The sequence below is a fragment of the Jaculus jaculus genome, chromosome 11 (genome assembly GCF_020740685.1).
Source record: "Jaculus jaculus isolate mJacJac1 chromosome 11, mJacJac1.mat.Y.cur, whole genome shotgun sequence".
In the NCBI taxonomy this organism is placed as follows: domain Eukaryota; kingdom Metazoa; phylum Chordata; class Mammalia; order Rodentia; family Dipodidae; genus Jaculus; species Jaculus jaculus.
This window is the reverse complement of record NC_059112.1, coordinates 97,336,555-97,408,643: the sequence shown is the minus strand read 5'-3', so window position 1 is coordinate 97,408,643 and position 72,089 is coordinate 97,336,555. Positions and strand designations below refer to the sequence as shown.

The window sequence follows — 72,089 nt, the reverse complement described above, 5'->3', positions numbered from 1 at the left end:
CACCTTCTTTAAGACAGCCTCTTGCTGCTGAAAATGAATGCCAGTCTATCTGCCCCAGGAGTTTCAGATTCTCATAGCTCTGCCTCCCATTGCTATATGTACATTGAGATCACAGCTGCATGGGCCACTTTGAATTCAGCTTTTATGTGGCAGGCTTTGCAAGCACCTACCTTTAACTGCTGAACTATTTCCCTAGATCCATGATTATTTTATTTTAAAATTTACTTATTGACATTTTATACGCACACATATGTATGTATGTATGTATGTATTTGCCCACATTCACATCCCATTATGTTTCCTTGTTCTGCTCCCCCTTCTGCTGAGCCCTTTCTTCTTCCTAACTAGTCCTACTTCTACTGTGATGTGTGTGTGTGCATGCATGCATGCGTGTGTGTGTGTGCGTATGTGTGTGTGTGAGAGAGAGAGAGAGTATGTGGAGGGAGGGTAGACACTGAATTTAATTAGAGTTGCTTGCATGAGCATTGTTGGTGCCCATGGGCATCTAACAGTGGTTTCCCCACAGAAGAAAACATTTCCCTGCCCCCTAGCAACCATTAGCTGCCAACCACTCCTCAGGAAGAGGTGGTGGACTCAGGAGCTCCTCCACCACCCTTGACAGAACGTTGATGGGCCCAATATTGTGCATGTCATGGGCAGCTAATAAGAGCCTCATGCTTTTATGAATGCAGTGTCCATATCTGTGGCGGTTTGATTCAGGTGTCCCCCATAAACTTAGGTGTTCTGAATGCTAGGTTCCCAGCTGATGGATATTTGGGAATTAACACCTCCTGGAGGCAGTGTATTGTTAGGGATGGGTTTATGGGCTTTATAGCCAGTTTCCCCATGCCAGTGTTTGGCACACCCTCCTGTTGCTGTAGTCTACCTTATGTTGGCCAGGGAGTGATGTCCACCCTCTGCTCATGCCATCGTTTTCCCCTGCCATCATGAAGCTTACCCTTGAGCCTGTAAGTCAAAATAAATCTCTTTTTCCCAGAAGCTGCTCTTGGTTGGGTGATTTCTAACAGCAATGCGAACTGGACTGCAACAATATCCTATCTGCAAAAACAGCGTTCCATACCACTTCTTCCCATCCTCTTGCTCCTACACTTTACGTATCTGTCTGTGTTTGTATGTGGATGTATGCGTGTATGTAGGTATACGTACACAAGTGTGCATTGGCATATAAAGACCAGAGGACAACCTCTAGTGTCATCCTTAAGTGTGTCATCCACTTCTTTTTAATTTTTTGTATTTATTTATTTATTTATGAGAGAAAGAATGGGTGCACCAGGACCTCTAGCCACTGCAAACAAAACTGCAGACACATATGCTACCATGTGCATCTGGCTTACATTGGATCTGGAGAATTGAACCTGGGCCCTTTGTCTTCGTGTCCAAGTGCCTTGGCCGCTAAACCATCTCTCCAGCCCCTTATCCACCTCTTTTTGAGATAGCGCTTCTCATTGGCTTAGAGCTTACTGATTGTGCTAGAGTAGCTGGTCAGCACCAGGAATCCTCTTGTTCCCATCTCACCAGAGTTGGGATTATAGACACACACCATTGTTTCCATCATCAACATAGACACTAGGGATGGAATTCAGGTCCTCATGCTTTTTTTTTTTTTTTTAAATATTTTTTGTTCATTTTTTATTTATTTATTTGAGAGTGACAGACAGAGAGAAAGACAGGTAGAGGGAGAGAGAGAGAATGGGCGCACCAGGGCTTCCAGCCTCTGCAAACGAACTCCAGACGCGTGCGCCCCCTTGTGCATCTGGCTAACGTGGGACCTGGGGAACCGAGCCTCGAACCGGGGTCCTTAGGCTTCACAGGCAAGCGCTTAACCGCTAAACCATCTCTCCAGCCCTCCTCATGCTTTTGAAGCAAGCGATTTACTAACTGTGCTACCTCCCAGCCCCAGTTTCTGCTGTTTGAAGCCGTAGAGCGCTAGCACTGACTTAAGTATAGGTAAGAATTACACATGGATCCTGGGATGAAAACCATAGTAAACACAGTCCACACTAATCGTAAGTGTTTATAGTCTTCGTGACATGTCACTCCTAAGTCTTTCGGAGCATACATCTCATCATCTCATTTGATTCGCCAGTCTTCCCCACACCCGACACTGTTACGAACATTATCACAGCCATTAATAGAAGCCAAGACTCAGGGGCACACAGAAGACATCCCCAGCTTCATTGCTAGCCGCTCTTGGACTCAGATTCAAAGCAAAAGATGGAACCTGACCTTTCCCAGAATGCATAGCAAGGATCCTAGAGAGGAGAACGCATCCACAGAAGTCTAAAACATCCACAGAGAGAAGGGGCTCGAACACACAGCGGCTGGCCCCTTCACAATGGGGGCATTACCCTCAGACTTCTTCTGCCAGGAGGCACTCAGTAAGCATAAGGGCACTGTGTTTCCCACCCCTGCCTAGCAACAAGCGAGCTAGGACTGTAATGGCTGTGGGAGCTGAGCCTGGTCCATGTTCTGATGCACTGTCCTTCCTGCCCGGCTTTCCACAGAGTCGTCCAGGGTCAGTCACTGAGATGACAGGGCTGGATGGCTGCCTCCCCAGCAGGGATGCCTGTGTTTGTCTGAGCAAGATGACACAGGCAAATATTGCTACTGGGTCAGCTGCACTCGAGTGGGAACTGGCTGGGGAGCTAACGAGCCTGTAAATTGGAAAGGAATTAGACTATCAGATGGCAGAGGCAGGACACAACATAGCTACCCACTGGAGTCGCTGCCATAACTCAGGGACAGCATTGCATTTTCCCCAGGAAGAGGTCATCTGAAGAGCAAACCAAATCAGGATGCTCATTTAGAGAGGGAATTTATGGCTCTATTAGCTAAGAGCCCCATGAGGCTGACTCAGGAAAGTGGGAGGAAAGGACGCATTATCTGTCTTTCACTCTACAAAGAGGGACTGTCTCCCTGTGTGAAAAGATTCTTCTGCTACATCGAAGGCGAGCTTCGGAAAGCTTGCCCAGGTGTCCTGAGCTCCTGTGGGGTGCAGCGAGGAGGAGGAAGAACACACAGATTCTCTCCAGTCCCTCCTCCACCCCAACTGCTCCAGGGAAATGAGCTGGATTCTCATTGCTGGAGCAAACACCTGACCAGAAACAGCATATGGGAGGAAAGGTTTATTTCAGGCTTACAGATTCTAGCAGAAGCTTCATCATGGCAGTGCAAGCTGTCCTACTTCATCCTATGTCTGTCGGCGGAGAGAGAGAAAGGGGGAGAGAGAGAGAGACGGAGGGAGAGAGAGGACAGTGGGAACGAAACATGAGCTGAATCTGAACACACAGGGCTGGACTTAACCTCAAGGTCTACCTCTGCTGACACACCTCCTCCAGCAGGGCTCTGCCTACTAAATGCTCCACCAGCTGAGGGCTAAGTAGAAAACCTCATCACAGACAGCTGCGAGAAGTTGGAGTAGCCAGGGAAGCCTTCCCCAAAAAAGTATCATTACATTGAAATCAGAAGTCAAGGGTGAATTAGCTGGAGGAAAAAAAAAAAAAATTTGCAAGGAGATCTGAAAGTCCTAAAAGTTTTACAACTTTCTCTGATCACTTTCTCTCAGTAAAGGAAGAGAAGTGGCCCTTCAGATACAAAGACCCCAACATACTTTGACAATGTGGTGATTTTGGTCAATTTTTCTCCTACCTAGATTGATTTCCCATATACCTAATGTTCACATTCAGGATTGCATCAGACATGGTGGAGAACTTAAAGGCAACGATCCTGACCTGGACACAGGCAGACTACCTTTCTGAAACCCAGGGCCACTCACACGAACACTTACCACCCATCATTGTCTGTCTCATAATTAGGAACCAGGAGTCACAGTAGTACTAGGTCAGCCCGAGGTAGTTGAAGAAGATATGAACCCAGCTCTTCCTGCACTCTGAACAAAAGAAGGGAAGGCAAATAGATAGTAAGTGTGAGAGAGACCATGGGGCACACTTAGGGAACCCGGTTAGCACCTACAAGCCAAGGGTACCCCATAGAAGATTCTTAGGAGTGTGGATTATGTGTCAGGCTACAAGGAAATGAAGCCCCACTCTTCCACTGACTAGATTTGCATCTGAGCCTCTCTGCACATTCATTTTCTTACTTCTAAAATTAATGCTTTGTAAGGTTGATATGAGGTTGGAATTATTGTGATTTGCAAGGTGTGATACACAGTAAAGTCTTCAGAACTATTTGATAAATAAATTGCAACAAGATGCAAAGAAATTGTTTTCACTCTGGGAAAAGAAAAGCGTCTAAATGTAGAAAGCACAAAGAATCCCAGCTGCACAGTGGGTGACCATGGTAACAATGGTATGTTGTGTACTTCAGAAACAGCTAGATGGAAGCAGTTTGAATGTTTTCAACACATGCAAGTGATCAACGTTGAGAAATAGACATGCTCACCCTGATTTGAGCATTTTACAATGGATGTGTTTATAGAAATATCACATGATACCCCATAAATCTGTACAATTTCATTTGTCATAAATCTTAAAATGAGACTCAAAAGAATGATATGTGTAAACCTATTCATCAAAGTTGAGAAAAGCCTCAATTTTATTGGAGGTGTGTGTGTGTGTGTGTGTGTGTGTGTGTGTGTGTGTGTGTAAAGCCTAATCTCTGGAGTTCCTTTCCCAACCCTTTAGCCAATATCCTAATATATCATAAACTTGATACATACCCCTGTAGTGTTTTTTATAATGTTCTACTTAACCATCTGTAAAAATTTAGTGTGGTTAGCATGTAGTAGTCATAAAGGCATGATCAGAGCTAACTGTGGTGGGGCAGCACTGATGAGATGGAGGCAGAAGGATTGTTGTGAGTTCAAGGCCAGCCTGCACTACATAGCAAGACTACATGTCTAAGAAAAAGAGATAGGATCATATACACCTTACTTTGAAATTTTCCTTTGTTGCAAGCATGGGTTCAAGATCCATCCATACTGTCATACACCTAGTTCACTTGCTTAGGCCATTATTTGGTGTTCTCTAAAGGAACAGCAGAATGAGTTGATGTTTAAAAAGGGATTTCTTAGATTGTCTTATGTGACTTTTGCTAGGCTGAGCACTCCAACAGTGACTGTGTGCGAGCTGGTGAGTCTGAGAACCTGATAGTTACTCAGCCTATGAGCCTAGATGTCTCAGTATTCTCAGTCAGGCAGGGAAGGTGTGAAAGGTTCCTGAGAGCAACGCGACATCAGTCAACTTTGGAATGTGAAAGAAGCTGGGTTCTGAAGTTAGCAAGAGGTGACAGCAGCAGGTTACTCAGCAGCAAGGAGAAGAGATAGGAGCAACCCAGCATTGCTTTTCCCTCAGACCTCTTTGTATCTGGCCACTACTGGAAGGAAGGGGCCACTCACTTTGCGGGAGGGTCTCCCTTCTCCGTTAACTAATGCTTCCAAGAATACTTTCAGACCTCTCCAGAGGCATGTCTCCTTCTTGATTCCTGATCCAATCAAGAAGACAATGGCAATTAACCATGACACACAGCATTCCATACAACCATACAATATAGAATAATTACATTCCTCATGATGATAATAATTATATAATAATTCATCCCTACCGATGTATGTGAAGGTGAGTCCCAGTTTTTCACATTTACAGGTACTATTGCAGTAGCTGTCTATGACCAATTCCCTGTGATTGTGTACAAGAGTTTCTGAATTTATGCCTGCATTTGTCATAAGCAGGTTGGCAGGATCTGCTGCTTCTTCAAGCAGACCTGACACTACTGACCCACTATAGTGTTAAACCAATTTCTATGCCCACAGTAATATCCATTAAAGGGTTAAACTTGGATCCTTCCAGACTGGAATAATTGGTCCACAATTCTTTCAAGGACCCATAGGTCTATGCATCTATCTTAAATTTCTGACTTTAAATTTCATATCTTTGTAGGATGGAGCCAGAGAGCCACTGGCATGGAGAAATCTTTCCCACACTTGCTATGGGAATTTGGTAGGAATCAAAGTGTCCTTAGTCCTATCCAGTATGCTGAACGTTAGGTGAATGCTTTCTCAGCTGTTCTGTTCCCAAAGCACCAAGGCTCTGGGAGCTGCTGCAGTGTGAAATGAGTCACAGACACGTCTCCAAAGCACCAAGGCTATGGATGCTGTCTTGCGTGGAGTGAGTCACAGCAAAACAAGTCAGAGACAGAATTCTTTCAGCCCAAGCAACTCCACTGTAGTCTTTGTGCCAGGAAAGACTTCATGGGAAGGAAAGAAGAGATAGATATGGGGCTATTGCTTCAAAAAAAAATGAGACAATGCAGTTTTTGGAGAACTTTAATATCATATATAAACAGATTATAATTTGATTGCATTCCCATCTTTTTTTTAAATTTTTTTTTTATTTGAGAGCGACAGACACAGAGAGAAAGACAGATAGACGGAGAGAGAGAGAATGGGCGCACCAGGGCTTCTAGCCTCCGCAAACGAACTCCAGATGCGTGCGCCCCCTTGTGCATCTGGCTAACATGGGACCTGGGGAACCGAGCCTCGAACCAGGGTCCTTAGGCTTCACAGGCAAGCGCTTAACCGCTAAGCCATCTCTCCAGCCCTGCATTCCCATCTTATTATCCTCTTTTGTGCTCTCTTCTCTGTCATACCACTGAGGACTCTATAGGTAGTCCTTCCTCTGTTTTGTGGCGTTATTCCATTTGTCCTCCATCTTCTATGTCAAAATGTTTTTAACTGGTTGGAAAGAAAAGTGGATATGGGAGGAAAAACACAAATAAAATAATGAGAGATTAGGATCAAAATACATTATGCATATGTATGAAGCTTGTCAATAGAAAAAGAAGAAAATAAGGAAAATGCTAACTGAGTTGATGTATATGTATATGTATATGTATATGTATATGTATATGTATATGTATATGTATATTACTTTGATTGTGGTAAACAATTCACAATGCATGTGTGTATCTAAACAAAGTTGAGGGCCAGAGAGATGGCTGCAGCCCTATTCATGCTTCTGGCATTCCTTTGTAGCAAGAGACCCAGGGACGTGCGCACACACACACACTTAAAAACAAATTATAAACAGGGAGTGGTGGTGCACACCTTTAATCCCAGCACTTGGGAGGCAGAGGTAGGAGGATCACCGTGAGTTCATGGCCACCCTGAGACCTGAGACTATGGAGTGAATCCAGGTCATCCTGAGCTAGAGTGAGACCCTACCTCGAAAAAAATATTATATAACTTACATATACACATTTTGTCAAGTATACCTCACTAAAACTGAAAGATTGAATTTCATGATCATTTTTAAAATCTACTAAAAATGGGATGGCTGTGGGGCTAAGGCTCAGTGCTAGAAACATGCTTAACATATCCAAGGCATTGAGTGATTCCATTTCACTCCTCAGCACAGAAAGAGTTGGAAGGAGGGGAAGAAGAGCAAAAGGAGGAAAGAGATGAAGAAAGAAGAGGAGGAAAGGAGAAAGAGTGAGAAGAGAGAGAAGGAAAATTTTTAAATGGAATGGAACTGAAAACTTTCAGTTTTAAACATATGTGGTATGAATTCTACAGTAAAAAAATTATCATAGGACATATGAAAACATGCTTTCAATATCTTATAGTCACTCTAACAATTCTATGGGTATTTATTTGTGAGCAAACATGTAACTAGAACAACATTTTTATGATTCCTTCAATATGATACTTAAAAAATAATAAATTTGAGTTTTGAAGCTTTTTAGATTTACAAAAAAAGCTGAACATTGAGTACAGAGTGTTTTCCATGTATTCCCTCTGTCTTGCCCTAAGTCTCCCATAATAATAATAACATTTTATTCCAGTGAAGTCTGTTTGTTCTGATTGAACATCCAGTATTAATCCATGGCTATTGACCAAAAAATCATTTACATTTGGGTTCACTCTTGGGGTTGCCCATTGCATAGGTTGGGACAAATATACAAAGATGCAGTCTGCCATGGCTGCATCGTATAAGCAGTTTCCCTGTTCTTGGAACCCTCTGTGGTCCACTTGCTCCACCCCCTCGTCACCTCTGGTCACTTTGTTTGTTTGTTTTATTGAGGCAGAGTCTCTCTCTAGCTCAGGCTGACCTGGAATTCACTATGTAGTCTCAGACTGGTCTCAAACTCACAGTGATCCTCCTACCTCTGCCTCCCAAGTGCTGGGATCAAAGGCGTGCGCCACCACACCCGGCCCACTTAGGTTTTTTGTTTTCCTTCTCCAGAGTGTGACGTTTCCAGAATATCATATGGTGGAAAGTATGTTGTCTTCCTTCTTTCACTCACTAGTATGCATTTGGCTTCCCACTCCTGGCTTCTCTGTGGCTGCCTGGTTCATTTTTTCTCACCACTGAATAATGTCTCATTCAGTGATATACCACAGCTTCTTTCTCTACTCACCCTCAAAGGAAAATCTTGGTTCCACAGGTTCAGCAATTATTAATAAAGCTGTTACAAATATTTGTGTGTAGGTTTTTGCATGGATATAACTTTTTAATTCCTGTGGTTGTTAAAAACCAAGAAACATAACTGCTGGGTCATTTGGTGACAGGACTCTTAGTTTTGCAAGAACCTGCCAAACTGTCTTACAAAGTGGATAAGAGTTTTTAGTGGTCCACGACTCCATCAACATTGGGTGTTGTCACTTTTTGATATTTTAGCCCTTCTGACAAGTGGGCAGTGTTTCATCTCTGCTACTTCTATTTGCAGTTCATGTTGGGCATCTTTCTCCATATTTATTTACCATCTTCTGGAGATTTTCAAATTGGGCTTTTCGTTTCCTTCCTTCCTTGTTTGCAATGCTGGCAATGAAATCAGGGGCTTACCAGTACGAGACAAATGTTTTACCATAAAGCTATACTTAGGCCCAAGTTCTTTGTTTTCTTGTCGTTGCATTTTAAAAGTTCTCATATTTTGTTTAGATGCCAGATCATCATAAATATGCAATTTTGAAAATGAGTTCCTTCCAGTTTACTGCATACGTTATGAAATGCATTATGGTAAGAAAGGAAGTGCTGATTGTATAGTAGAACAGAGACCTTGAGGGCCACGAACAAGTAAACAAAACTCAAGAAATACTATTTAAGCTAAAGTCTCTTGCTTCTTCTCGCCCTGTTCCACACACATATATACACACCTTACATGTGGGAAGCCATGCTGGCTTCGTCAGGCTTTGCCATGTCAGCTTGTTTACGGCTTTATATCCTAATTGCGCATGAGCACATGATGTTATTCTAATATGGTTGCTCACCCATCCCGATTGGGTGATGAAAAATCATCTGATGAGACTTAAGCCAATCAGACGACACTCTACAATCACATGACCACAAGTATATAAGCTTGGTGCTCCGTAGGGTTGGGGTCCTTCTCTCTATCAGCTAGGAGCTCCCAATAAAGTGTGCTTGAGAAGAATCCTGTTGTTGTCGTTCTTCCTGCTGGCGGGAGGGGCGCAACACTTACAGACAGAAGAAATCTGATCCTAATTCACAGAATGCCCTTTGTTCCCACAGACCCTAGTTTTACACATCTCAGGTTGATTATTATTCCAACAGCTTGTACATCTGGGGAGCTCATTATGCCCAGTCTGTGAGAATAGCATATGCACTCACTTGGTCATACCCTAGAACATAAGTTGAACTATAATTCAAGGCCGGGTGGAAGGAAATTCTTTAGCTTCATTTCAAGATGCAGGTCTACAGATTAATGGAAGTATCATGCACAAGGTGCCCTTCGCAAGTTTCTAAGCTCCTGGCATTCCACATCATCTTCTTCTTGCAGACATTCTTAGCCATTCTGAATCTCAGCAGAACAAACTGAACGTGATAAGGCCAGGAGCAGAAAGGAGTCAGGGTGTTTGCTGACCCAGTAGGAGACAGGTGGCTGGACGGTCTTAGGCATTAGTGAGAAGAGGCCAGAAGGGACAAGGGTCATTGGTAAGGGGTTGTAAATGCCACAGTGAGGTCATCAGTGGGGGAAGTGGGCCATAGCAGTTACTTTCTCATTACTGAGACAAAACACCCGATAGAAGTAATTTAAGATAAAAAGAGAGAGAGAGAACTTAAGGGGGGGAAATGGTGGGTTTTTTAAATTTTGTTTTGGTTTTGGCTGACAGTTTCAAGAAGCCTGTCATGGAAGGAACAGACGTGGGCATCACCTAGCAGGAAGACATAGAGGGTAAGCTGAGTGCTGATAGGAGAACTGGGCTGGCACACATCGAGGCCCATCCCCGGTCACAAAGGCTCACTTCCTGCAGACTCTACCCCCGACAGGCTCCACCTTCCCAAACAGAGCCACCAACTAAAGATTAAGTACACAAGCCCACGAATGCATGGTAGATATTTAACATTCGAACCACCACAGGGGCATGATGGGATTTGACTTATAGATTGAATAGCCAGATACGGTGCCTCACTCCTATCATCCCACTACTTGGGAGGCTGACACAGGAAGATTGCTATGAGTTCAAGACCAGTTTAGGCTACAAAATGAGTTTAAAGCTAACTTGGGTTATATAGCCAAACTCTGTCTCCAAAAATAAGTTTTAAAAAAAATTAATGATAAAATCACTGGCTTCTCTCCGTTTATCATACATTCCTAGGATAGTTATGTCACAACTAAAAGGCCAAGTCCCTTGAGGTCACCTTAGCTGCTTGTCACAGAACTTTGTAAGCCAGGTATCTATCAAGCTAGTGATGTTCAGATATGAACCTAGTAAGGAGTGTGGTCTTGTTGAAGGCCCTTTTTATTGGAAATGCAATTTTGACTTATTTTCCTGCCTGTAGGATATATATAAATGTGTCATCTCAGCCACTTTCTGTCTCCTAAAAGGGGGTGTGGCCCTGCCCATACCTGGGTCTCAGACTTGAAGCCTGAGAACCATGGGACAAGTCATTCAGTGCATAAATTGAACTTTGCTACACTAGCTCTGCCAGACTACTATTGCAGACAAATGTGATGTGCTAAGTAATGCAGGATAGCTGCTGACACTGTCTGGGACCTTGCCACCAGTAGAAATGAGGCATATTTTCATATCACATTGCATGAGTTATACAAATTATTTATACTCATCTGTACTTTGAAATCACAGTTGTTATAAACCCACTGTTAAATAATGCCATTTAACACACTAATAAGTGAGCACTTGTTATTATATCATAACATTTTAAATATTTTAAAACTGAATAAAATTTTAACATCTAGATTTCCTTCACAACTCTATGCACTTGGTTATCCTTTCAACCATGTTATTCTGAGGGCTAGGAAGATTGCCCAGTTGGTAAAGTGTCTGCCATGTAAGCATGAGTACCTGGGTTCAGAAGACTTGTACCCACATAAAATATCAGATGTGAAGGTGCACTCAGGTGATCCCAGTGCTGGGGAGGCAGAGACCAGGGATCCCTGGGGCTCTCTGGCAACCAGTCTAGCCAAATCGGTGATTTACAGGTTCAGCAAGAGAACCTGCCACAAAGAATAAGGTGGAGAGCTACTGAGGAAACCCTCTGGCACTGACCTCTGGCCTCCAGACACACACATGTGCCACACACACATGAACATATGAACACACATGCACACATGCATGTATGATACATACATGTACATGCAAAGAAGAACATTATTCTGAGAGAGGTCTATAAAGGGGTCCAGAATGCAAAATTGATTAGAACTTTTTCTGTGAGCAGAAGAGAAACAATATAATGTTATCACCCTCCTTCTCTACACAGGACAAAGATGCAGGACTATGTGGGGTACCTGAAGGGACTGTTTTTTTTTCCAGTTAGAAATTAGTGTGGAATCAAAACTGCTATGCAAATCTGTCATGATATATGAAAACCCAAGGGCAGACACCTGACTCCCACATCCACTCACCCACACTAAATTGTGAGCACCAAGTGTGAGGGCCAGTTTGTTTCTCTGTTCCCAGGGAGAGGCTCAACCACGCCTCACACATTGCTGGTGAATGCTACATGTTTCTGAAACAAATGAATGAATGAGCAAATAAGGAACTCTTCAAAAGGAGCCACTAGTGAAGAAGAAAGCCTGGGATTTAACCTGTACTCATCCACTGCCACAGCTGGTTTCTGAGGACAAGAAGAAGAAAAATCCAGCTCTCTCTTGGCTCTGTGCTCCTGGTACACCTCCAAGAGACCCCTGGGAGGCCACAGGGCTGCTTTTGGCAATGTCTGTTAGCCATCAGCTTTCTAAACTGCAGCAGAACCACTGAGCTGAGAAAGCATACACTCTGTACAAAGCTGCCCACTAGCAGGTTGTGGGGGCAAAGGGATCACCCTGAAGGAGATGCTGGCCCTAGAGGCATAATTTAAGGGATATGCCGAGCATACTGGGGACCACCCAATGCCATTCTGAAGGTGGAGGGTCTTCCCCATGCTGGGTGTTGTTCGTGAGTCTGATGTTCTCCAGGCTGGTGTCCCACTCAAACTCTGCCTCACCACATTGCAGAGTCCTGGAGATGCCACAGGTGACACTCAGGCAGATGAGTTAATGAGTCAGCCCTCCTCAACTGGCAAACCCTTCCTCCTGATGTTCCTCTGTCCATGGCTAACTGCTGTTCCTGACATATAGGGGTCTCCAGAGGGATGGTTATAGATGGCATGGTGTAGACTCCAACCCCCAAGGGGTCTGCCAAGTCTCCCCTGGCTTTCAAAGGTTCAAAAGGGAGTAGGAGGGAGATGTGAGGGATGGAGACCATTTTTTTTTCTCAGCTGTGGGAAAGGCAGGAGGATCCCAGTTTAGATCTCCTAGTGAGTGTCAATGAAGCTAAGGGTTCCAGATTAGCAGAGTACAGGGAAGGTGAGACAAAGACGTGGCCTGTGAAAGAGCACTTTCTTCTTCCTCCTAAAATATAGTAGGGACCAACTTTCAATTTGTTTGTAGCCTGTGAGCTGTCACTTTGATAGATGCACACACATATACATGCATACATATATAAATACTGTGTGCAAAGATATGCTTGCATGCATATATGCACACATAAACACATGCATACATACCCATACACACATACGTATTCATACATGCACCACATACATGCACAGATACATACATTAAACATGCACAGTCACACACACACACACACACACATAAAGACACATGTACATAGTCACACACTCAAACACACCACATACATATGTACATTCACACAAAAACGTATACATGCACAGGACACATGACATCGCACACAGACATACACACACATACACACACAGTACCAGTATACTCACATAATACACACGCTTACACACCCTTGAGACCATCAGCAATAAACTACTTTCTGGGGACTCAGTCAGCAGGTGCGGTGCAGAAATGAAGGTCATCCCAGAAGTGAGGAGAAATGAGAGACACAGCTGACCCTACCACTCCCTGAGTTATCTCTTCCCAGCCAGCGGTTGCCATAGCAAAGCTTGTCTGCAAAGTGGTGAACAGAGAGAGACCTAATGTGGCCTGGCTGTCTTCTACAGCAGACATCAGAGTTTAGATGAAGAACGGCAGATGTGGCCGCTGCCATGAGACAGCGGCAGACCCTGCCGGGGACACTTGGATCTAGAGATCAGCTTCAGAGTATTACCATCGCCTTCAGATTTCACAGTCCTGGGGTTGTTGACAGGCCCCATCCAAACAGTACTTCAAGTCCCTGTGTTAACTGGTCTGTGGCTCCTGAAAATAAATAAATAAATAAAGTGTGTGCTAAAGACGAAGCCAGGACCTGAGCATATGCGTCCGTCTCTGCGGCTGTCTTTGCAGAGGGTAAGTTCCATGGAGTTCTGATGCATGTGATTAGTCTCCTTAGAAGAAGAGCAAATTTTAGAACACAGACACACAGAGGGGGGCCACGTGCAGATGCTGGAGAAAACACACCGCAAAGCTCAAGGGAAAGGCCTCACAGGGAGCCAGTGTAGCCGGCATTGTGCCAGCTCAGCCCCCCCCCCCCCCGTCTCTGAAAAGAGAAAACAAACAAACAAACAAACAAACAAATACCAACAACAACAAAAAAAAACATTTCTGTTGCCTAACCTTCCTGGTGGGTGGTAGTTTGCTGGGCAGCAGAAGCAAATTTCCACAGGCGGTTCACAACACACAGTATGTGTTCACACTCCGTAATGATCAGTGTCAAGTTCACTGGACTTAGATTTACATCTCTGCGTGTGTGTTTAAGGGCATTTCAGGTCTCTTTCCCAGCTTCCTGTGCCGTATTGTCATCTGCCTTACCAACCCCCTTACTAATGTCAGAGCTGGGTGACTATAGAGTCTATAGCATGTTCTCCACAACAAGAAGACTCCCCAAGAAGTCTGTGGCTGACCCACACTAGATTCCCACTGAATTGTGGGCTAAACAAATATTGACAGAAGTCAGACCTACAGACTTTTGGAGCAGGAGAACAGGCTACCCTCCTCCTTCTCTTATGTGTGATCATTTTCCATAAAAGACTGATTTTTTTTTTTTAACATGCATCAGGCAGAAGAACCAGGACTCCTGATCACACGTAAACTGCTTCTCTTCTTTAGCCCTTAGGCAGAGGTGCAGTCTTCCATGACATCAGCCCTTACAGCTCTGACTTTTCATGGTCCGTGATGATTCACTTGGGGGACATGAGAGAAGAGTGGAAGGGAAAGCAGCTCTGTTGAGTAGCTCAGGGTCTATGAATCATACTCTAAGAACCTAAAGTTCTTATGGTTCTACTAGTCACCATCAGTAAATATTTATAGACTATCTCCCCTAAGTCCCTGGGTTTACAACTGTAATTGGCCACCGTTCCATGCTCACCAAACAGCTAGGATGCCAGCACCAACCATCAAGGCAGCAGAAGAACAAGGTAGAAGACCATACCTGTTCTTCTGAAGGAAAGTTTCCCAAAATTGCACATGCCACTCTGAACGTCTATCCCACTGGCCAAGACATAGACACCATGCTCTTCACTCTAAAAGAAAGGTGACTTTGCTGTGGAAAACAAAAGGTGTGGACAGGGAGGGAAAACTTGTCCTTAGTCCTTTACTCATTATCTTCAGGAATCCACCCAAGTCCTCCATAGACCCAGCCTACACTGTATGTCAGATTTCACAGATGTTTCTGGCATATGTGACAGTCTCAGAATTCTATCACTACTGGAGAATCACATGAGCCATCAGGTGGCCCACTTTTCTTCATAGTCACTGTCCCTTTGTGTCATTCCCCCTCCTTTACTTCTTACACCATATTATTTGTGGCTTGAGATGCATCCGGTCTAATGACAGGATCCCAAATCTTGGTTCAAAAGAACCTCAGATAAGCCACTTATGAGCCAGTCTCTGCCATTCTCTCATCTGTTCAGTGGGATTATAAGGTCTTGTCAAATTGTGTTATGGAGTAAGTGAGGCATAGTAAGAGCTCAGTAGTTGATAGCCACGATGAACATCTTGCATCACTTCACAGAAGTCACTGCTTTCTCCATAGTCACTCAATAAGTAAAGCTTATTAAATAGCCTCCATCCCAGAGCTAAACCAGATGCTCCTCAGACAATCAATTTGTTAAGCCACCCAACATAAGCAGACAGGCTATAAATAAAGTAAGATTCAAGGACTGTCCTAGATAGAAGAGACCTCTGTGCACCCTGACTTGTCACTTTCCTCTGTGTTGCTATTATCATTACAACCACTAACAAATAGTGATCCCTGTCATTTATTAGATGCCGCCTCTGAGCCTGACACCATGCATTTTAATTCTCTTGATAGTACCACATAGCTATTTCCCATGTTCCCTTTCCATGGAATGGAAACTGAGGAGATAAGTGCATTTCCAAAAGCCACTCAGAGCCATTCTTATGCTCAAATCCAATGCTAAAAGTCTTATTTGCTCATTTTCCCCTTTTTATATTTTATGTGAATAATCTCCCTAAAGCCATAAAAGTAAAAATCACTCCCCTGATCACATCATTTTCTTCTTTTGAGGTCTGTAGTGCAAACCTAAGTAAAAAGTACCCTGAGTCCTTCCAACTTCTCCCCCAGGGAGAATTGTGGTGAGCAGATGGTTTTTCATGCTCATGTAGTTTAGTATTCTTTAAATTGTCATCTGCACTCCTTCAAACATGTCATTTCAAACCGGAGGAGCTGAAACAGCTGTGTATAAGCCTGAACACAGAAATGGCTTCTGCCATGTTCACGTTCATGTTGTTTACCAATTCCTTCAACAAGTATTAACCAAGCGTGTTGTCCAAGAATGAGGTAGACACTCAGAACACAAAGTAAGCAGGAACTGTGTCCTCACTTGGAGGACCTATGAGCTCTGAGATGAAGCTTGACTCCTGTTACACCAAATGGGGAGTCAAAATGAGAGGAGGGATGGGTTAAGGTGTAGCACAATGGCAGAGCACTTGCCTAATAGGTGTAAGGCTCTGAGTCTCCATCACCATCACTGAGAAAGAACAAAATGAGGAGACTCAGAGAAGGAGATGCCTAGTGTAAGGCTCACTGCCTACACCAACAACGAGGCAGGTTACCTCCCACAGAGTTCAGCAGGAGAGAGTTCAGGGGTCTCCTGTGTGATTAGAAGATGATAGAGGGGAATGGGGGAGAGGTAGAATAGTCACATTCAAATAAGATCCCAAACTATTCCTAGAGGCCCTAACATTTCAACCCATCACAGAGCCTCTCATTCTGGAGGGAAGATAGAGGTTCAACTACGGAAATGTTAAGAAAGAAAGTGGCCAACATTCTTAAATCCTTCATCAGGAATACTGTTTGGCAATATCAAAAATGGAATACTGATGAGCTACAATGTGGAGAAGCCTTGAAAACATGATGCTATGCAAAAAAAAAAAAAAAGAATTCATCCAGAAAAACCATATGTGGCTGGCTTCCAAAACTGCCAAATCTATGAAAGTGAATTAGTGGCTAGAGGAAGGAGTCTTGAAAGAATAATAGAATGAACAAAGCGATTTTTTTTGTTTTACTTTTTCAAATGTAACTTTTATCTCTCAACCCACCATCAAGATTCTTAAGCTCCAGAGCATTTCATCGAAAGGAAAAAAAAAAAAAAAAAACGAAAAAAAAAGTGTTGATTATCCTTAGTCATCAGAGAAATGCATAGCGAAACTACAAGGAAATCCTCTCGCCCCAGTCAGAAAGGCTACTAATAAGAAAACACATGTCAAGAGTGCAGAGTTGGGAGCCCGAGACACTTCTAATAACAATGTAAATTAGTCTGGCCACTATGTAAATCAGTATGGAGGCTCCTTACAAAACTAAAAGTAGAAATACTATAAGATCCAAATCCTGGCTATCCAAAGGATCAAGGTCAGAGACACCTGGCCATCCATGTTTATTACAGTAATATTCACAACAGCCATGATACAGAATCAGTCTGGGTGTCTGTTAACTGTTATGCAGGATTTTGGAGTTAAAGGAAAAGCGTATGAACCCCAACTTTCGGGCCCTTGTCTATTTTAACAAAGAATTGAAAAAAAAAACACATTGAGAAGAATAAGTTATGAATTGTTGATTTTATTCAGGGAGAAAGTATTAAGTTTATTTATGGAAAATTAGAATCCAAGGGCAGGACTAGCTTAAAGACTCAAGCCAGCATTGGAAAAGGAGGGGGGGGGGCACAGAGAGAATCACCATCACAGTGGCTCATGCACCCACACATGGAGGGCAAAGCATTAGAGTCAAAAGACCCCATTTGCGGGCTAGAGAGATGGCTTAGCGGTTAAGCGCTTGCCTGTGAAGCCTAAGGACCCCGGTTCGAGGCTCGGTTCCCCAGGTCCCACGTTAGCCAGATGCACAAGGGGGTGCATGCGTCTGGAGTTCGTTTGCAGAGGCTGGAAGCCCTGGCGCGCCCATTCTCTCTCTCTCCCTCTATCTGTCTTTCTCTCTGTGTCTGTCGCTCTCAAATAAATAAAAATAAAAAAAAAATTTTAAAAAAGACCCCATTTACAAAAAGAACAGTGAGGGTTAAAATGAGTAAAGTACTCAGCAGACCAGAGGTCACACACATGTAGCAGAGCAAGGAAATAGGAAAAGTTTGGATGGGGAAATTTAGACTCTTGAAAAATGAGTCATCAGGAGAGTCATTACACATGTGGCAGACTCCGATTTTAGGGGGAAATCATACATAGAACCAAGAGAAAAAGGCATCTGGAAACAGAATGCATGTGAGGAATGAACAGCAAAGTACTCAGACAGGTAATAAGAGCCTCCCACGCCCACCAGAAACCAGGCTGGGAGAGGAGAGACATTTACACAGTAGTATTCAGATGAAAGAACCAGGTCAGTCAGGTCACCAACATGCAAAAGCGGTGCAGTTAGCATGTGATGAGCCTTTTATCATTAGTCAGAGGAGACCTGATTGGCCTGTGAATTCAGGGACGGCTGACCTAAAGAGAAGCAGGGGGTGCTACAGCCATGGTGGATGAAACTGGATCAGATCTTGAATTCAGTTCTGCCAAGGCAGGTAGGGTGACAGCTCTTTGTTCTCTTTGAGCCTCTTTCCCTAAGTATCTCCAAAAAGCTATCTTTTGCTGTAAACACTAAAATGGATAAAAAAAATGTTTATTTACACAATGGAGTAGAAGAGTAAAGTTATGCCATTTGCAGGAACTGGAGATCATCATTATTGTGTGAAATAAGCCATATGCTGGGGCTGGGAAGATGGCTCAGCAGTTAAAGGCACTTGATTACAACGCCTGATGTCTCAGGTTCAATTCCCCAGTACTCATGTAAAGCCAGATGCACAAAGTTGCACATGCATCTGGAGTTTGTGTGCAGTGACAAGAAGCTCTGGCATTCCCATGTCTTTCTTTTTCTCTCCCTGTCTCTCTCTCTCTTTCACAAACACACACACACACACGCACACACAGAGAGAGAGAGAGAGAGAGAGAGAGAGAGAGAGAGAGAGAGAGAGAGAGGGAGAGAGAGAGAATATAAATTAAAAAAAAAGAAATAGAGATATCCTGCATTGTTTGGGGGACTGCATGAGCCTCACTGACCAATAGCTATTACTGTGGGGGAGGAGGGGTAACCCAGTTCTGGCATTGAAATTTTTACCAGCAAGAGCCTGTAGTTTCATGGTTAAGCTTTCTTTACCACTTCTTTTTTTTTTTTCTAACATTTTCTTTTTATTTACTTATTGAAAGAGAGAGAGAGAAGGAAGGAATTAATGGGCATGCCAGGGCCCTGAGCCTCTTGCAAATGAATTCCAGATGCATGTGCCACCTTGTGCATCTGGTTTATGTGGGTCCTGGGGAACTGAGCCTGGGTCCTTCGGCTTTGCAGGCAAGTTCCTTAACCACTGAGAAATCTCTCAAGGACCCTGCAGGACACTTTTGCGCAGACTATCCATTGCTTCCCCCCCCCCACCCCACCTCTTATTAAGAGTTGTATTTTTAAATTAGCTGACCAGGAGGAAGATTGCTACAGAACTGATTCATGTCATCATTCATTTTGTGTAGGCCCCTCCCCACCTTCCCTTTCCCCTTCCACCCGTATCCTGTCCCTCCAACTGTGTGTCAACTATCCCTTCTTCTATTGCTCTCTGTTTCCGCTCTCTCCAAGCCTCATTCTAGCTCCTTGTCAGGACCACTGATGCTTACTGTGGTTTTTAAAAAAGTCATGCGGTTCCATGTTAGGAACTGCATATAAGAGCATGTGGCACTTGTCTTTCTGGGCCTGTGTGACGTTGCTTAGAATGATTTTTCCATGTCCATCCATTCTCCTGAAAATCTCATTGCTTCATTTTTCCTTACCACTAGGTAGAATTCCATTGACTGGGGTCTTATTCAGGAAGCATCCCCCCACTCCTGCAGTCACGTGACATCTAGAGACCAGGCTGGAACTGAGAAGGAAGCCAGCTCCTTGATGGCTAGTCCTCATAGTCCTGGAAAGTGCCGTGAGAGCTGCAGGAGGATAGTGGCCGCTAACAGTGTGAACAATCAGCGGATTCTGCAAGCTGCAAAGTCAACTAGCCAGGCAAGATGTGCACACAAGATCTGCCATGGTGACGCACAGGCCAAAATAGGCTGTATGCGTGTATGAAAATGTCAAAATACGTTATATTCTTGTATGAAAGTATCATAATAAAACCCATATTTTGCCCCCAACACTGCAGCACTGAAGCAGACCAAAAATGAACCCAACATGGCTCAGGGAAATCTTGCGGAAGAGGGGGCGGAAAGAATGTCAGAGCCACATGTTGGGTCATGATATGCAGAGACATTTATCGTACCAATAACTGTGGGCTAACTCCACAATGCACGACCCATTTACATCAACAAGGAGGGTCCATTGAGAGGGGGTAGATCACGGATGAGCCTAAACAATGGTACTAAACTGCCTGTATTTGTTGAAAATAAAACTAATAAACTAAATTAAAAAAAACATATTTTGTATAATTAGTACACTGTAACAATAAAAATAGAGTATATCTATGTTCCTGAAAAATATCCTGTGCATCCTTTCCACCCACACCATCCGTGACACGTTTTATCACTGTGGTTTGTAGTTGCTGTCTCTAGAATTTACTACTTTGGAACCATCTTAACTGTACCCTTATGTGTAACTCAGAGGGTCTTCTAGGTGGTGGCATGTGTGGGAACATACGCTTGATGGACAACTTCACTTTCAAGCACCTGACAACCAGGACCAGCCTCCCTCCGTAGAAGCCCCTTCCTCCCAGGGGCAGAGAAAACCTGCCATTTATATGCCACCGTTGGAATTGTCTGCCACTGCTTGGGATTCCCTCTAAACTTCTTACCGTTCCATGGAAGAGGGGGACTAGAAGGAGACACAGGAGGATTCCAAGTGATGGCAGAGGCAGAGACTGACTGGTGAGGCATCTACAGGCCAAAGAAGATCACTGATGACCAGAAACCAGGAAAAGGTAAGGGATGGAAACAGTGACCTGAATACTTGTATGGGTCAGAACGTGGCTGAAGGATAACCCTGAGTAGATGTGTAAGTTACATGCTTGAAAAACAAACTCAGGGCTGGAGAGATGGAGCAATGATTAAGAGCACTTCCTGTTCAGGCATGAGGGTCTGAGGAGGCCTGAGAAACCACAAAGTTTGATTCTCTGGACCTCCAAACAGGTGGACATGGCAACATGCATCTGTAGCCCCAGACCCATAGGGAAGCAGAGACCTATGAATCAACATGATGGTGCACGCCTTTAATCCCAGCACTCGGGAGGCAGGGGTAGGAGGATCACCCTGAGTTTGAGGCCACCCTGGAACTACATAGTGAATTCTAGGTCAGCCTGGGCTAGAGTGAGATCCTACCTGAAAAAAAAAAAAAAAAAACAATGCCAAGCTCTGGGATCCGTGAAAGACTCCAGCTCTAATAAGGCAGAAGAGCAATGGAGCAGGAATCCTCGACCCTGGGCTCTGGCTACCACAGACCAGCTCCCTACACCCGAGGCAATCAAGCACATGGGTGCTGCTTGGGCACATAAATGTGCATAAACCACCCACACATGCTGTACCACACACATGCAAGCTAAAAAGAAAAAGGAAAGCAAACTCACCTCCTTTCTGCTAAAAGAACTGCCCTTCCCCAACAACACTCAACCACAGAAAGCCTCCCCACCCACCTGTCCCTCTACCCAACAAACCCCCATGTTGACCAAGAGCACAATCGCTCGTCAGGAGCCAGGTTTTCAGGTGACTGAGCTATGCCGAGAACCACAGCTCATCTTTAGAGAAGAAACTCCAATTAGTGGTTGTGGTTGCTTGTTTTGACTCTGACTGCACATTTCTCACGTGTGTTGCGTTGCCGCTGCTGTTCCTGCTGCTGCTGCCATCTCTGGGGACATCACAGTAGGAGGCTCTGGGGAAATACAGGAATAAGGTTCTTTGGAAATAACCAACAGCTGACTTTGTACTCTGTAGAAGTGGAAACTGCCTGTGAGATGTGACATGGGTTCCATTTTACAGATGAGATGTGAAAGATTTTTCATCTCAGAAAACATCACTATATTTCTTACTTTTCCCTTCACCATAACCAAAACAGCAGACAGAAGCCACTTAAGGGAGGAGAGGTTTATTCTGTTCACGATTGCAGAAGTATTGCAGCTCACCGTAGCCGGGCAGGCATGATGGTGGAAGGGATACTCTCTTCGGGAGTGTGTCTCGGAGGCTAGTCACACCAAGGGGGACCAGGAAGCAGAGATTGCAACCAGGATGGGTGTGGGGGAGCCCGGCAGGAATAGTCTTCAAAGGTCCATTCCTAGTGGCCTGTTGCCAGGCCCCAACTCCTGAAGCCCCACGGTCTTCACACCAGCATTGTGAGCTCATGAAGGATGAACAGATTCTCCTCTGAGCACTCAGCCTTTCCACATCAGTTCCTTCAGCCAGACTGTGAGGAAGCATTCTAAACTCCCGTTTAATCCAATAATCAATTTCTTTATTTTGGGCCTTCAAACTGAAGTCTCAAATCTAAAGTATTCCCTCTACCCCACAGCCATTGCGTATGACTAAGCTGTACAGAGTAGATGCCTGGCATATGCCAAAGACCCACTTCAAGAACTTGCAGATCCTTCAGATAACACGGCTAACGCAGATCCCAGCCCTTGAGGATACTTTATTCTAGCTACTTCTTGCCAAGTTTCCTGCAACCTCCCCTACCTTCTCCTTTCCACACTGACCATTCTCCAGTGTGTCCTGAGTTTGTTTTTTTTTTAAATTCATTTTCAACTGATAGATGAAAATGTAAAATTTGGTCTGGAGAGATGACTCGGCAGTTAGGTGTGCTTCCTGCACAAGAATGAGGGCCAAGACTGCAGAGTTCAAATCTCCAGATACCACATGAAACAGCTAGGGGTGGTCCCTTTAACCACAGACCTCCAGGGGAGCAGAGACCTGAGAATCAAGGTAGATTCTCAAACTCTGGAAATGGTAAAAGAGAGAGAGAGAGAGAAAGACTAACTTCTATTTAAAAAAAAAAAAAAAAGAGCAGGCTGAAAAACAATGGAGAGGAAGAGAGGATCACACCTTGTTCTACTCTGGCCGCTGTCACAGGCAAGGGCACACGCATCAGCAGATACCACACATACCCATACACATACTAGAAAAAAGGTTAAAAATTAAAAAGTGTAAAATTTATGCACGTTAATGGGGAATCATGTGATGTATTGACATATGTGCATATTGTGTAATGTTCAAACAAAGTTAATATCTTTCCTCAAGCATTTATCATTTTTATTGAAAGAAACCATTCATAATCCTTTTTCCTCACTTCCTGAAGTGCACGACCATACAATGCATTCTTATTTTCTATAGTCACCCTGCAATGGACTTTCCCAGTACAAAAGCTTGGTGACAGAGTTCCTTTTTTGCAGTTAGAGGAGCTTGTTCAGGGGTTATGGTCTATTCTCTGTAGTGGGGTGTGCAAGTTTCTTTTATGACCTGTCCCCCAATCCCTACCTTTCCCTCTCTACCACACACTCTGTATTCTTCTTTCTTCTTTTTGTACTTTTCTTAATCTGTTTCTTTTTTTAGAATAACTTCATATGTTTATTTTTATTTATTTATTTGAAAGTAACAAACAGAGAAAGAGGCACATAGATAGATAGATAGAGAGAGAGAGAGAGAGAGAGAGAGAGAGAGAGAGAGAGAATGGGTGCGCCAGGGCCTCCAGCCCCTGCAAACAAACCCCAGACTCATGCCTCCCTTGTGCATCTGGCTAACGTGGGTCCTGGGGAATCAAGCCTCAAACCAGAGTCCTTAGGCTTCACAGGCAAGCGCTTAACCGCTAAGCCATCTCTCCAGCCCCTTAATCTATTTCTTAATTTATCTGTGGCCTCCTGGATTTTATATAGGGGAGTCCTTTTGCCTGATACATGACTGTCTTAATATACCTCCTAAATTATGCATAGTAAGACACTGTGTCCTAGAATTTAAAACTTCTTTTTTTGGTGTATGTGTGAGTGTGTGCACGTGTGTTGTTGAATTGTTATGTGTGTGTACATATGTGTGTAGTATTGTGATGTGGTGTGTGCGTGTGCATGTGCAGTATTGTGATGTGGTATGGGTATGTATGTAGTGTTGTGATGTGGTGTGTATGCATGTGTGTCGTATTGTGATGTGGCATATGTATATGTGTGTGCATGCATATACGTAGTATTGTGATGTGGTGTGTTTGTGTGTGTGTGTGCATGCATGTGCAGAATTGGGATGTGGTATGGGTATGTATGTGTGTGCCTGTATGTAGTATTGTGATGGGCTGTGTGTGTGCATGTGTGTAGTATTGTGATGTGGTGCATGCGTGTGTGTGCGCATGTGCAGTGTTGTGATGTGGTATGTGGATCTATTATGTATGCACAAACATGCACACATGTGGGTGCCCTCCTCTTCCCATTTGTCCCTGTTGTTTCCTTGAAAGGGAGTCTCTCACTGAACCTGGAGCTGCTGTTTTTTGATGAGACTGGCCGACCAGCAATCCTCATCAAGTCTCTTGTCTGTGCCCCACCCACATTCGGTCCTGGGGTTACAGGTGTGCCTGGCCTCACCTTGCTGGTCACGTGGACCCTGAGGCTTGAACTCAGAGCCTTGTGTCAACAACACAGCAGTAGCTCTTGCCTGCTGCGCCATCTCCCGGCTCCAGCCTGGGTCTCTTGCCCTCAGATTCCAAAAGGTGCTCTATGAGCAATGCAGTATCTAAGGGCATCTGAGTGCTTAATCGTCATGAAGTGGCCCAACATTGTCCCACATGAAACCTTAAACTTGCTGTTATCCACCAAAGCTGTGACCATGGAGGAAGGCTCATTACTTCCAGGTGGAAAATTCTTTCCCAATAAGAAAAGATGGATATTTTGATACAGAGTCTTGCTATGGAGCCAAGACTGGCCTAAAACTCACCACCCTCGGCTTCCACCTCCCCAGTACTGGGATACGGGCTTTTGTCGCCATTGCCTTGTAGTAAGACAGAGAAGGTGATGTGGAGAGGAACGCTAACTGGCTTTCAGAAGTTTTGTTTTCTCCACTTACATGGGGGCACAGGTAGTGGAAGAGAGACTGGGGGAAGAGCTGGCTTTCTCAGCTTTCTGTGGGCCAGGCCTGCAAAGCCTGCCGTCTGCCTTGTCCTATTAACTTCTTATAACAACCCCATGGGAATGTGTCTACATAATGTTAAATGGGACTTAAATCTCACTTGAAAGGTTGGGTCTATAAATAACGGGCTCTGCTGTGTTATTCCAATGAAGTCGCTGTCGCCTTCATGACCTCACAGTGGCTGTTGTTACCTGCCCACGACCTGGGTAATATTGGGCCCATGACTGCTGCTGTCGTAAGTCAGACCCCACAGACCCCTTGTGAATACCAACAGTCCCACTGAGGAGGGACCTCAGTGGAATCGTGGCAGGGAGGCAGGAAATGTTGGTACCAACACATGATGTGTCCATACGAAGCTTCTACTTAAAAATAAAAAGCAGTAGAAATCAACGATGAAAAAAAAAAAACCACAATTCTGTCATAGATGGAGGAAAAGGACAAAAAAGGAGCAAAATAGAAGGACTACTTGGAAGAAGGGGTTCAGTGGTAGGGAGGTGAGCAAAGGGACAAAAGGGGGAGAGGATTATGATCAAAATACATGATGTACATGTATAAAAATATGTATGAAAATTGTCAGTAAAAAAAGTTTTTTTAAAAAAAATTATTAGCCTGGCATGGTAGAGCACGTGTTTAATCCCAGCACTTGGGAGGCAGAGGTAGGAGGATCGCCACGAGTTCAAGGCCACCCTGAGACTCCATAGTGAATTCCAGGTTAGCCTGGACTAGAGTGAGATGCTACCTCAAAAATCAAAAACAAACAAACAAAATATTATTGGTCAAAAGCTGGATGACCAAATGCCTAGATCAGAACTGTGTCATCTTCCCAACTACAGTAAGAATGACCTCCAAGGTCTTTGCAAGGACTCCACCACCTGGAGATGATCAGAGTTCATGAAAACAGTCCTTAGGCATTGACTACAGTCTCAAATTCTCATCACTGAGGTCAAGGCACTTGCTCTGCAAGCATGAGTACCTCGGTTTGTATCCCCAGATCTCATGTAACAGCAGAAAGCCGTGGAGGCTTCTGTCAGCCCAGCATGCAGACTGCAACATCGGAGTGGAGACAAGAGAATTCCCCTAGAAGTTTACAGATCAGCTAGCCTGACGAACGCAGCAATGAGCCACAACCATGAGCAGAAAACCTCGTCTCAAATGAGGTGGAAGGTGAGGATAGATCCCAGGAAATTATCCTGATTTTTACACACACACCATGGCATGTGTACACCCATACTCACACACATACACACACCAATAAAAAAGAAGAGCAAAAGCACACTTTCATTGACTAAGAACAGCTTCTGAGCATAGAGCAGGAACTATGTGCCTTTCATACAAAGTTTTAAGGTGTATATAGCTAACCTCACTTTCATCTTATCTAAACCATGTTCAGAGAGGTTAGGTCCAAAGTCAAACAAATGGTGTAGAGTCATGAGCAGACTCCCATCTCTGTCTCCAAAATTGCTTCTCTTGGCCATAACTGGGAAATGGAAGAACCACAGAATTATCACCAGTCCAGTGATATCATCTGGGGAAGACCATGGATTGTAGATCAAGGACCCTGATGCCTGATGTATGTTTTTTTTTTTTTTTTTTTTTTTTTTTGAGGTAGTGTCTTGCTCTAGTCCAGGCTGACCTGGAATCACTGTATGGTCTCAGGCTGACCTCGAACTCACACTGATCTTCCTACCTCTGCCTCCCAAGTGTTGGGATTAATGGTGTGCACTACCCTGCCCAGCTATCCTGATGTATGTCTTGACATCGGACAGCACCTACCCCTGCTACAGTGTAAGAAAAAATAAAAACAGGTAGCCTGAAATCACACTGTGAATTTATACTATGAAAGTGAAGGCTCTTCACACTGCTGTGAACATAATAAGCACCATCCTTGAAGAGAAATGAAGGAGGAGGAGGCGATTTGTTGCTAAGCCCCCAGCTGCAGAGAGACTTATCTTGAGATGGAGGGAGTATGTCCTCTCCTCTTTTGCAGACTGAGACCTCTCAATTGCATACATGATCAAAATACATGCTGTACATGTATAAAATATTTATGAAAATTGTCAGTAAGAAGATTTTATTTATAAAATTTTTTGTTCATTTGTATTTATTTACTTGAGAATGACAGAGAGAGAAAGAGGCAGATAGAGAGAGAATGGGTGGCGCCAGGACTTCCAGCCACTACAAACGAACTCCAGATGCATGTGCCCCCTTGTGCATCTGGCTAACGTGGGTCCTGGGGAGTTGAGCCTTGAGCCGGGGTCCTTAGGCTTCCAAGGCAAGTGCTTAACCGCTAAGTCATCTCTCCAGCCCAGAAGGTTTTTTTTTGAAGATATTGGTCAAAAGCTGGACAATCTGCATGATCTTCATCTGCATACATGAGGAGAAGGGCATGGTGTTCTCCTCTGTGTCTCTTGCCACAATTCCACCCAGGATCTTTGGTTGGATTAACGTCAGAGTGTCAGTAAAATCAGAAGACTGTCTCTGTGGTCTCCAGGACTAACTGTGAAGCCAGGTGTGGGTGGCAGTGCATGCTGGTAATCCCAGCACTCAAGATGGGGAGGCAGGAGGATCATGAATTCAAGGGCAGATGGAGTAGATGGTGAGGCATTGACTCATGAGAGGACGCAAGCAGGAATGAATGAATGAATGAATGCTACAACATCAGCTGGTTTCTTTCAGGAGCGGTTTCCTGTCCGGAGATTCCACAGCAAAGAGATCAAGTTACGAGCGGCTCCTGCTCCAGCTCCGAGCCGGGGTCTGCCGAAGCTTCGGCACTTCACGCCCAGTAATCTGAGGCTTTCTCAGTGAGCTCATCTGTGAAGTGGGGGACGATCATGGCGGGTTCTTCACAGGGTTGTGATGAGGTTTCAAAGAGCTCACGCGTCTAAGGCCTATGTAAGCATTCTAACAGGGGTGGTGTGGGTGCTCATACAGCCCACAGTCAGACGAGTCGGCAAGGACCTGGGATTTGGGATCTGGAGACAGGCCTAAGATCAAATCCTCGTGTTCCGTTTCTAGGATGTGTGATCCTTGGGCACATTTCTAACTGCTCTGAGTCCGGTTGCTCTTCTATTAGCAAGGAGCTTGGTACGATGATACCTATGCCCACGTGTTGTGGAGAGAACAAAAATGGTGACCATACAAAATGACTGATGAGACTTGGGTTGGTCTGTTTAGCTTCCTAGTAAACTACCGCAGGCTTCAACAACACATCCGTTCTCTCCTGTTCCGAAGGCTAGCAGTCCAAATCAATGTGCCAGAAATGCACTTGCTGGTGGGACTTCCATTGCTCCTAGCTTGAAGGGTGCCATTACCTACTGTGTTGTCCATGGCCTTTCATCTAGGCAAGGACAGGACAAGCTCTGGTATCACTTTGCATTCTTCAAAGGGTACCACCCTAGGAGATTAGAGCACCACTCTTGGACTTTATTTTACCTCTGCTACCTCCTAAAGTGCTTTGTCTCCAAAGAGTCGTGTTGTAGGTTCAAACAACAGCCCTGAAGTTTGGTAGGATACCCTTCTGTCCCTGAAAGTGTTTCAACTGTTTTGACATGGTGGGCAGTGGATGGATTGGTGGAAGGAGCTACAACAGAATATAGGAGTAGAGGCAAGGCAGGGTGTGGTGGCACAGGCCTTTAGTCTCAGTACTTGGCAGTATGAGGTAGGAGGATCTCCATGAGTTCAAGGCCAACCTGGGGCTATAGAGACAATCTAGGTTCTAGTGAGACCCAGCCTTAAAAAAAAAAAATTAAATTAAACAACACAAGTAGAAGTAGAAATAGGTTGGGAAGATAACTCGTAAGCATGAGGACTTGGGTTCGATCTTCAGGACCCACACGAATGCCAGGAGTGGTGGTTCAGTCCTATAATCCTGGCCCTGGGGGGGTGGGGTGAAGACAGGGGGGTCCCTGGGGCTTACTGGCCTGCTATTCTAGCCTAATTGGTGAGCTTCAAGCCAATCAGAGACCTTGTCTCAAAGGAGGTGGAGGTAACTCCTTCAGGGTTACCTCTTTTGGCTCCCACACCCACGCACACACAGGCGCACCAGCTTCCACACGTGCACGTGTACCCACACAAACGGGAACACAGGCGCCCACACAGAAGGCCCATCTCATGCCTCTCCTTCATCATCAGAGATCACTGCTCCGTTCCTCCTCTTCAAAGATGCCCTCAGAGCTCTAAACCCAGAGGAGTATGTGTGGAAACCTCTTCTGAATCTGGATGCTCTTCCGCTGAGGCCAGCAGATAGCATACAGTAACACATGTCTTTGGGAAGGAGGTCCTTACTTGTGACAGTTAATCTTGGATTTCAACTTCACTGGACTAAGAAACTTATAGAGGATTTTTTTGGGGGGGCATGTGTGTGTGCCTGTGCTTTCCCAGTGATAATTAGATCATCAGACTCTGGTCTGGTCAATGGATTTACCCTTTGAAGGATTCATATTATGATATATTGTGAGGAGGTGGTAAAAGGTAGGAAATGGGTCCTAGCAAGAGGATATAGGTCACTGGGAGAGGGTTATTTCTTTCCCTGGCCCCCCGTGCACATGTTTACTACATTCTGATTGTCATGATGTGAGCTGCTATACCCCAGCGCCCCCTCTCTGCCATGAAAGGCTGGCACCTCTGAAACGGGGCAGACAGAAACCCTCCCTTAAGTTGTTTTCGTCAGGTGTTTTTGTCAGTGATGAGGAAAATAACAGACTCTACTGATGTGGAATTTGTTTTCTCTTTTCATTCCACTTTTCTAAACAACATTTTTACTTCTACTGGATCAAGGTAGGTGACAACACCCATTTACAGAGCCACCAGTAAATCAATTTCCCCTGTTCCTAGCAGCTGGTGATTTTGATAAAGAACAAATTTACCATCAGTAAATAGGGCAACTTTGGATTCCAAATAATAGCTTGAAATTTGGGCTGTTGAAGTCCAAGGATTCTGTAAGATTCCACCAGAAGAAAAAAAAAACCATCACTTTAGGTTTTATTAGTATGATAACAGCTGGTATTAAGACTGCCTGCTTGTCATACCTGCCAAACAGTATCTGAGAGCTTGGCACAGATCATTTCACTGGATCCTGACAACGGCTCCATGGCAGTGGTTCTCAGTAAAGGAAGACAGGATGATTACACTTCCCGAGGAGCATGGGCAATGTTTGGAGCCATTTTTGGTCATCACAGCTGAGGAAGGGGTCATGTTACTGACATCAATGGGTAGAAGCTGAGTTGTTGCAGAATATGCCAAAATACTTGTGACAACCTCACCTAGGCCAGCAATGCCCAAGATGAGAAACCTGCCTTCCAAAAAGCTGGGGTTTTGGCTTTCTTTTGATTTTTGTTTCGTTGCATGTGTATTAGGTGTGCACACATGTGTATATGTACGTTCATATACGTGTGGGCATGTGTGTGTGTGTTTATAGAGAGAGGGGCAAAGCTTGCTTGGACTTATACAAGTCAGTGGAGATCAGTGATGGATGCCTTTCTCATTCCCTTTCTACCTTAGTTTTGAATGGAGGTCTCTAATTGAACCTGGAACTCGACAATTTGTTCATACTAGCAAGCCAGCAGGTTTTGGAAAGCTTCCTGGGCCTTTTGTTGAATGTAGAGCTCACTACTTGAGCTAGACTGGCTAACCAGTAAACCCCAAGGGTTCCCTGTTTTAGCCTTCTCAGTGTTAAGCTTACAGATCACTTACCATGTTACATCCTGGGGACCCAGACTCAGGTCCTTGTGTTTGTGTGGCAAACTCTACTGACTGAGCACCTCTGCAGTCCTGACAGCTGCCTTACTTGCTCCCGTTTTACAGGTGAGCTCCAGGAACATTACAGGGATAACAGTGGGGGCTTCGCCTAGTGATGAATGCCAGAGCCCCATTCTTCACTCTATACCTACAAACAATTCGGCCACAACATGATATTCGGTCTTCTTTAGACCCACTGGTTCCCCTGAATCTGAAAGTAGGTGTGGGTGTTCATACTTCTTTATTGCCAGAATAGGAAATGTATGACACTAACACCCAGCTCACATTTGATCCCCAACCATCCTTAAACCCCAGGACAGTTATCTTCCATGAGAAAAGAAAATAAATGCTTCTTCATGAATATGCCAGACCGGTTTCCTCTTAGCTGTAGCTCACAGAGCATCTGTAACTAAAGATTATATTGAATCTTTGTGGCTGCCAAGGAGAGGAAGGAAATCTGCTTCAGGTGCAGGCTAGAGAGAGTGAGCTTTAGAACAAGAAGAATAATTTGCCAGACCTTTTCATATTCACCCTCACACTTCGGATCAAAAAGTAATTGCCAATTGTTGTCATGTTAAAAAAAAAAAAAAAAAAGAGGTAACCATGGAGGTCAAACTTCCTGATTTCTTATTCAGGGAAATTTTCCATTCCCCATGCCTTCACATAAAAGCCCAAACTTTAGCTCCACTCCCTAAAGGGGCTCAAAAACACACATGATTTTCTTTATAGGGTCCTTTGTACATCAGAAAGCAAGAGACTTGATCACGCTAATTATTTCCCAACAATGACATAAGGTTTCCTTTTAGCATCTCCTCACTTCTTGCTATCAGAAGAGCATTTTTAACAACGTATTCTAGACAAAGAAGATCAAAAGACAGGCCTGTGTCCAGGGCAAATAATATTTTTTTCACAGCATTTCCAGTTGAATTTGCTTAAATCTCTTATATTTTCCTGCTTGTCATTATGTGGAAGCCTTGTCCTGAGTAATGGCTGGTGGGAGAAGAAGGTGGAGTCCCAGTGAGTGGTATTGAATAGCAGAGGGTAGAAATGAGACAGAGACAGGCCTGGAGTGATGGGCAGATAAAAGAAGTAAGAAAGAGATGACTGTTTCATCTCAATGAAGTTATTGATGGCCATGTCCATACTAGATGCATGAAGAGGACCGCATGTGCACACCAGAGGGGATTATTCCAAAGAAAATCAATGTTTGTATTGAAATGAGTTTATGCGGTTAGGTCAAGCAAGTTTCTTTTATCTTTTGCCTTAAGATGACCCTGAGAGGTTCCCATACCTTGAAGACTCCCCTTCTCTTGTTTCCTCAATAGGACAGATGAGCCACAAGAAACGGACAGGTAACCTTTTGGTCAGGGTGATCCAAAATTGGAGTATCCATGTGACAGCCACCATAGATGGAACTGTATGGGCCACTTCCTCTTCTAAGCCCAGTGGATGTTCATATTCTTTATGAGGCGAGCATTATAACTTGTCGTAGCTTTCAGATGAGGAAACTGGGGCATGATTGTGGGCAAAGGTGTCACGCCTGTTAAAGGGTCAGGCCTGTGTAAAACATCAGGCCACCTATGCTCAGATTTGAACTCTATTCGCTGTCTTTGTGATCTTTGACAACAGTCATGATGGTGATGATGTTGATGATGATATCTGGCTAGAAACCAAAGGGTGTTTTGAGGATAAAATTCAGCTGGGCATGGTGACATACACCTGTAATCCCAGCACTGGAGAGACTGAGCAATGAGGACCATGAATTTAAGAATATCCTGGGCTACATAGCAAAACCCTTCTCCAAAAAGAGATTCTCGGGCTGGAGAGATGGCCCAACAGTTAAGGCACTTGTTTGCAAAGGGCTGGCCCGGGTTCAACTGCCCAGTAGCCATGTACAGCCAGATGCATGAATTGGCATCTGTAGTTCTGGAGTTTGTAGCAGCAAGAGGTCCTGGTGTGTCCATAGTTACTTTCATTCTTCTCTCTCTCTCTCTCTCTCTGTCTCTCTCTCTCTCTCTCTCTCTCTCTCTCTCTCTCTCTCTCTGTACATGTGTGTCTGAACCTCCCTCTCTCCCTGCCTTCCTCTCTCCCTCCTTCTCTCACCCTCTCTGTCATTACAGCATTAGGGATCTACCCCAGGGTCTTGTACTTGCTAGGAAAATACTGTACCACTGATTTGCATCCTCGGCCCTTATTAATAGTCTTGATAGGAACAATGTGAGCCCTCCCAGAACACTTCTTGGATCAACTAGACACAAAGACTGTGCCTTCGCTAGGCATTATTCTCACCAGCAGAGTTCTTTTTTTCTCAGCTGTCAATCCTCCAGCCCCAGTGCACACCTTGCTGGTGCTAATCCCCACTGCTGTTGACACCTTGTGACTTAATTCCCACAGAAGGGTGTCTGCGTTTAAGAGCATGCATTATTGTCATTGAAGTAACAGCATGCTGAAACCTTTATAGATTGATATGCCAGACAAGAGGGAAGCAAAAATGAATGCTTAGTTTCCTTGCACAATACTCCGTGGGATGTGTTTTTCCCCATAAGAATATTTTAGCATTAATTAAGATAAACAATGATATACGCCGAAAGACAATTGAATCTGTTCGCAGTTAAAAATGGTCTCATTGTGTAAAAATAGTACCCAAATTATAGCATATAAAGATGCAGGGGGGAAACACTGTAAACTTATAACATGATTAAAATAGAAACACCAAGTGGTACTGATGAGGCCTTGAACAAATCTGGGAGCAGAGGAGAAAGATGAGGACAGGTGGAAAACCAGACATGTCATGTGTACTTTATTTATTTCCCTCTGGAATCCACTTTATTGTCCCTCTCCTTAATCATAACTATTTGTCACTGCATGCTTTGTGCATGCTTTCATGACATCGGTGTTGCAATCAACATTTTCTCGATAAGGGATCCAAGTTTGAAGGGCGGAAGTCACACAGGTAGAAGTGACAGCCGTGCTTTCAACAGGGGTCTTGGTACTTACGCCACGTCTCCTCTTCTTGCGCCAGCCCCATTTTTCACATGGGGTAAGTACAGACCCCGCTTGTAGCACAGGTGATTCAAGCAGACCTTTCACTTCCTGTAGAAGTGGGAGCGGCAGGAGCAAACCTGCGTTTCACAGCCCTTCTGAGATGGTGAGGCAGAGACCTACTGTCTACCCACTCTGGTCACAGCTATGGGCTAAGCATTTCTGGCAGCCATTTGACCACCAATAGTACGACTCTGTTGAAATTGGAAACAACAAGAGAAAAGAACAGAGAGAAGATGAGAAACTGCGTTCTGCAAGGCTTTCCAGAGACTCTATGTCTATGCTGCCTAAACTCAGCTGCAGAAGCCAACATACATCTCCTCTGAGCTGAGCCAGGCACAAACATTATTTCTGTTTCTTGCTGCTAACACGCTCTGATCCTCATGAACTGGGAGGCCACGGAGATATTAACTAGGAATAAGAAAGCATGAAGATAAGGCAGTCTAGGCTAAACATTCAGTGAAACATCTCCTGACTCCTCACTAATAACTGGGGCTTTACCAGGCCCTTGTCATTTAAAGGCCCAGGTTTGCAGTGTAAGAATTAGGTGGATGTAAATAGCAGAAAAGAGAAGCTTAACTCCTATTCCATTGTTTTTTCTCCCGCAGTGTACTATAAAAATACATTTGGGATGGGGAGATGGTTCAGAATTAAAGGGTTCTTGCTTGCAAAGCCTGCTAGTCTTGGTTCAGTTTCCCATTACTCACATAAAACCAGATGTACAAAGTGGCACATGCATCTGTTTGCATGTGTGTTCATTTGTAGCAGCAAGAGTGCCCTGGCATTCTCATTTTCATTCTCTTTGTCTCTCAAATATAGAAAAAATATTTCAGATACATCTTTGCAAGCCTGCGTGGGAAAGCATCCTCAAGGGGAACATCACAAGGTAGGATAGCACTCTCTTCAACTTTGCTGTTATCACTCATCATCCATGGAATTAGCTCTAGCATACCACATGAATACCAATATCTGTGGGTGCTCAAATCCCTCATAGAAAATGATGTCTCATTTACATATCACCTGTGTACATCCTTCCATTGCTTTAAACCATGTACATTACTAATAATACCTAATATAATATAAATCTTATGCAAACAGTTGTTAAAATGCATTGTTTGGAAAATGATGACATGTTCAGAACTTGTACAATTTAAGACAGTTGGAGTGTGTTTAATATACATGTGTGTGTATGTATGTATGTCCTATATATTCATATGTGTGTGGGCACATGTGTGGTTTTAGGTGCGCTTGTGTGTGTATGTGCACGCATGTATGTGGAGGCCACAGTTTGATATTGGATGCCTTTCTCAATTGTTCCTAGGGTTTTTCTAATATTTTATTTTTATTTATTTGACAGAGAGAGAGAGAGAGAGAGAGAGAGAGAGAGAATGGGCATGTCAGGGCTTCCAGCCACTGCAAACAAACTCCAGATGCATGTAACTAACACCTTGTGCATCTGGCTAACATGGGTCCTGGGGAATTGAACCCTGGTCCTTTGGCTTTGCAGGGAAATGCCTAAAGCACTAAGCCATCACTTCAGCTTTGTTCTGTTTTTGAGACAAGGTCTCTATTGAATTCTCACTGATTTAGCTAGACAACAAGCTAGCCATGAAGCCTGAGGGATATTCCTGTTTTTACCACCTAGTACTAGAATTATAGGTACATGCCATTATGCCCAGCATTTTACGAGGGTCTGGGGATCTGCACTTAGATCCTCATGCTTAAATGGCAAGTACTCTACTGACGGAGTCATCTTGTTAGCCTGCTGGTTCATTTTAATACTGATTGAATCCATGGTTATGAAATCCATATATTCAAAGGGCTTAACAAAATGCTAAGACATCACCTCTATCCAACAGTCTTACCTTTTCTTGCATTTCTGTTACTCCAGATTCTCTGGGGAGACCTTGGAGATGGACTGGCAGATCCTCAAACCTCCCACACCTTTGCCAAAACAGAAAAAGGCAGGTAGATGGGCACACTTGCTGGTTACGCCTCCTTACTGTCACCCTATGCAGTGATTAAGGTAAAGTTCCAATAGTTGATGAGTTCCAGTCACCCTTCCCCAGTGCCATCTGAGCTGTTCATTTTCTGATCAAAGACATGCAACTATTTGATGAGCAAGTTCAGCTGAAAACTGCCACGTGGTCATTTCAGCTGGAGCAGAGGTCATAGAGTATGCGGGGTATACCCCTTAATTACTCTCAGAAATGACAGCCAAAGTCTCGTCTAACTATATGACACAAAGCAGGGGCTGTGCTCATGGAAATCAGGAATGTGTGCCTGTCATGGGACATCCCTGCATGGACTGACTTGTTATTTCTGACATCCAGCAAAACCACATTAGTCCCAGGCTGTCTTCTCCCGTTTCTTTGTCTTCTTCTAAGAACACAGCTTCCATGTAAGCAAGTCAGTACAGTGGCTAAAGCATAGCAGTGTGGCCTGCCCATTTGTTAAGGCAGCACAGGTAGAGATGGCAAGGTTGGGACTGTGGAGACCTCAACACCCAGCTCAGTGACATCATGGTGCTCAATGCATCCACTCTCCGGCTGCATCTGTATGCCCTGCTGCAACCTTGTAAGAAATCCTGCTGGGTTGCTTTCTCTGCAGGGTAATTATGAAGTGGTATTATGGCTGGGGTGATGGCTCCAGGGTAAAAGCACTTGCCTTACAAGCATGGAGACCCAAATCTGGATCCCCAGCATCCATACAACATGTTTTGTGTACGTGGCAGCCCACTGCAATCCCACCACTCAGGAGATGCAGATGGGAATCCCTGAAGCAAGCTGGCTACCTCAACTAGCAGAATCAGTGTGCTCTGGGTTCAGTGAGAAACCCTGTCTCAGTAAAAAAGACAAATAGATCTAAGAAGACACCAGAAACGGACCCCTGGCCTCCATATACATGCATATCCACATATATGTGTGTACTCGTACACATTTATGCACCTAGACACATGCAAACACGCACAAATATTAATACATTCACACACATATACACATGCCCCCCAAAGAAAGAAAATGCAATCAGTTAGGGTTACCATTATTGACTACATTCCTCTCACAAGTAGGTTTTACTTTGTGAAATAAAGCAGATCATAGTGTAGGTAAACAAAATCCTTGATGAGCATTTTTGTTTATTTATTTATTTATTTATTTATTTATTTATTTATTTGAGAATGACAGACAGAGAAAGAGGCAGAGAGAGAGAGAGAGAAAAATGGGCATGCCAGGGCCTCCAAGCACTGTAAACGAATTCCAGAAGCATGTGCCCCCTTGTGCATCTGGCTAACGTGGGTCCTGGGGAATCCAGCCTCGAACCAGGGTCCTTAGGCTTCACACGCAAGCGCTTAACTGCTAAGCCATCTCTCCAGCCCCTTGGTGAGCATTTTTAACTGAGATGATCTTCAGAAAGCATGATTCAAAGAAATATACTCTTATTACTAACTGCTAACTTTCTGACAAGACCTTAAATAGTATCCCTTGAATTCCAGCCCAGCTCATAATAGTTACCTGTTAAAATTCCATCTTAGTAATTAACGTACAACAATTCCTTTTATAAATTTGAATGCATCATGCAAATGTGAGATTTAAATATCCACTGATCCCTCTCAGTCTTACTGAAGGGGGATTTTTATGCTTCTAGGAATGGCCTCTTTGCATCTTCTTTACATTTCTAATCAGAGAGAAGCTGAGCTCCCTGTGATGACTTCAAATCCCTCCTGCCCAGATAAACAACAATGTGGAACCAGGACCAGGGAAAATGCTTAATGGGTAAAACAACTTCTGTGCAAACATGAGGACCTGAGTTCAGAACCTCAGAACCCAGGGAAAGCATAGGGAATGGTTGTGCATACCTGTGACCCCAGTGTTGACGAAGCAGAGAAACTGACCTCCCTGGGCTTGTTTGATGGCTAGTCTAGTAGAATGAGAGAGCTCTATATTTGGTGAGAGAACCCGTCTCAAAAAATAAGCTGGAAGGCTGGAGAGATGGCTTAGCAGTGAAGCGCTTGCCTGTGAAGCCTAAGGACCCCAGTTTGAGGCTCGATTCCCCAGGACCCATGTTATCCAGATGCACAAGGGGGCACATGTGTTTGGAGTTCGTTCGCAGTGGCTGGAAGTGCTGGCGCGCCCTTCTCTCTCTCTCTCTCTCTCTCTCTCCCTGCCTCTTTCTCTGTCACTCTCAAATAAATAAATAAAAATAACAAAAAAAAAATATAAGGTGGAGAAAGACTGAAGAAGATTTCTGATTTCAACCTCTGGCCTCCATACCATGTGTACTCACGCCAGCACAACCATGTATAGTCAGATGTGTAAGACAGACACACACACACACACACACACACACACACACACAGTGCAAGATCCACACTTCCAAGATGCCAGTGCTAAGAACCACACAGTGTATGTGTGTGTGTGTGTCAGCTAAATGAGGTTTCAAAACCAACACAAAGCACTTTCTCCTTCTCATTCTCCTTAAAGTCCTACCAGATGGCATCTTGAGTGCTAGGAGTCAGTGGTGTCCAGTTTGATAGGACCAGAAAGAAGAGACAACCTGGCCTATCTCAGGGCTAGAGAAATTTTTTCTGATGGCGTGTCGGAATTGGAGCTGTCCCAGGAAGCCAAAGAGAAGTGTCCCTGTTAACCTGAATGTGCCAACAGAATGTGCACAGTGTCTAAAAGGAATGTTGAGGCTGGCTGAGGAGGCTCAGTGTAATAGCTGTTCTTCTCTTTATTTCTCCACCACTATATGTAGCAAGATGCTGCCTTTGAAAATTACTGCCTTGGCTTCACGAAGTTCCTATATTGCCTCTAATTCTTTTCTCCAGCTCTAGCAGCAAATAGATTTTGTGATACTTATTTATATAAGGAAAGGGTTTCGGGAAAGCATCGAAAACAAGTTTATAAATTTCAAAGGCCCCATATTTGTGAGTTTCAAAACAGGCTTTTAAGTCCATGACTAAAGGCAGTGAGAGTATCTATTATTCTATAAGATATTTTCAAAAACTGTTATTGGAGGAGGAAAGTTTTGCCTTCCTGAACTTTTCCCAGAGAGGATGTATGTCTAATATCATGGACAGATGAAAGGGAAGGAGCACAGAACTATAGGAAGCAGGAAAGCCCATTGGGCTTAGGATGGGCAGGTTATACACACCTGCAGAGAGGTAAGAAGACTCCCACCTCCCCTCAGCTTCTCCTCAGAGCTCTTGGCACCAAGCTCAGGAGTTGCCTGGGGGACCAGCTATCCCTGACGGACACTGAGCCCTGCCATCTAATAAGTGGAGTCCACAGCCAGGATGCTGAGGAGCAAGGATCCAATATGAGCCACTTTGCTGTGTCGAACGATGGTGTGCATGGGAAAGGTTGTGTGATGGTTTCATGTGAAATGGTCTCCATGAGTTCCTGTGTTGGAATACTTGGCCCCAGGCTTATGGTGTGTTTGGGAAGGTTGTGTGCTCTTTGGGATATGAGGCCTAGGTGGCAGACATGAGTCACTAGGGGTGGGCCTTGAAGGCTATGCCTGCTTTTGGTCCAAGCCTACTCTTTGGTTTTCTGGTCAGCCATGATGTGAGGAGCGTCTATTGCGTAATCTCATTGCCATGGACTCCCCACCACGGGGGACCGAGAGCTGCTGAAACCGTGAGCCGAAAGAACCCTCTGCTTTGCACTGCTTCCAGCACGGATTTGGTCTCCGCAAGGAGAAAAATAACTAACTTGCAGATTCTAGGAGCCCCACCGCCAGCCCCACAAGGAGCTCCTGACACAGCGGTCCTCAGCGTGAGTCTCAAAGCTGGCATTTCTCACAAGTCCCTGGTGGCTGTTCCCCCAAGGACCTCCCTATGAGAACCACGACTTTCACTAGAATATTTAAAGAAACAGAGTCAGTGAAGCCACCTTGCACTTCTGCACTTTCCCATGGCAGCAGGTAGTTCTTTTCTTTGTGAATTTACACATGTGTATTGTGTATGTAACATGTGGCCTATATGTAATACATATATATAGTTATACATATATAATTTTGGGGTTCCTTGATAATTTCATACATATATGTTGCATTTTGATCATATGCACTCCACATTTTCCTCTCTTCCTAACTGGGCCCACCAAACCTCTACTTCCCAGCACTTACCAGTGGCTCCACCACAGAATGATGACACCCACTCCCCCAGGAACCATTAACGGCCATTAACGCCTCATTTTGACACATAATTGTGTGTATTTATGGAGCAAAATGTGCTACTTAGATTCGGGTATATTTTAAGCAACGATCAAATTGGGATAATTAGCATATTCATCACCTTGAATACCTATGGGTTTTTTTTTTTCAGTACCTGAGATTGAACCTAGAGCATCCCATTTGCTAAGAAAGGACTCTCCCACTGACCTACATCCCTACTACCTTTTTTTTTTTTTTTAACACAGGGTTCAGTGGTGGCCTTAAATTCACTCTGGAGGCCAGGCAGTCCTCTTGCCTCGGCCTCTTGACTAGTTAGGTTTATAGGCCTGCACCACCGGATCCAGCTAACATCCCTGATTCCTTTGTGGTAAGGCCATCTGAAGCGCCTTCACCTAGCTGTTTTGAAATGCACATGCTGTAATTATTAACCATAGCTACCTTACTATGAACAAGAACACCAGGACTCCCCCAACCATACCAGCCAGCAGCAGGCACTTCCGTATCCAACTTCAACTTCTACATAAGAAAATTGGAGTTCGGACTGGAGAGATAGCTTAGCTGTTAAGCGCTTGCCTGTGAAGCCTAAGGACCCCGGTTCAAGGCTTGATTCCGCAGGACCCACGTTAGCCAGATGCACAAGGGGGCGCACGCATCTGGAATTTGTCTGCAGAGGCTGGAAGCCCTGGTGTGCTCATTCTCTCTCTCTCTCTGTCTGCCTCTTTCTTTGTCACTCTCAGATAAATAAATAAATAAAAACCAAAACTAAAAATTTTAAAAAGGAAAAGAAAAGTGGAGCTCTAGGAGGTGAAATAACTTAACTAAAGTCACACAGCTACAAATGATGTGATAGGAGAAGCGGACCCTGCAGGCATTAGTCCAGCCTTTGATCCATGCTATAGTGTCTCTGGGCGTTTGGCTTCAGACCTCTGCTGCCTCCTAAATAAGATGTCCAGCAAATGCCATACACCAACCACCAGCCACTCCAGTGACCAGGCACTCGGACATTAGACACGCTGCACAGAGGCCTGCTCAGCAGGAGTGCAAACTTTTTCTCCTTCCCGCAGGCCTCACAAGCCCCTGCGACTCCCGCTGTTTGAGTTATGTGTTATTGCTCCCGGGGGACGGATTTATCCTGCTTTTACTCACTTCTGTGGCACGAGTTCTGCCCACTTAGTGCTTTTGGCTTTATATATCATTATCACATGCTCTGTTATCCTATAGTACACAGTTTAGCCCTTATTGCTTTAATTCCTCTCCTGGCGTTCTTGCCAGGGGACAACAAGGGAAAGCAAGTTGGCCTTGGGAAGGAAGGGACTGGAAATGCCATCCCGTCCTTGCAGAAGAGAATGTGCCCTCCTGCTGGGGCGGGGGTGGGGGGTTGGGGGGAAGGGGGAGTATCTGCTTCGTCTTCATCTCCTGGTGGGGAGAAGAGCAAGGGCTTCACCGTTCTGATCCCAGCTATCAGCTTCCAAGTGACAACAAGAATATTAATAAGACGATCAGCTAATACTTCTCTAACACGCCGTGCATCCTGGGCACTCTGCCAAGAAGCTTGTGCTCATGACTGCACTCAGAGCCTCTCGGCGCCTTTAAGAAGTGGATGCTGTTTTCTCTCCATTTTCCAGATGAGGAAATCACGGTCAACAGCCTTGAAGAAACTCTCCCACCCAACTGAGAGGACTTGACCCAGACGTGGTTCTTCCACAGCGGATCCTCAGCTTTTAGACTCGGCTGTGCTCCCTCCCCTCATGGGCATGCTCTCGTCTCTGGTGCATGAGCCTAATTATGTTCATTTATACTGGCTTGGGAACTTGCTTGTCACCTGCCATCTCCACAGTGACCTCATAAAGGTGTTTCTCTTCCTCCTCCGTGCTCAGCCCTGAAGAAAGCCAGCACTTCGCGTGCACACCTGGAGAGCTGTGCGCAGACGACGGAGAATCAGAGTCCTCACCGGCTTCACCAACGGAACCCCCAGAGCCAGGAAGTTTCCAGTGTTATCCCCCAGAGTCACAAAGAAAAAGAGGGATCAAAGAAAGCTCAGTACTCCCATCCCCCGCCCCAAACACACACCCACTTTCACAAAAAAGCCTCAATGTTTATTTCCTCTGCATGTGGCTGAGCCCCAGTGTAAGATTTTAATTGAAGGATTCAAGAAGATTAAGAGCAAAAAGGAAAAAAAAAAAAAAAAAAGAAAGTACTGATTTTCTTTTAGCTTTCTTGAAATACCCAAGAGAAATTAATTGCTCATTTGTCATCCTAGATGAGATACTCTAAAGATCTTGGGGCAACTTAGAGATAGCGGAAAATTAACATCTGGCTAAGAGACTCTTAGGAGGCCTGACCAATGTCTTGGCTGTGTTGGGACATCAATGGTAGAAAATATTTTGGTTTAAATGTGCTGAGAGAAAGATCTGATGTAGTCAGTTTGATGTCACTATACCACATGCTTGAGACAATCAACTTAGAAAGGGAAAAGGTCATGGGGGGGGTCACAGTTTTGGAGGTGTTAGTCCATGGTCAGTTGATCTTGTTGCTTTGGGTGAGGCAAATGCATCACAGCTGCTTACCTCCTGGCTGAGAAGTGAATTGTGAAAGAGGCTAGATCCTTTTCCGAGCATGCTCTGGTGAGGTGAAGACTTCACAGTGAGCTCCACCTCCCTACAGGGCTGCTCTGGGATACAGGCCTCGAACCACAGCCTTGACGAACACATGAAATCCAAGCTATAGTGATATCCTTACTGAGCTCTTGAAAACCGAGATGAACCCCCTTCTCAGGTCCTCTTTCCTTCCCAATACCTTGCCCAAATGCTGACGTGATATGACAAGGAGTTAGAACGATTATATGTAAGTCAACAGCCCTATTATTTGACTTTCTGGGGGGAAAGAAATGCTAACATTTAAAAAAAAATTTTTTTTGTTTATTTTCATTTATATATTTTGACAGTGACAGGCAGAGAAAGAGAAAGAAAGGGCACGGCAGGGCCTCCAGCCACTGCAAACGAATTCCAGACGCGTGTGCCCCCTTGTGCATCTGGCTAACGTGGAACTGGGGTCCTTAGGCTTCACAGGCAAGTGTTTAACCACTAAGCCATCTCTCCAGCCCAAGAAATGCTAACTTTTTAAAAATAGTTTTTATTTGTTTTCAAATAGAGAGAGAGAGAGAGAGAGAGAGAGAGAGAGAGAGAGAGAGAGAATGAGTATGGGTGTACCAGCACCTACTGCTGCTACAAACGAACTCCAGATGTATGTGCCACTTTGTGCATCTGGTTTTACGTGGTTACTGGGGAATCCAACCCAGGCCTGTAGGATTTACAAGCAAGCACTCTTAGCTGCTGAACCATCTCCCCAGCCCCTACTACTGAATTTTTAATTTAATATTTTACATTTTCCAACCAGGCCATAGCAAGATGTCTTAAGTGTCCAGATCATACACCAAAAATCATGATCATACATCCTTCACTCTTTATGCTCTCGCAGCGTGGACCCAAGAAAGGGGGTGATGACAATGGTCGCAGAACAGGGGGTACCTATTGTTTTCTTGTTCCTGCCCCTTTCCCGCTCTGGGTGGGGATAATGCAGCTGCCAATCAAATCATATCTCCATGGCTGGCAGGGCAAGTGACATGAGAAAGCCAGTCAGATTCTCCCATTCTCAGCTCTGTGGAGCATGAATGGAGTTGAAGAGGGATCAGGAGACAGTAACCCTAGACAACATTCCAAATATGTTGCCAGTGTCCCTACAGGGTTCCTGATATGAACATCCTTGAAGACATTTCATTTATCAGTCTCCCTGTGTTTTTCTCACAAATGAATGATCCATGACTATGATGTAAGAATTGCTTTCTTTTTTTTAAGAAAAAAAAAGACTTTTTTTTTTTTTCCCTGTGGTTTGCTGTGATCCAAATGGATAAAAATTGACTTCAAGCAAAGGTGTCTCTAGTTAGATCACTCCCAGATCCATTACCTGGGTATCCAAAGATACAACTACCTACCTCTTGAGCTATTTAAAGTTCTCTGGCTTAATAAAACACAAGCTATTAAGAAAGAAAGCAAAATTTGAGGAACTTGCTATTCCCTGCAGAATTCATCACTAATTGAGTCTTTATTTCAAGTCCATGTGGATTAGATAGCTACTGCTGCATAACAATCCACCCCAAATTTCAGTGGTTTAAAACAGGGGGGCATTCTGCTGCACAAAGCCAGTCACAAAGCCAGCCCAAATTCTATGGAACCTCTGACTCAAGTGGTAGAGAACAATTGTGTTTTGAATAGGAAATGTCCTTACTGGCTGATGTTTTTGAATGTTTGGCATTCATCTCTTTATTGCTGGGACGAACAGCTGACCAGAAGCAGCTTATGGGAGGAAAGGGTTTACTTCAGACTTACAGCTTTTAGGGGAAGGTGAAAGAAGCCGTCTCACTTCTCATCCGTACCCACAGCAGAGGGAACAGCGAGCACCAGCTGCCACAGCTGACTCTGAACACACAAGACCCTTCTCCAGCAGAACTCTGTCTGCTGGAGGCTAAGTAGGGAATTTAATCTTAAATACCCATGGTCTTGGGAACGTTGCATTTAAACTACCCCAGAATGCCTACACCCCCCAGCAGGCACCATTGTTTGGGGAATCTGTGGAACATTTTAAGAGTGGAGCTTAGCTGGTGGCCATTGGCCCTTGTGGACAGGCATCTGGTTACTGCATTGCCCTCTCTGCTGCTTCATCCACTGAGATGTGAACAGCCTCCAGCACACATTGCTGCTGCTATGAACTGACTTGTTGCACCATGGCTTCCCTGCCTCAGTGGACTGAAGCTAAGAGCCAAAATAAAGCCTCCTCCTCCCTGAAATTGTTTCAGTCAGGCACTGTAGTCACACAACACACAAGTATATATATATATATGTATATATATATATGTATATGTCTAGGAATCCACCCATAAATTGAGAGCATGAGTTCTAAAGTTATGTGCAATGGCCACAAGGTTTGGGGAGGGGGAAAGTCAAAGCTGTGTATGCCAGTAATCTACATACCAGGATAATCTAGCTAAGCCACATAATGACCGAGAGACAATTGCTACTCAAAGGCATGCGTTGTTTAAGAATGACTTATCTTCCTGGAGTCTATTGGTATCATAGACAGGATGATTCTCTGTTTGGAGAAAGAAGGGCTGTCTGGTGCATTGCAACATATATAACAGTTTCCCTGGCCTTGCCCCTCTATATGCCAATATTACCAACACCCAGCCCTGTGAGGACAAACAAAAAAGATGGGCTGGAGGAATGTCTTAGCGGTTAAGGCATTTGCCTGCAAAGCCAACGGACCCAGGTTCAATTCCCCAGGACCCACATTAGCCAAATGCACAAGGGTGCGGCACACACATCTGGAGTTCGTTTGCAATGGCTAGAGGCCCTGGCATGCCCATTCTCTCTCTCTCCCCTCTTTCTCTGTCAAATAAATAAATAAATAAAAATATTTAAAACAAATGTCTGCAGACATTGTCCAATGTCCCGTAGGGTGAGATGCCTCACCTCAAGGCACATACAGCTCTGGAACTGCGATGACAATTTCCACACACTCTTCCATCCCATCCTGAAGACTAAGAAAAAATAGCTGCTGACTGCAAAGGCTGGGTGACTTGATTGTCACTGTCCCCTGAAGGTGACAAAAGCAGCTCGTGTCTCTCTCCTCTTAATCTTTATTTGTCCTGCCTTGCTTCTCCAAGGACTGGAACTTTCAGATGGGATTCCACGGAGCCCCCCTTCCTCTGTCCCTCATGCTGCCAATACGATCCGGCTCTCGCTATCAGGAAACATTCACCCTACAAGCTCGAAGTGGCCCGTTTTCAATCTCAGTTAACATTTACAGAGGTTTCTTCCACTTGCCGGCCGCCCTGGCTGTGCACAAAAGCATTCGCTGTTTCCTTCCCTGGGTATTTTTCATCCTGTGTCAATTAACATGACGAAAGGAATCTAATAATGATGTATGGGCCATGCTGGTACAGCTGGTGGATGGCCCTCAGAGGCGGGTAGGCTGTTTAATGGAGTCCAGGCTCAGTACTGGACCTGTGTTCCCCAGGCTGCAACTCTTTCCTAGGTACAATTTGACCTCCCACACTCTCAGGAAAAAGAAAATGAGTTTTTTTTTTTTTTTGTTTTTTTTTTTTTGCATTGCAAGAGGTCAGGGCTGAAAAAAAAGTCTCACCAAGATTACAATCCAACCCAAATGTTCTGAGAGGAGTTCATCTCCTCATCCAAGGAGAGCCAACTCACAAATCAAATGTAAAACCTTTATTATCTGATCCCTAGTCTAAGACTCCTTCTCACATCTTTTCTTTTAAAACATACTTTTTTCACTTCAGTTTTGTTCCCAGTCACCTTATTCTTCCTTGACACTTCCTAAGTATTCATTCAACTTTATATATGCAAAGCTCTGGGTTGGGAGATTATGTCCACTCCTGCAAGAATCTGAACTTCAAATTCCTGGACAGAGACGCGAGGGGAGAGGAGGAGGAGAGGCAAAGACAGGTGACAGCCTTGACATCACTGACAGCAAGTCAGAACTTGCCTAGCCCAAGAGCAGAGCGAGTTACTCCATTGTGAACGTGGGCAGGACTTTTGCCCTCCGCAGATGCTACTGAAGACGAAATCCATCTTCAGACCTTGGCCAGCGTGACAGGAAAGGCCTGGGCGCTAGACATTGACCCTGTATTTCTGCAGCTAGCTCAAGGACAGGAAATTTGATAAATTCAGAAACAGCGTCACCTGGTGGTCATGTGGCAGAACCAGCCAGCTACTCTGCATCTATTTTTCTCAGCGCCTGTAGATGGATTCTAAAAAGTGTGCTGGTTGTGCTCATTTATGTAAAACAGAAAGACTAGAAATATTTACTGATATGGCATAAGAAAGATTTTCCAAAACATTCAAAAGTTATTCTTGCATGATTCATTTCAAGTGATATGTTTTCTTCTCTGCATATCTATCATTTGATTAAAAAACAAACAAACAATGAATACAGGGGTTGGGCAGATAATTCAGTTGTCAAAGGCACTGGCTTGCAAATCCTTCTGGCCCAGGTTCAGCTCCCTAGCAGCCATGTAAAGCCAGACAAGACTCTGGTGTGTGTGTACACACGCACATGCAAGTAAATAAAACATTAAAGCAAAACAATTGATTTTAACCAATAAAATACAAAAAAAATCATATTAATTCTAAAGGGGAAAATAAATCAGAAGATACTGCAGGTTATCTCAACCCACAACAAATCAGGCTGTTCCTTTGTGCTGTTTTTAATGAGAATAAAAGCACATCAAAATGAGACTCAAGAACATTCCTGGGAAATAAAAATGGGAATAAATGTTAAAGGAAGACAAGAATAATAGATGACCACTGAAACAAATAAGCATCTTGTACATATACAACTCCAAACAATTGACAAAGTCCTTTAAAGTTCCATTCACGTGGGAGACACTCAGATCCAGGGCATGGAATCCTGTCTTCAACCTCTATGTGCATCCAAGCTTCATGCTCAAACGTTGTCATTTATTTATTGTGATAATGAAACACCGAAATTGGCTGGACATTGTTTCGATGTGAGACATCATGCCAAGAATTTCAAATGAGCTACCTGTTTCATCTTCACAATGACCCCGTGGAGTAGCTATTCTTTTTTCTTATCCTTCTCAGTCTTTTTATAAATTCAATTCTTTGATTAAAATTAGAAAAATACCTAGGGTTTGGGGTTCAAGGATTAGCTATTCTTATGGTCCACATTAAATAGATATGACTGTTTCTCAGAGAGCAGACATAACACCAGTCATTCAAGAGACACATGATATCAACATTATATTGATATGGCTTTTTATGCCTCAGTATCAATATGGTGGTGCCTTGGGAAGTGAACAGAGATGACTGACATGGAGGGGGAAGTACACAGCCCAAAGATTATTCTAAATCTACTCAAAGGAACTTTTATAATCACCTTCAATATACTACATTACGTGGTGGATGTTACAGTAGAAAGGCATATTATCTACCACTACCTATCCATAATTATTTATGCTTTTACTTTCTGTGTTATCTGCCCCCCAATGGTAAACTTTGGTTGGAAATATTACATAGAAAATTCTAGAAATTAAGACCACAATAGTGTTCTGAATTTCGTACCATTCAGAATAGCACAAAGAAATAGCAAACTATCCTGCTCGCTCTCATCTGAGGTGTGCCCCCTCATTCTTCCAGAGTACACCATCCACCTGCCTGACACAGTGTCCTTTCTTGTTATCAAATCAACCATCACAGCCTTTTTAACTTAATAAAAACCTCAAGGTGTAAGAGTAGAGGTGCCCGAAATTCACATATGCCAGGGGGAAGTTGTAAAGTGTTGAAGTGAAAAGGTAAAATTGTTCTACTAAATAAAGACAGGAGAAAAAAAAAAAAGTTTGCCAAAGTTGCTAAGATCTGCAATAAGTGGCTGGAGCTGGTCTCTAACTGGGCCTGATTGATAAGTTAGTTTTTCATAGGTATGAAAGTAGAGGAAATATCACAGGGTACCTGTGTGGCTTCAATCACCCACTGGGAATGTTGGGATGTATACAAGGGAGGCCTTCCGAAGGGTCCCAGCAGATCTTTGAGGTCACAGGGAAGGAGCTGCCACTGCCTCCAGCCTGCAGGGATGAGATCAGAGAATGGTGTCCAGGAGCCGGAGAAGGGCCACACAGACGGGAGCAGACTTTTGGAGGTACACAATGAACCTGGAGTCATCTCTCAGCTAGGGGGCCAAGCAGGACTGAATGCTACAAACTGTCTCCCCTAAGCTTTCTCCTCTCTCCTCCTGTCAGTAACCCTCAGTCAGAGTTCATATAGCTCAGTCCTCAGGGACAGATCAAGGTGGCCATGGCTGGGAGGATATTGTGGCTAACAGATGGCGCAGATGTGGCATGCATGTCGTCAGTAAAGTGGCAATGAAGGCCGGGAAAGGCCATAACACCAGCAAGCGCTCAGAGGATACCCCAGTGGACAAGAATGCCCAAAGCTTCCTTTGTGGGTCTGAATCAGAGGAAACCCAACTGAGCAAGAATGCTGTCCTGTCAGGTGTCCAGCAAGATACCCAAAGCTTCTCTGGTGGGTCTCAGTCTGGCTGCCAGCATTTGCCTGCAAAGCGAAAGGACCTCTGTTCGATTCCCCAGGACCCACCTAAGCCAGATTCACAAGATAGTGCACACGTCTGGAGTTCGTTTACAGTGGCTGGAGGCCCTGGAACACCCATTTTTCTCTCTCACTCTGTGTCTGCCTCATTCTCTCTCAAACAAATACATAAAAATAAAAATAGTTTTTACAGAAAGAAAGAAAGAAATATGATGTAGCAATGCCCAGGGAAGCTCCATTCTCTGCTCAAGTAGCTTGGCTCTCCCATTCCATAGGAAGTCCCTTTGGAGCCCACACACCCTTTTCTTGCAATCTTCCCTCTTGCTTTCCTGTTTGCCTTCATATGACCTCAAGAATCTGTTTGCCAACTGCTCATTATGAATTACTGCACAGCACGTTTTTTATTCTATTCTTTTTTGTGTATTTTTATTTATTTATTTGAGAGCTACAGACAGAGATAGAAAGAGGCAGAGAGAGAGAGAGAGAGACAGAAAGAGAATAGGTGCACCAGGGCCTCTAGCCACTGCAAATGAATTCCAGATGTATGTGCCACCTTGTGCATCTGGCTTACGTGGGTCCCGGGAAACTGAGCCTCGAACCAGGGTCCTTAGGCTTCACAGGCAAGCACTTAACCACTAACCCATCTCTCCAGCACCCAACACAAAGTTTTTAAGTGTGGAAGAACACAAAGAACTTCTAGATGTCTTAGACTTCTGAGGAAATCAAGATCACCAAGGAGAACCCCCCCACACACACACACATGCCCCTTCATATTAGTTTTTTATAAGCTTTCTAGAGCCTCAAATTTCACCATTAAAGATTCATTCCTTTGGCTTAAGGCTTTAATCTTCTATTAAATGTAAATCTCCCTGGCAAGATGATAGTGTTTGGGGAATGAGGTCATACATTAAGCTTTATCTATCACTGACACCTCACTGAGAGCAAGTTGACAGTCTTTTCAAGAGCCAGGTTTAATAGGAGAGAAGGGAGATAAATGTTAGGGTGCTCAGGAACTCAGCAGCAGAGGGAAAGATACTCAAGGAGGTAGGATCAGATGCTAACATTTATTGAGGCATTATGCTAATAAGAAAAAGAAAAATAGCTACCTTTTACTGACTGCTAAAGTGTGTCAGGTTTCATGCTGTGCTTTTTTACATACAGGGGATAATTTATGGGGAGAGCAGCATGTTTGTTCTTGCTGTTCAAATGATCAAGAAGGAACATCCCTGCCTTGTCTTCCTGAGGAGCAACCTCCGCCTTAGTGCTCTGGGGCCTCTCCGTGAGAGAGGGACTGTCTTCTTGCATGTCCCATCTATGAATGTGCTTTGTGAAATAAAATGCCCAACTAAAATGTAAAATGGATCAGCTGGGCATGGTGGTGCATGCCTTTAATCCCAGCACTTGGGAGGTAGAGGTAGTGAGTTTGAGGCCAGCCTGAGACATAGTGAATTCCAGGTCAGTCTGGGCTAGAGCAAGACCCCACCTCAAAATAACAACAACAACAACAAAAGACTCAGGCTGTCTCCACCCTTCAGTGATGTCATGCTCTGGGGGTCATTTTAAACTTGTCCCCTTAGTGGTCAGCCATCATAACACGTACCAAAGAGGAACTTTCTTATAATTGAGACTCCCATTTCCAAACCATGCTCTATCATCTTTTAGGATATGACCATCATGTTCTTGGTCCAAGATGGCATCATTTGCCTTCCCCACAGTAGGAGAGAAGAAAAGGAAAAGAGGAGGTGTCAACTATATATTAAGAAAGCCCCCTCCAGGTAATGCAGAGACTCATCACAGGTCAAAATGCTGAAAAGAGAGCTTAAATCTGGGCTGACATCTCCCTTTGGAGCTTCCTACCTCCAAGCTTCTTGTGACGTCAGATGAAATGTTTCTCTTGTGATCTGAGCCAGGGGGCATATGATCATTCCCCCCAGAATTAAAGGAGCACTGTGGAAGGATAAGACTGTGAGGATGGGGAAGAGTTCTGTGGAACTCTGGCACCCAGACATGACGACACCATTGAACTCATGAACTCCCAACTGCGATTTTTTTGCACAAGATCTGCACCTGATGGAGCCGACCAAAATTGTGTTATGAACAGGGGAGGGGCTCACATGGCCAAATCCCTCTCTGAGGAGGTAACGGTTGCTGAAGAGGGAGAATTAACCTCTTTTGTGGTGCACCCACTGGTAAGTGGTGGGAATAATGAGGGATACTGGGACTGGAGAGGTAGCTCAGGCGTTAAGGTGCTTGCCTGAAAAGTGTAAGGACATGAGTTCAATTCTCCACTACCCATGTACAGCCAGATACACAAGGTGACTAGTGCATCTGCAGTTCTTTTGCAGTGACTAGAAACCCTGGTCCGCCCCTTCTCTCCCTCCTTCTCCCTCTCTCTCTCTCCCTTTTACTCTTCAAATAAATAAATAAATAAAACATTAAAACAATGTACTGTGGGACTAAGGGGATAAGGAAAGAAGGTTAATATGGGGTACATACGATCAAAATGCAATATACATGTATCTTTTTTTTTTTTAAGAAGAAGAAAAAGAAGCCACCCACACTCTCTACCTAGTTCCCTTTGGAGAGAATTCAGCTCCATGGTTATCCCCAGCTGCAAGGCAGACTGTTAAATGTCAGCTTTATTCTTGGCATTTCCTGTGAAGCTAAAAATTCCATAGGCACTGGAGAAGGAGGAACATACAGGAGGCATGTAGAGTCTCCACCAAAGGGTCAGATAAAGCTCAATTCTAATTCATACCGAAGACGACTGAGATGTGTTTGAAGTGGGGGAAGCTCACTCACAGGAAGGAAAAATGGGCTAGGAGGGAGGAAAAAGGGATGGGCAGAACTTTCCTCTCCAGGACAAACAGGGGTGAGGAGGGTTGCAGCTTTCGTAGAGAGGGAGTACCCATATTCACATAACTGGATACCTGAGACAAGGCACCGGGACTTACGCAGCTCAGGTAAAGAAATCTGTGGTCAGACCCCCAGCTAGAAATGGAGCAGCAGTTAGGAGCATCCCCAGGTCTGCTGAGAAGGCAAAGGTTTGGAAGCCCAACAGGAGAGCATCAGTCCCAGCATGGGGCGGAAAGGGCGCTGGCATCTCCGCATGCCTGAGGACTGGCATGCAGGACCCTCCACTTTAAAATCACTGCATATGCTACCTGGACTGTGGGTGTCTTTGGGGAATTGGCAGGAGATGCCCCTAAAACATCCCTATAATTTGATTTCTCAACACTCAACTTAATGGCAGCCTAGAGCCAGATTTAATTTGATTTAAAACAAGTAAATGATTTTGGCATTCCTTGCATCAGAATGCTGCAGAGCAAAGTCGCAGCCACTCATTTTCGCGACTGTGAACGACCGCAGCCCTCCTCAGAGGTGGGAGGTGGTTGTCATTTTCCTCACATCAGAGGAGGAGGCTGAGGTTTTGGGAAGGTGACCACTTAGGCAGAACCAAATGGCTTCATAGGACCGAGATTCATATCCAACTCTGTGCAGCCCTATAGGGAAAACTTGTGCCCTGTACTGTGTCGAAGGAGGAGAAACAAAGTCACACAAAGAGAAGTTCCCCTCCCCACAACACTGTCGGTAGCCAGGAGAAATTTTCACTTCAGGAGAGGGAGTAGATGTGGGCAAGTTACACCAATGGATCATTCACTTATTCGTTTCCTAGATGTGAACCTGTGCCCTTATGTGAGCGTGGATGTGTGCGCACACACACATCCACACGCACACTCCTGAACTGCAAAGATAAGAAGTCAGACCTTATATAAGTTCTGCACTAGCAAGGTGCAGTAACAGGAAGGCCAGGCATCACTTTTTAGAGCCCCTTCCAAAAGTCCCCCCAAAGACCTTTCTCAGTAACGGGCACCATGGGCAGCGGGAGCACAGGTTTGTGGAACATCTGGTCACTTCCCCGAAACCCTCGCAAAAGGCAGACTCTCCAGGAAGCAGGGGTGGAACTATACACTTTTACTTTGCCCAGTCCAAGGCTAACAAGCTGGCCATTTGTACACATCCAAGGTGTGATGGCAAGGGACCATAGCAAAATGCCTGGGAGGGCACATGGACTTCCCAGACTCTGTGGCAGGAAAGGTACTTTGCTCTGCAACATCTGCCACATTGGAAAGGCCAATAGCGAGACCTAAGCTGCCAGACTGCTTAGACAATCAGTGAGCTCACATTCTGGAGGCCAGCATTATGCAAATTGACCAGTGGCGTTCCAAAATGTACGTGACATCTCCATGTTATTTTCCCAAATAAATGGATTTTTCACTGTTGTGTGAAAATGCAGATGCTCTTTCTCCCCAACAATGTTTGCCTCTGACAGTCAGATTCTGCTGTTCTCTACCACACACCAGGGATGCTCTGTATACTGGAACCTTCATGTACCGTTCTTCCTACAGCGTCTCCAAAGATTATATCTCGATTTCTTCCCATATTCCTGAGTGCAGCTGAGTCCTTGCGATAGTTTATATTAATTTCCAAGTTGACAGCACCAGAATCACTGGTGAGAGATGATCTTGATGAAGGTGGGAAGACTCATCATCACTGTGGGCCTATCATGCCATGGGCTGGGGTCCTGGCCTGTATGAGAAGGAGAGAGCAGCCGGAGCAGCACTGTCCATCTTCTCTGCCTCCTCACTGTGGGCTGGATGTGAGCAGCTGCTCAAGATCCTGCAGTCCCGCCTTCCCTACCACAAAGGAATAGAAACTGGAACTACGAGCTGAAATAAACCCTTCCACCCTTGAAATTATTTTTTGCAGATAAAATGCCAAGTTTATTATTTTGATACAGAGGACTCAAATTTTTCGAAGACTATGTACTTTGAATTATACAGTCTTATCCTCCTGCAAGAAATACAAAAAAAATACAGTTCCCTTATCTCCCTCTTTCTCCCCCCCCCAAATTCTTGTGTACTAAAACTTAGCAAGAATATTAATGTCAAATAAAAATGAAATATTTTAAAAAATAGGGGTGGGGGGATGGCTTAGTGGTTAAAGTGCTTGCCTGCAAAGCCAAAGGACCCAGGTTTGATTCTCCAGGACCCCTGTAAACCAGATGCACAAGGGTATGCATGCATCTGGAGTTTGTCTGCAGTGGCTAGAAGCCCTGGTGTGCCCATTCTTTCTCTCTGTCTCTCCCCCTGCTTATTTCTGTATCTCTCTTTCAAATAAGTAGATAAAACTAAAATATTAGAAAAGAATATTAATGTCAAGCCTGCAAGGTGTTACTAGGCATCCACCCTAATCTTGAGCCATAAAAAGTAGACAGAGGGTGATTTAGCATTAACCTTGGCCTGCACATATTCTTAAAGTTCACAAGAAGAATACATGTGTTTTCCCACCTGCCAACATGGCCATGCATTACTATTTCCTTGTCTATGAAGAGGTTGGGATCCCCTTCAAAAAAATGCCTTAGACATAGTCACGAAGATGCATGACTTTCTTGAATTTATTTATTTATTATATTTATTTATTTATTTACTTAAGAAAGAGAAAGAGGCAGAGGGGGGGGGCATTCAGGGGAGAATGGGCACACCAGGACATCCAGGCACTGCAAATGAACTCCAGCTGCATGCGCCTCCTTGTGCACCTGGCTTATATGGGTCCTGGAGAGCCGAACTGGGATCCTTTGGCTTTTCAGACAAATACCTTCACCACTGTCATCTCTCCAGCCCCTTGATTTAAAAATAGTACTTTCATAATATGACACAAGTACAACTTCAGTCAGATTCATATGTTTTTCTGTTGTTGGCTGCACAAAGCTCTACCTCCACTGAACCCTTCAGATGTTCTCTCAAGATCACTATGCTGCATGCTCTGCTGATCATGAACCAACCTGCATAGCATGATCTCAGTCATGAGATTTGTTCTTGGCAGGTAAGACCTTAGGAGTGGTTTTAGATCTCAGCCCAGATTTATTAAATCTATAAGAACTCGATTATCTCCTAATCTGACCTAAGTCTTTGAACCTAGGTAAGATTCCTAGAAGATGTAACCTACTTGGGGTTTCTGGAAAGCAAATCAGTGTGAACAATGGATGTCCTACTGCACGCACCACAACCATACCATAAGAAGGGAACTTCTGACTCAATGAGCAGCATGTAACCAGTTAATTAAAGATTAGCCAGGTATAGGGGCTCACACCTGTGATCCTAGCACATGGGAAGCTGAGTCGGGATCTCTGTGTGCTCAAAGCCAGCGTGGGCGGCACAAACAAAATAGACATCAGAAGGATGTAACGCTTCCACACGGAGGACATTCGGCAGAAATTTTAAGACAACTTTTAAGACACAGTTTACATAAAGCTGGGTGTGGTAGTGGCTTTTGCTTTTAGTCCCAGCACTCAGAAAGCTGAGGTGGGATTGCTGAGTTCAAGGCCAAGCCTGAAGCTACAAAGTGAGTCCCACGTCAGCCTGCATTAGATTAGAACCGTGATTCAGACTCTTGAGAATGAAGTATCATACCAACGTGGCTGTTCTAAGTTATGTTTCATGATTCTTATGCATGAATCGGTTTGACAAGACTGCAAAATCAACGACAGTATTAATTGTTATTGTCCTGTAGTTCTAGACACAGCATACAAAGTAAGGGCTCTACCAATTAGCTATGTCCCTAGTCCCTCAACCTTTGAGTTGCTGGGTCAGTCACTAAGATTTCACCATAATAGCCCAAGCTGAACTGGAACTACCGGAGAGATTGTTTTGCCTCCTCCCAAGTGGCTGGGACATAACCACACTCAGGTCCTAAAATGAATCTTAAATTTATTAGAAGTATTAGACAGTGTTCCCTGGTACCCAGTTAATCCAAAAGTAGCCTCTCTTGGAATGAATGCTAACACATTAGGTACAAGTTAGTTGTATTTGATCAAAAAAAATAAAATCTAAGTAAACCTTTATCACTGCTGCATGTGTTTAAAAAAAGAAAAACAAAACTTTTCTTTTACCACAGTTATACAAACAGTCAAAGTCTGCCCACTTCAAAATAAAGGTGTCTGCGCTTTGAGGATTTTGTTATCTTTAAAAAATATTTATTTATGAGAGAGAGAGGAAGAGGCAGAAAGAGAGAATAGGCATGCCAGGGCCTCTAGCCACTGCAAACAAACTCTAGATGCATGGGCCACTCTGCTTGTGTGGTTTCATGTGGGTACTGGAGAATCAAACCGGGGTCCTTAGGCAAGCACCTTAACTGCTAGGCTGTCTCTCCAGCCCTTGTCATCTTTTAATCTCAAAGTTTCATGTACATAAAAGAGCTGCAAAGCCAACCTCTGTAATATGCTGGTTAAAAAAAAAACCTGGTAAAAAGATATTTAAATGTCAAAGTAGCACTGACTATTAAAAATGAGATAAGCTATTAACAATATTCAAGTAATTTTAATTTTCAAATATTAATCTGAATCATCTTTCAGATATTTTCTCATCTCTGGTGTACCATTTCTACTGAACCATGGAATTTATATTTCTATCACAACTTTATACTAAGATTTAATTTGCTACGTATGTTGCCCTTATTTCTTCATTTAGCAATGGTTAGCTTCTGCTATATAGACTCAGCCCTTAACAGTCTATACTTAAGTTTTGGGTGAGAAATTATTTTCCACATGAATTCCTTTAACAAAAAGCATGGCATAGTATATTCTTAAAATCATAGAGGTTATTCTATAAACTTTGGTAAATAGAGAGACATCACAGAAATATATTGAAGTGATTTTATTTAGTAAAGTTATTATGTGTTGGTTGAAAAAGAGGGTTAACATTAATGTCACTGAAATTAGTGTGACTATAACAATATTTAAATTTTTTTAAGAATTTAACTTCTTCATCCTTACTAGGCCAGGAATAAAACATCCTTTCAGAAGAAAGTTTCGGTGCAGGAATGACAGCTTTCCTAATTTGTCCAATTTTTATTCTGCTTCAGGCTTCTATTTTTAAGATTTTTTGTTTATTTATTTACTTATTTGAGAGAGACAGACAGAGAGAGAAAGAGAGAGAGAGAGAGAGAGAGAGAGAGAGAGAGAGAGAGAGAGAGAATGGTCCACCAGGACCTCTAGCCACTGGAAACAAACTCCAGATGCACACACCACTTTGTGCACCTGGCTTGCGTGGGTATCGAGGAATACAGCCTTGAACTGGTACCCTTAGGCTTCACAGGCAAGCGCTTAACCACTAAGCCATCACTCCAACCTTCAGTTTTCTTTCAATACTTTTCTCACTCAAGAATATATTTCCACAGGCTGGACTTCAGGAAGTGGCCTTTGTTTCAACATCTGCACTCACTGGTGGACATCAGCAACTTTTTCAAGAAGCTTAAGTAGAGATTCTTCTTGTGAAGATGTGGTCAGAGTCATCAACTCAAACTACTGCTCTCTTCCTCCCCTCACTCTTTAAGTCTGTGGGCTATATTCTTGATTAATCAGGTTGCCAACATCACTGAGAGTTGCTAGGAAAAACTTCTTTATCTGTTTTAAGTTCCTTAAAATAATGGGGAACCACTTCCTTAGCACCTTGGACCATTTTCTCAGAGTGAGACTTCTGTTCTTCTAGCTATTCAATGAGATGAGTGATATCTGCCCAGTGTGAGTCAGTTAACTGTTTAAGCAATTTTTGAGGTGTGTCCTTATGACCACGTTGTTGACCACATACAATGACCACAAACTATTTGTTTTACCCTAGTAGACAATAAAAAATGTGTTGGTTTCCTGTAATATTCAAGGCACGTGACAATATCTGGATCATCTTCTTGCTAATACTTTTCAATGATTGCTCATAATGCAAAGTTCACAGGTAAAGATTTGATAATGGTTGAAGCAATTCCGCAGCTCAGACATTTCAGTGGAAGCTGCAAAGCTCTCCATATATAATAGTTACCAGGTGCCTGAAGAACATTTTCCATATAATTTCTACAAAATGTATGAGAGCATGGTAGTACATGAGGATCTTTAAAAATACTATAACAAATGAGACATGTTAATTCACCTTCAAAATTGTGCGTTTTCCTAGTTTGTCAGTCTCCTGATTTAGATGCTGAAAATACTTTGTCCTTTCCAGCTTTCCCTGATTTTTTTTGTTTTTTTGTTGGAATGGAGAGGTGGCTCCACAGCAAGTAGCCTCCAGGAAGATGATGAGAGTCCCTGGCTTGGCTGAAGTTTTCAGGTGCCCCACAGGGGTGGAACTTCCTAAAATGATTATTTTCCCCCAGGGATTTTGTCCCAACAACAAGAAAGTAACTGATACACTCCTAACACATTGATTAAGTTATGTCTTTACTACATTAAAAGTTTCAGGGGCTTGGGAGATAGCTCACTTGGTAAGTAAAGTGCTTTCATCACAAGCATGAGGACCTGAGTTCAATCCTTCGTACTGCATAAACGCCAGGCATGACAGTGTGCTTGCGCAATCCCAGCGCTGGGGAGGTGGAAACAGGCAGATCCCTGGAGCTCACTGTTCAGCCAGTCTTGCCTGATTGGCGATCTCCAGACCAATGGAAGGCCCTATCTCTAGGGAGGTCGACAGTACTTGAGGATTTGCTTACGGTTGTCTTCTGACTTGCGCACGTACTCATGCACAGATATCTGCACACGTATGTCCACCCACACATACACAAACTCACATACACACATGCATAAACACACACACACACACACACACACACACTGAGGTTCCAAATCCTTGGAAGAAGAGAACAACTTTGACTGAACCAGCAAACGTGAACCATATTATTCATATTCATTAGCCTAAAGTAGGCAAGAGTCAAGCACAGAGTCAGCCACTAAGGATTCGTGTTCTACCCTCACTCTCGCCATATCCTTTTCCCATTTGCATTGGTTCCTGGCTTTCTTTCCCCATCTGCTCACCTTCCCTATGCCATGGCGAGTGTTTGTCCAAGCTCTCTGAAGAAGGAGGTGGTGTGTAAATAAATGCATCCTCCCAAAGTTACTCTTCAAGGGTTATCAATCCAGGACGACGACCACCCATCTCCTCTCCCGTCCTATCAGTCAGTACTGTTCTTCTCACAGTGGAGGCTTGTCAGGCCCCTCCCCCTCTCCCCCGTTGCTCTCACTGCTGCATGGGGAAGTTTTCTCATGGTCCTCCGTCTTCAACCTGCCCTTTCTTCAGTTCCACACTGACGCTGCTGTGATCCACCAGAACTCGATCGCGGCCTCTGCTCTCAGCTCTCTTGCAACCCTGTGTCACCCAAGTACTGGGTGCTTGTCAACATTTGCTTATCAACTTGACAGGACCTAGAATTATTTAGGAGAAAAGCCTCTGGGTGTGTCTGTGAGGGAGTATCCTGCTTATGGTCATAGAGGTATTGGCACTGTCCCATGAGCCGGGATCGCAGACTGAATAAAAAAGCAAAACAGAGCTAAGCTATAAATGTCTGTTTTGTAACTGTGGATGTGATGTGACCGACTGCTTCAGGCTCCTGCCCCAGGCCTTTCCAACCTTGAACTGTGAGCCAATGCAAACCTCTCCACCCATAAGCTCCTTCTTCTCAGGTATTTTGTCACAGTGACAAGAAATGTGACTAATATAGTTTTCCCACACTCTTCCAGTTTGCTGTGAAAAGCACGAGAAGAGATTTCTGACCCAAAGCAACCATCAGCACACCTCTCAGTGAGTGACTGAGTCCCTTTCTGCGTGTGAGTGTGAAAAAGCTGGTGGGATGGGCACTGGGGAGATGTGTTCAGAGCCTCCTCCACCTCTCCTTCCAAAGGGGGTTCATTCCACCTCGCTTTCCAAAGGGGGTTCATTCCACCTCTCCTTCCAAAGGGGGTTCATTCCACCTCGCTTTCCAAAGGGTATTCATTCCACCTCTCTTTCCAAAAGGTGTTCATTCTACCTCTTTCCAAAGGGTATTCATTCCACCTGTTTCCAAAAGATGCTCATTCTACCTCTTTCCAAAGGGTGCTCATTTCACCTCTCCTTCCAAAGGGTGTACATTTCACCTTTCTTTCCAAAAGGCACTCATTTCACCTCTCTTTCCAAAGGGTGTTCATTTCCTAGGAAACTTGTAATAAACTGCCACAGACTGAGGGGCTTCAACATCAGAATTTAATCTCAGAGTTGCAGAACCCAGAAGTCTGACATAGTATGTTACCTTTTTTTCCTGAGACCTCTCTCCCTGGCCCCTATGTGGCCATCTCAGTGTCACCTCATATTTTCCTCCTTCTGGGTGTGTCTGTCAAACTTCCCCTTATTTATAAAGACATCATCATATTGGATTAGTGCCCATCCTTATGACCTCCTTTTAACTTAATTGCCTCTATAAAACACTGTCTCCAAATATAGAAGTAATAGGACTTAGGACTTCAACATATGAATTATTCAGGGAGGGGGCACAATTTATTCCATGATACAGAGTATATTATTATCATTTAAAATGTAATTTTGGGTTATGATGATGGCCTAGTCATTAAAAATGCTTGCCAGCAAAGCCTGTTTTCCCAGGTTCAGTTCTCTAGTACCCCATAAAGCCAGATGCACAAAGGGGTGCATGGGCCTGGAGTTCACTTGCAGCGGCAAGAGGCCCTGGAAGGCTGGAAGGCCCGTTCTCCCTCTCTCTCCCTCTCTCTCCCTCTCTCTCTCTCTCCCTCTCTCTCTCTCTCTGTCTCTCTCTCTCTCTTTCTCATATACACACATAAGTAAAAATATTTTTTAAACAATTTAAAAATGTACTTTCTGCAGTTGGGGAGATGGTGAGTGTATAAAGTGCTTGCTACACAAGCATAAGAACCTGGGTTCAGACCCCGGTATCTATGTAAATACTAGGTGTGAAGGTCTGACCTGCAATTCCAAAGTGAGAGAAGTAGGAATAGAGAATGCCCAGAGCATGTTGACTACCTTGTCTAGTCAATTCTGAGCTTGGGGTTCATAGAACCCCTTTCTCAAAACTAAGGTAGAGAGAGATTGAGGAAAACACTGATATTGACCTCTGTCCCCACACAGACATGCACATACCTCTGCATCCACACAGGCACCCATGTGCATGTGAACATACATACGCACATGCACGCACAACACACACACACACATACCAAAATAAAAATGTAATTTCTTCCTTCCCATCTCACAGTCCCTCAGAAATAGGGAAGATTCCTTTTTGTTGGGAATAGTTGCCAGTCATCTTACCTGATTAAAAAACAAAAAAAATAGAGTGGGGAAGTGAGGGCTAGGTGACACAAGCCCACAGAGGGCTGAGCTAAGAGACAATGCTCAGACATACTGAAGCAACGGCGGAGGAGGATGAAAAATAAAACAAGGGCCTGGTGAGGTGCCTGGGCTGTTAGGTTTTTGTGACTCATTTGGCTTTGAAGAACAAAAGCAAAACAGTTTCATCTCTCCTGTGAGTATCATGTTAAAAATTAACAAGATGATGGTGCACGCCTTTAATCCTAGCCCAGCACTTGGGAGGTGGAGGTAGGAGGATCACTGTGAGTTCGAGGCCACCCTGAGAATGCATAGTGAATTCCAGGTAAGCCTGAGCTAGTGTGAGACCCTACCTCCAAAACCAAAAGACAATAACAACAATGAAAAATTAACAAGATAAATAGAAGGCATATAATTAGGATAACACTTGCTTCCCTTCGGATATTAAATATAGTATATTTGTCTGTGGCCGATCCAGCCAATTGTCCTCACCCACGGATGAGCCACATATAAGCTCTTTAATGAGCACTTTATCTCATACTTGGCACACAGGTCAAATGAAAAATGTTTCTTTAGACACTAGGAACCCATTGTATCTGTCACTTTACTCCTTGCTGTGAGCAAACACCTTGACAAGAAGTAGCTTAAGTGAGGAAAGATTTATTTTGCCTTACAGTTCCAGGACATGGGCTCTATCATGGGAAAGGCATGAGGCTAGCAAGTCGTATTGCATACAGTCAAGAAGACAGAGTAAACAGGAAATGTGACTGGGCTATAAATCCTCAAGGCCTAGTCCTTCCCAAACAGTGCCACCAGCTGGGGACCAAGTGTTCAAACACATGAGCCTAATGGAGACATTTTACGATCAAACCACGACAGCCATCAAGCATATTTTCACAAAGGTGTCACTCCTCCAGTGACACCGTCTCACTGGAATTAACTGGGAAGCTTCCTTCTAGTGTGGTTGGAGCCACACTGTATTGCAAACATATACCTATGAGTCGACCTGCATAAATGTGGGAGTTACTTGAGCCCAGGAGCTGCATCTTATGAATTTACATCCATACCTAACCCAGAACCTGGGGCATAGAGAATGCTGGAACCCAGCAGCTGATTGCCCAGACTTCCTCCCTCTGGAGTTTTAGTCAGTTGGTACCAGGCACTGAGATCACCCAGAATCATTTGCATCCCCGGTTGGGCAGGGATTAGGAGCCTCAAAAGTCTGGGCTTCTGGTTCACTTCATTGACAAGAGAAGATGTGTTCGTCATGTCTGCAACATGGAGACTTACATGCTTGACAGAGGTGAGTTAACAGAACAGGTGCTTGTTCTGACTCTATCATGGCAGGAAAGGCATTGAGGCAAGAGCACGGAGTGAAATCTGTTCACATCTTGGCAGACCAGGCGGAAGACAGTCCTGGAATCGGGACTTAGATGGTAATTTTCAAAGTCTCACACCTAATGATCTACTTCCTCCAATGAGGTCCTAATTCAGTTCCACACCCTTCCAAGAATAGTACCCCACTTCAGATTCAAACCATCACAGTGGTTTAGACTTAGAGTAAAAGCTAGGATCCTGCCATCTCCACTCAGTCAAGCCAGGCTGGACGAGATGCTGAGTGTAAGAGGTCTTGTCTGCAGAAAGAATGGACGCAGATAAATGATTAAACCAGCCAGTGCTTGGCTTTTTCTAGAAAGACCACGAGTTATTTTTCTTTTGAAAAAAAGCTCATAATGATTGTAAAATGTACTGCAATGGAAAGATTTCAGCCAAAAAAAAAAAAAAAAATGCAGTTGTTTCTTAAGACTCTTGGACAAAATTGCATGGGGGAGTCAAGGCAAGCTTTGCTCCTCCATTTTATCTACCAAGTGCTTTTCTAGCAAATACAGGACAATTTGGTAGCTAGTGGAGATCACTCCGACAGCTGTCCCCCTTCACTCTACCTAAGGACAATGTTAAAAAAAAAAAAAAAACAACTATAGAAGCGTGGACTGCTAGAGTGAAGGTGACTAATCTGCCTAAGGACTTAAATATGACTTGGAAGCTACAGCTCTGTCATTGAGCAAATCAATCTGACAATGTTTAAAAATACCTAGTAAAATGTTTTGAGTTATGCCCTTTCAAAATCTGTAAGGAGCCTTTTCTAAGAAAAGAAAAAAAACAATAAAAGGACTTTTACATATAAAAAAGGTGATACCAGCTTCCTCACTAAAAGGAAACACCACTTAAAACTACAAAGAAGTGCTATTTTCACCTCATGAGAATGACAGGAATTATACAGTTTGATCATATCTTGCATGTGGGGAAGGAGTTCTGCCATGTACAATTCAAGTTGGTAAATCTCTATGGTGAGTAATTTGTAATATCTGTCAAAAGTACAAAGAGTCCATAGCTTTTGACCTAGAAAATTTGCCTGTAAAATTTTATTCTGTAGATGCGCCTGTATGAGAGTAAAAATAGACACTAGTCAGGGTCTCCAGAGGCCGCGGGCCAGTAAGAGACAGAGAAACTTGTCACGAAGGCTCATGATGGGAATTGACTACATCACCCAGACAAGTGAGGCATGCTTCAAAATGATGTCTTCTGGAAATGGAAGAAGCAGGAAAGGTAGAGGCATAACTGAGGTGGTAACTAAGGTGGGTTCCAGAGCCTTAACATACAAGAACCAGGAGACTGAGCATTCATCCCTCCTCCATCTTTTTCTTCTACCAGTGTCTTTCTCAGACTGGATAATTCCTCCCACACTGGAGAGGGCAATCGCCCTTAGTCAGCACGCTGATCTGATCCTAATGGTAATTGCTTCCAGAAAAAACTTCATAGACATGCTTAGAAATAACGGTCAGCCAGCTCTCTAAAAATTCACACATGCCATCAACCATCATAATAATGATTATATATGGCTAGTCACTGCAACAGTGTCTGTCCAAAGACAGAGAATGGTAATAACTTAAATTTTCATCAGTGGGTCTAGTTAAGTAGTTTACAGTGTATCCCCAGTGTGGAGTATTATGTATCCATAGAAATGGATTAAGTTTACATTTTTGTACTGACACAGAAGATCTTCAACATAGAGTAGTAGAGGTAAAGTGATTATAGAAAAAAATAAACAACAAAATATTACTTTTGTATGAAGATTATATGTGTGTGTGTGTGTGTGTGTGTGTCTGTGTCTGTGTGTGTCTGTGTCTGTGTGTGTGTGTGTAAATGCAGAGTAAAATGCATGCTTATTGGAAGTTCAAAAGTCATGTGTTTATTTGTTTTGCGTGGCTGGGATTGAACCCAAGACCTTGTACACATTAGGCAAGTCCTCTACCACAGAGCTACATCTCTAGCCCTTTTATTTGCTTTTTATTTTGAGACAGGATCCACTAGGTTTCCACCCTGGCCTTGAACTCACCATGTAACCCAGACTGACCTTAAATTTGCACTTGTCCACCCTTGCGAGGAGCTTGGATTTCAGGCCTGGCCCAGAGTTATTTCCTGAAGGCCAGCATTTTTCAGACGAACATGGTTGTGGTCTGGATGCTCCTTCTGGGTGGTAAAGTTACAAAATCCCCTTTGGAAAATATTCCTATCATTATGAACACTGTGTGTGTGTGTGTGTGTGTGTGTGTGTGTGTGTGTGTGTGTGTGTGTGTTGTGTATGCATGTTTGCCTGCGTGTGGGTCTGTGTATAAGCCAGAGGGCAACACTGAGGGTTGACACTGAACACTGAGAGAAGAAGGGCTCTTCCTGAGAATGAAGCTCACCTGACCAGGCTACACTAACCAGCCAGCAAGTACCAGTGAGCCTTCTGTTTCTGCCTCCCCAAAACGGGGATTACAAGTGAAGGCCACCACACCCAGCTTTTACACTGAGTACTGTTGGAGTGAACTCAGGTCTTCTTCCTTGCAAAGCAAGCACTCAACTGAGTCATCTCCATAGCCCTACAGACTCTTTTTAGAGCTGAAAGTATAGATCATTCCCAATCTCCTTACTCTACAGATGAGTAAACTGACGCCCAACTTGTCTTTCCAAAAGGGGGGAAAAAAAGAAACAAAACCAAAACAGTTTAAGTCTTCATTCAAAATATAACTTCATTACAATTGCTCCATTTCCTTGAGAGCTTTCCTCTTCTCCAACCCTACCTCAGCCTCAAAGAAACATTTTCCTGACGAAATAGAAGTAGGAAAAGGAATTTCATCGCACAGGAGTAAAGGTTACTTGAGAGGCCAAGTGTGCTTTTCCTAATAGTGGAGAGCTACGTGCCATCAGTTTAATTCCCATTCATTTGTGGTGCTTATTAGAGTGTCTGGAAATATAAGCTGAGTAATTGGAGCATTAGAATTGATTAATTGAAGTAGGCTTTTGGTGTAAATACACCTGGAGAGAATTCTCAAGGTGGGATCAGATTGTCTGCTCAAAGACTAGTGAAATACAGACCTCTGCACAGGACAATAACAATGGTTTTCAAATATGAATGCAAAAAAATGTATGTGCTCTTGCTATGAAGAGGTTGGATCTGTGTCCCCTCCCCTTTGTTCCCGGTGGCTTTCTGAATGCCACAGCTTAGAAAGTGTGACAGTATGACTCCCAAGGCTAGGTCATAAAAAGCCAAGCAGCTTCTACCCAGCACCTACCACTCACCTTTGCAATCACAAAGTCAACATGAGGAAGCCCAACCACCTGAGGCCTACATGTGGACAGGAAGCCCAAGCCTATGGGGCAAACCACATGTGGGATCTCCAGCAGACAGTCCCAGCCAAGCCCACACTTTGCCTCATTGCATCTCAAGTGGTGGTGGGCCTATGAGCAAAGAATCATACAGATAGTTCCTGGTTCTAGCCTTTATCAACCTTCCGAGCTGTGGCCCCAGAGCAGGTGGCCCTAGTACCTCTGGCTGATGCACAGACTCTAAACATACAATTGAGTAGTTACCGTTTCTAAGCCACTAAGTTTGAGTTAGTTTGTTATAAGTACAGCCATAGATGACCAGAGCAAAATACATGCTGTGATGCATTCAATTTTGCAGTTGCCAATTCTTTTTTTTTTTTTTTAATTCTCATTCTCATTGTAAAGTTTACAGGACAAAGACTACATTTTTTTGTTTATTTTTACTTATTTATTTGAAAGTGACAGACAGAGAGAAAGAGGCAGATAGAGAGAGGGAGAGAGAATGGATGTGCCAGGGCTTCCAGCCACTGCAAACAAACTCTAGATGTGTGCGTCCCCCTTGTGCATCTGGCTAACGTGGGTCCTGGGGAATCGAGCCTCGAACTGGGGTCCTTAGGCTTCACAGGCTAGCGCTTAACCACTATGCCACCTCTCCAGCCCTACAGTTGCCAGTTCTTAAGAGAAATTCATCTGACTTCATCTTTAGATAATTGCTCATGTCCTCACTGAGCTACACTCTTCTTTCTAGATTATTTTTTACCTCATTATTATTCCTGTTGACATGTATACCTCCCTTGCATGGGTAATTTTGATTATGAGTTTGATTGGATTAAGACTAGGAAGATTAAGACACCTAATAGAGGCTGGGTAGATGGCTCAGTGGGTCAGAGCACCTGCTACACCAGCATGAGGACCTGAGTTCAGATCTGCATAACCCACCTAAAAGTCAGGAATGACAATGATTATAATCTAAGAACTGAGGAGATAAAGACAAGAGGATTCCTAGGGCCTGCTGACTAGTATAACATATCATGTCAAGAAAAAAGAAGTATGGGCCAGAGTGATGGCTCAGCAGTTAAAGGTGCTTGCTTGCAAAGCCTGTTATCTTGGGTTTGATTCTCCAGTATACTCATAAAACCAGATACAAAAAGTGACACTCGCATCTGGAGTTCATTTGCAAATGGCAGGAGGCCCTGGTGTGCCCATTCTCATTCCACCCCTTCTTCTGCAAATAAATAAGTAAAACAAAAAACAAGATGGAGAGTGACTGAGGAATACAACTGATATTGCTCTCTGATTTCCACATGTACACATACACATGTATCTATACCACATGCACACACATCACAAAAAATACAATGAGAACGAGGAAAAGAAAGGAGGAAGGAAGGAAGAAGAAAGGAGGAAAGGAAGGAAGGAAAAAGAAAGAACAGGGTGTATTGGTTACGCATCACTATGATAAAGTTCCTGGCAGAAGCAGTGAAAGGGAAGATGGGTGTATTTTTCTCATGGTTTCAGGAAGGCTTGGTGGCTGGGGAAGCCCTATGGCAGTTGAAACATGTAGTTCAGCTTTTTTCACATCTTGGAAGATCAGGAACTAAAGAACGGGATGAGAAGCAGGTCCAGGCTTTCACTTTCAAAGGCCTAGCACAAGAAGCCTACGTCTACCAGCTAGACTTCCCATGCCACCAGCTGGGGACCAAATGCCCAAACACATTGATGCAGTTGCCTTCTTGTTGCTGGGACAAAATGCTGACCAAAAGCAGCGGTCTTGAGGGGCTGGACATCACATTTTACCGCAGCAGCTGGGAGGTAGCATCAAGGGAAAATTCCAGTAAAGCTGGACTGATAAATACCAAGGACTTCCCCCAGCAACACACCTTCTCCAGCAAAGACTCTACTAGTTGAGGATCAAGGATGAGGTTTAATCACAAACACATGAAGCTATAGGGGACATCTTTTTCTCTATTATTATATATGGACATATTTTGTATGTAAACATCACATGTTGGTACCATCCTTTCCCTCCTTCCTGTCCCTTTTCTGAAGAGGCCTTCTTCATTGGGTATGCAGGTCAACCCCATGGGGATTGCGGGTCATGCATTATGGGGGCAGCAGTCAGTTATGGGGGAGAGGCAATGTCTCTATGAAAAATGTCCCAACTTGTGGCTCTAACTATCTTGCTGCCCCCTCTTCCACAATATTCCCTGAGCCATGCTGGGAGCATTTTAAGTCTACTTCAGTGATGGAACCTTAGGAGCATCTAAATGTCTGGTTTGGTAGGTGCTGAGTGTCCTCAGTATCTTTCTCCATCACCCATGTGCTGCTATCACTTAAATAAGAAAGCAGCACTCTTGCCCATTTCCCCAATTCCACTGTGGTTTCATCTGGGGCCAGGGTGTAGTGGTCTAGGTTGTTTATCTCCTCAAGTCCAGTTCTCATCTGAAAAAAAGAAGCAGATATTCCAGTGGAGAGTGTAGTCAGTGCCAGTTAAATTGGATAACCATTATTAATTTAGAGAGAATTAAAAGGGTTTAGACACTCTTATAGTGTAAGGTTAGTGGGAGCCTAACAATGGAAAGCAGAATCATTATCTGGATATGATTCTGACTTGTTTCCAAGTTCCAGATATGGTTTCCTTTCCACTGAGCAGATCTGTTAGCCAATCCAAGAGCAGTTGGTTACCCACCATGACTGTGTGCCACTATTGCACTTATGTGAGCATCATGTCAGGTTGTTTGCTTCTGAGTCACTTAGACTTTGAGTTGCTTGGACTGATGTTGGCCACTTTCCCCTGGCAGCTCATGCAGCGCCTTCAAGCACTAAATGGCCTAATTATCTGAGGCTCTCCTCTGGATTCCAATCAGGTCTCACCATTGTCCATGCTGGCAGTGATTGGCATCTTCAGCAGTAGGGTCTTACCATTAACCTCTGGTGAGTAATCAAGTGCTCTGACCGAAGTCTGTCTTGTTTGTTCTGGGAGATCTAGTAGGCCTCTCTGATCAACTTTTCATTGTGGATGTAGACCAGATCCTGGTACAGGGAATTGCAGGCCAGCACCAATGGAAAAGAAAAAAAGAAAAAGTCAGAGAAGAAAGAGAAACAGGAGAAATTTGAGTTTAGGTTTTGTCTCATTCTCTCCAGGTCCCCTTAATTCAGGTGCTCCTTCTAAGGTTTGCTTGAGGGTTTGTAGGGGACATTTCATGTGCAAACTATATCAGATTGTGATGCTTAGTAAGGTGATTTTTGCCTCAAGAAATATATGGTCACCTCTCAAGATCTTGACTGTCCAGATAGCAGTTGCTTCTTGCATTTAGTACATAGAAGCCAGCAAAGTTGCCAAAGATCCTATGATGCACAAGGCAGTCTCCATCCCCAAGATCTATCCATGCATAACTGTCAGTAACATCAATATGAAGGAGCTCTGGGCTAGAAGAAGGACAACTGTAGGGAACCCTGACAGTTCCCAGAAGCAATGGCCAGACTGTAGTTCTCATCCAATGTCAAATGCCAGAGATGACCAATAGGAGACTGTCCTGGTGAACGGTCTTTGATCTGGAGTTCTAGAGACCTCTTTGCTAAGTAGTTGGCCCCCATACCAAGATCTCTCTAGGACATGACCACCAGGAAGAGATAGTAATGGCTGGGAAAGGAACTGGAACAACACAGGATATGCCACACATTCTGAGCTAGAAGCACAGACACACCTGTTACAACAGGAAGAAGACATGTTTAAGTAGCATCTTCTGGGTAAGGCTTGTGGAGAAGGACTTGCTGATTGATATGCCCAGTACTCTCTGAAATCATTCCCACTAAAGCAACCCTGATAACCTGCTAACGACTTATCATATGATGGTCTATGAGACATTTTAAGAAATGATTTGTAACTTTAAGTTTTGATTTAGGCAGAAACCCTTGGTGGCCCCGGGAGTTCAAGCAAGGAAAGGAATTTCAACCACTGGAGAAGGAGAGGGTTCAGAGAGTCCTATGGCCTGGCGGACACACATGTGACATTTGTCATGCAAGCTCTAAGACAGCCCAAGTATGAAGTCAGGCACGGCTACTGGGATCGTCAGAGCTGGACAGCTCAAGGGAACCACTCACTTTGCTGTTCCAGAAAGCTCTGCAGATAGAATAATAAAAGTAAGGAAGGCATCTAGGTTGTCCACCTATTTACTGTCTCTCAAGCCTTCAGGCTGTCCTACACGACCCACATCCTTAATGTGGCTTAGCGGAGGAATTTCAGGGATCTAGTGTCTTACATGTCACTGATACCCCAGGTGACCTTGACCATGACATAATTCATGACGATTCTTGTCTTCAGGTCTCCCTCTGCTCTCAGAAGAAAACATTCTTTTCCTTCTCAAGCACAGAAAACCCACCCAGCCTAAGACAAAGGGATGGCTTTGATCAACAGCTGTAAACAACATCGTCTTCCAGGCAGTGCAACATCACTGGATCCTGGAGACAAGGTTCAAGTATTAAATCTACAATGATTGGGTTTTGATTGGGTATTATGGTGTTGGTGGCAGAAACTACATAATATTAAATTTACTACCAATGTCAGTTTTTTTTATTATTCCCTTCATACATATCATGAACATAATATCCTCCTCCCACCCTCTCATTCTCCCATACCAACCCTCCCTTCCCTTTTTCTTTCCAGCTAATCTCTTTTCTATTTTGATATCGTCATTTCTTTTCCTCCTGTTATGCAGTTCTTGTGTGGATAATGTCAGCCATGGTGAGGTCATGAATATTAAGGCCACTTTGTGTGTGGAAAGTAGCCTTGTAAGCACTCCTCCCCTTTTGGCTTTTCCACTCTTTCCTCCACCACTTCCGCAATGATCCCTGAGCTCTAAAGAGTGTGATAGAAATGTCTTGTTTGGTGCTGAACATTCCACTGTCATTTCTTAGAACTTCTGTAAGTTTTGAGTTGGTTACCACCATCTGAAAAGATGAGCTTCTCTAACCAAAAGTAAGAGTAGCATTAAAATAAGTGTTCCAAGGGAAGTTTGGTGGGAATAATATATGTATTTAGCCAGACAACAGTAATGGTTTCGCCTTAAGATTTATGACCTCTTCAGCCATAGGCTTTTGATTAGGTTTACAGTACCAGGCAGGGGTTTCCTCTCTCCATCACCGTTAAGTGTATAATTTAGTACTTTTCAGTATATTCACATTGCTGTGTGGCTGTTTCGTTTTGTATTTTTGCGGCTTAATTTTTCCAGTTCATTATAAATTCAGGGTATTAGCCCCTTTGCCTGAAGTATAGCTGGCAAAGAAAGATTATTATCCCTTCTGTAGGCTGTCTGTTCATTTTGCAGTGCAGAAACATTTTAATTTTGTTTCACAAAATTGAAAACTCTATATCCATTAAATATTCTAGCAGTTTGAATGTAAAATGTCCCTGACAGTCTTGTTTGTGACTAAGCCTCATGCTTAATCCCTAGCTGGTGGAGCCTTTGGGAGGTGGAATCTTGCTGGAAGGGGTGTGTCGGGGGGCTGGGTTTGAAGTGTGATAGCCCACACGTTGCACACTGTTTCTCCCCTGCTGCTATGAGCAATGATACTTGGCTGTCTGCCTTTGTCATGTTTCTCCCACCATGATAAAACTTTCCCCTGAGACAGTAAGCTGGAATGAAACCCTTTCTTTCTATAAACTGCTTCTGGTCAGGTGTTTTATCCCAACAATAAGAAAACAACTGATGGGCTGGAAAAATGGCTTAGCAATTAAGGTGTTTGCCTGCAAAGCCAAAGGACCCCAGTTCAATTCCCCAGGACCCACGTAACACATGGAGCGCATGCATCTGGAGTTGCAGTGATTTAAGGCCCTGACATGCCCATCCTCTCTCTCTCATAAATAAATTTTTAAAAAGCAACTGATGCAAATACTAAGTCCTCGTCTTCTTTCTCCCCAGGCTGTGGAACTATCCTTCCAGCTTTGTGTCCAATATTTTGACTACTTTAAATATTGTATTTTTTAAATTATGCAATGTTTGCCTTTGGTGACTAGCTTCTTTGTGTTATTATCATGTTCATGAGGTCCATCCATAATACAACATGTTGGAATTTCTTTCTTCTTTAAAATAAATAATATTCTTTTATATGTACATGCCACAAATTCTGTTTTACTTTTCATTATAATTGTCAATGCATA

At 43.9% G+C, this 72,089-nt stretch overlaps 1 pseudogene; it reads right to left on the bottom strand.

Moving 5' to 3' along the window:
* Window positions 1-32,359: 32,359 nt before the first annotated feature.
* LOC101604322 lies at window positions 32,360-62,545 on the bottom strand (annotated as a pseudogene).
* Between the last annotated feature and the right edge of the window lie 9,544 nt (window positions 62,546-72,089).